We start from the raw sequence: 72,089 nt of genomic DNA on the forward strand, positions 1-72,089 counted from the left end.
GGCGTTGAAAAATAGTTTTCGTGTTGCGAAGGGCTTTGTTGTAGGTGGTCACGAAGTAATGTTTCTGTGTTCCTCGTTAGGTTGGCTGGAAAGAAGTGCCTCTCTGTCCAGCGAGCATGATTTGGTGAAAGCATTTTCAATTAGATTGCTGGGGTAGTCACGCTTCCTGAAATCAACAACAATTGCCCAAAAGGAATATTTCTTTTCTGGACATTGGGGTGATAACTATTAAAATGAAGATACTGACGTCTGTCGGTTGGTTTCTTATACAGGTCGGTGACTAGTTTTCCAGACCGAATGGAGACAGTGACATCAAGAAAATTGATTGAAACATTGGAATGATTGCAGGTGAATTGGATAGTGCTACGCAAGATGTTGAAGTGTTCAAAGAAAGACAACGAGGAAGAGTTGTCACCTGGCCACACAACAAAAATGTCGTCGGTGTATCTTGTGAAAATGAGCGGCTGTACGGGGAAGGATTCAAGGGCCCTCTTTTCAAATTGACCCATGAAGAGGTTTGCATAGTTAGATGACACGCGGGACCCCATCGCTGCGCCATGTACTTGGACAAAATGTCTGCCATTAAACTCACAGTTATTATACTTCAGGACCAATTCAAGTAGTGGGATGACCGCAGAAGTGTGGAGGATGTCGGAGGGAAAAGAAAGGAGAAAGGATTCCACTGCGTTCAGGCCCTCATCGTGGGGGATGTTAGTATGCAATGATTTTACGTCCATGGTTACCAGTGTCATATTGGTCAGATCTGAGAACTGGTTGTTGATAGAATTATTTTTAAGAAGAAAATCATTTGTGTCTTTGACGTACGAAGGAAGTAGCGGGGGTACATGTTTTGTACAATGGTCTATCAGAAGGGAAATCTTTTCAGTTCGTGTGTGGATGCCTGATATTATAGGTCTGCCTACAATATTTTCTACAATACAAAGTTGTGGCATGCAGTAAAGTAAGCAAAAAAGAGTGGCCATGCAGAACATAACAGATGATAAAGGGGATAGAAGGGAAAGATCTGAGCATATTTTATTTGTGAGGTATTTCTAGGGTGCCTTGTGATTTGTTGATACCGAACGGGTGAAGAGCGTTGAACTTTAAGACTCCCTATCACGTCTGTCACGTGTGGATCTGAACCCTGTTTCTAGAATATACAGTTTAATGTTGTCAAAGTTGTGACCAGGAACGTTAAAGCGTTCAGCGACTGCTTTGGCGAGTTTGTTGGACGTGTCGGTTCTGTGTCCGGTAAGGCTGTTGTTCATTTGTTGGCCGGTTTCACCAATATATTGCATAGAGCAGTTGCCGCATTCAATGCAGTATATGGTATTGGAGCTTGTGCATGTGAATGCGTGGTTAACGGGGTGGGTGTAATTGCTCGCAGTGCTTTTGATGGAGTTAGCGTGTTGAACGGGCTTGCATGTTTTGCAGCGCGGGAGGTTACAGGGGCGTGTTCAAGTGTACTGGGTGTTCGTTTTGCTGATTTTGGCATTGACCAAGGAATCTGCTAGGTTTTTTTGCGCGTCAGTATATTACTTGTATTGGATGAGTGAATATATTGCTAAGTAGGTCACTGCTTTGGAGGAGGGGCTCGTGCTTCCGTAGAATGGCTTTGATGTTTGGAAATGCGTTTGAATATCTTGTGATGAAGCTTATTTGGAACGTGTCAGGATCTTTTCGGTGTTCCAGAACCTCGTTTCGATCAAGTGTGAGTGCCTTGAGACGAAATTTGGTTAGGAGGGAGTCTGGATAGTCCCTTTGGGCAAGTGTGCTGCAGAGTTCGTCAAGCTTCTCGGCATAATCTGTGTCGACTGAACAAATACTGCACAGTCTTACACTCCGCCCATTAGGAATCCCAACCTTACAGTGACGCGGGTGGTGACTCTTGAAGTGAAGGTATTGTTGTTTGTCAGTTGGCTTTTTGTACAGGGTTGTGGTGAGGTTGCCGTTGTCTAGTGATATTGTGGTGTCGAGAAAGTTGATTGAGTGAGTTGAGTGTTGTGATATAGTGCTATGCGCGGTATTCAGTGGATCTACAAATTTTTCAAATTTATGTTCCCCGTGTTCCCATATTATAAGTATATCATCGATGTATCGAAGGTACATAGTGGGTCTCAATGCGAGGGCGCTAAGAAGTTTGTTCTCTAGGAACCCCATGAAGATATTTGCGTACGTGGGTGCAACTGGTGTGTCCATACTGGTACCGTGTACTTGTATGTAGTGTTCCCCATTGAACACGAAGTAGTTTAGTTTAAGGACCAAGTCCATTAGAGCGAGGATGGCTTCCGTATATTTTCTGGTGTTTGTTGTAGAAAGGGTATTGGCAGAGGGCTGTGATTCCGTCGTTGTGTAGGATATTAGTATACAGTGATGTCACATCTAGCGTGGCGAGTATTTTGTCCCTACCAAATGTACGCGTGCTGTTTATATCTGATTATTCTGAGGTGGTGTGGTGTGTCTTGAGGTATTTCTACCCGTCTACATTAAAATACTTGAGGTGCTTAAGCAATACTATTTGGGTGCTATCAGACAGACTTCGAATGACATACATGACACTTATGACATACTGACTGAATGGGTGGACAAAAGGATGCGTCAGAACAGGATTGGATTTGTGTCGGCGGTGGAATTGAGAGCCTAGCGTAATTCTTATCAGGCGGAACAGGCTGATGAGATGGTGCTTTGTGCCAGGGATGAGCACAGTGGTTTATCCAGAATCCCAAGCATAAAGGGGTGTTGAAAAAAGTTGGGGGGAAGGGTGTCATTAATCATTACCGACATGTGTCTACAGCTGAAATTACAAGGGCACCCCCTGTAGGGGTACTAACACCTAGTGTCTTCGGTATTTAAAGCATGTAGTAGTTACTATGTGAAAGACTGGGTATCCTGTTCACCGCGCAGACTGGTATAAGGATTCTCTTTTTTTTTCAAGTTTGTGCAACACCCATATCACGAACTGTTGGTATGTAGTGTATCTATTTCCTGTATGAGACACGCGAGCTTTGAACAAAGCTAAAGCTAGTAGGACGCCGAGTATTAATTCAGCTGCACTCTTTCTGAATAAGTGACGAACAATAACGAAAAGTTCAGAATAATTATTCTGTATTGAAACCAACCAGCATGATTGTGCATGAGACACGCTTCTTACTTGTGAATATCAGTGCTAGGTTCGTGCTGCCCTCGAAGTTCTAAATATGCTACTTTAAGAGCAGCTCTTTGCAACATAACCACTCGACTTCTTTCGGCATTATTATGCATGTACCACACTCCGGCCCCTTTGCACGTCGCCGTCAAACACGATATTCACACAAACTGTTCATGTGCTCCATCATGATCGATGCTGATCTAACAGAATGTCGTTGGAACTTGCTCATCATGCTGAAGTCGATTCGCGGCTGAACATTTCAAAAGCAAGGCATCGAAACACTGCTGCACGTAGTAAGTCGTGTGCAGAGCGACCTCATTGGGCTATTCAGGCAACGTGGCACTCGCGCGGCTCAAAAAAAGCTACAGCTCATGTCCTATCCTCACCGTCACTTGCCCCACGCTTCTCTCTTCATTAGAAGACAGAGCCGTTTATGTTTCCAAGAGTTGGGTCACTGGGAGGAGCTTAATATGCATGACGCAAAATGAGTCACCCCGCCCTCGCCCCCTTTTTACACGGTCATCGTCGGCGCCTATGTTTACACACTTGCATGGGGCATCATCGGCATCTGCCGATTTATTACCTATATGCTTTATTTGGATGAAAATGGCAGAGTAGGGCTGTTGGTACATGACTGAATTAAAACCGGAGCACGAAACACGGACAAGAACACACAGACGACACTTGCTCCCTGCAAGTGTCGTCTGTGTGTTCTTTCTCGTTTCGTTTCGTGCTCCGGTTTTAATTCAGTTTATTTGGATGGCTATTTTCATTACACGCATGAGACTGCTTTCTTCGTTTATATTAAAGTTTGTGAGGGAGAACCATAGCCATGCTCATCGCCATCAGCCCTTTAGCGCGAGTTTTTCATATCACCCCCATTCTTTCGTTTGGCTGCCATAAAACCACAGCTAAGCTGTCTCTCCCGTCTTATTCGCCTCTTAACATTTGGTGGAGGTGCGACTTCGTCATCCCCCTTTCGTTACCCGACCGTCACAAACCCCCGCTTTGATCTCTCGACTTCGTACTGGAGTTGCGTTCTGGGCGTTCACTTCGCGCGATGGCTTGCCCCAATGCCTCAACCGGCGACGCTTCGCCAACGCCCGCGGGACAACGCAACGCTCCCGCAGCACAGCAACGTGATCTGCCCGTATTCTCCGGCACGGGCACTGAGGACATTGATGATTGGTTGGCCGCCTACGAACGAGTAAGCAAGTTCAATGCCTGGGACGACTCCTCGAAACTAAATAATGTGGCGTTCTATCTGGTGGACCTCGCAAGAACATGGTTTCTGAACCACGAAAGCGAAATCAGCTCTTGGTTTGTGTTCCGCTCACGCCTCAGTGATCTCTTTGGAGGACCGGCGCTGAGAAAAGCCGACGCAGAGCATAAGCTGTCACAGAGACTTCAACTGGCAAACGAGACGTTTACGTCATACATTGAGGAGATTCTGTCTTTGTGCAATCGCGTCGACTCCACCATGTCCGATCCCGCGAAGGTCAAGCACATTCTAAAGGGGATCGCGCCTGATGCGTTTCACCTTCTCTTTCTGAAGACCCCTTCCACTGTCCAAGATGTCATCGCCCTCTGCAAGGAACTCCAAGAAGCGAAAAATCTTCGGCTATTTTCCTCTATCTCATCAGCCGCACACATGGACTCTACAACCCGAGAGGCTCTTCACGCCTTCATTTGCCAGGTTGTCCTAGAAGAAATCGCTAGGACGTACCCAGGGCCCCATTGCTCTCCGCTGCCTCCGGAACCACCCACGCACAGTGTGCTCGCACTTGTGCGACAGGAAGTATCCGCTGCCTTGGGTGCCAGTGCCCCAGCTAAGACGAATAACGGTATCTACGCAGACGTTGTCCGTTCACCCGCTATGGCCCAACCTCCGCCACCTCTACCCGAGCCGCCGTTCCGCACCTACGCCGATGTCGTTCGCATGCCTGCAACATACGACGCCCCAGGGGCCCGAGCACATACCTACGAGGCTGTTGCCCCTATCGCGCCCCTATATTCTCAAGCAGGCAGATATTTCACTAATCGGCGTCCGACCACATTTTCCCCTTGACGAAAATGCGAACGTGCTTTTACTGTGGTATCCGAGGGCATATTTCGCGCGAATGTCGCCACCGCCGCAGAAACCTCGAGTATGGTCAGACGGGCTCGGACTCTTATGATTCCTACGTGGCCGCGGGACAGAATCGTTCCATTCCCTACGGCATACCTGACGGGCCGTTTCGGTCAGGTCCAAGTGACCGTCGCATGTCACCTGATGCTCGCCGCTCTCGCTCACCGTCCCCACGGTTTCGGGACCCGCTTCCGTCACCTACACGCAATCGCGGCCCGTCAGCTGTTCCAGGGGGAAACCAATAGCCGCAGTCCGAGGAGGGCGGGCTGCGACAAGGATCACTACTCACAAACCTCCCCGTAATCTCATCACCATCGTTGTTGAAGGTCTCAGGATGACTGCTCTCATTGATACAGGTGCGGCCACGTCGGTAATCAGTGCGGACATTTGTAAGAAGCTACGTAAAGTTACGACACCATACGACGGTCCTGTACTCAAAAGTGCAGCAAATGCCACTCTTCTGCCAGCCGCGAGATGTACGGCACGCGTAGGGATTCAAGATTCCTGGTACCCAGTTCAGTTCGTCGTGCTCACTTCCTGCCCACATGACGCCATATTAGGCTGGGACTTTCTGAAGGACCACGGTGCGTTCATCGACTGTTCTGCCGACGAAATCTTTTTCTCTGATATGCCCTCCTATCAGGTTGAGCACGTCACGATCTCCTCCTGCAAATTACATGGCCTCCACGATGTCCTAATCCCATCTCGCTCTACCGTCTTCGCCAGCCTGAAGCCAGTCTTCTGACTGGCTTCAGGCTGCTGGCTGGAAAGACTGCCTTCACCACACCAGACGGCTTATTTGAATTCAACGTAATGCCGTTCGGTCTGTGTAATGCTCCAGCCACTTTCGAACGCATGATGGACTCTGTGCTCCGTGGCCTTCGGTGGAAAACTTGTCTCTGCTATCTAGACGACATCGTCGTGTTTGCATCCACTTTTGACCAACATATCCAACGGCTCGAAACAATATTCAGCTGTCTCTCTCGCGCCGGCCTGCAGCTCAATAGCAAGAAGTGCAAGCTTGGATATGATACAATCAAAGTACTCGGTCACGTGGTTTCTAGGGACGGCGTCGCGCCGGACCCCGACAAAATCAAGGCGGTATCCTCATTTCCCCTTCCTACTAGACTCAAAGATCTGTGCAGCTTCATCGGTCTCTGCTCCTATTTTCGACGGTTTATCAGAGGTTTCGCGGGCACCGCCGCTCCTCTTACGTCTCTCTTCAAGCGAAACGGCAAGTTTGCCTGGGCCGCCGAACAAACCGATGCTTTCATGCGCCTGAACACAGCCTTAACGTCTGCGCCAATTCTTTCGCACTTCGACCCGTCCGCAATAACTGAATTACATACTGACGCAAGTGGAGTGGGCATCGGAGCTGTTCTTGCCCAGCGTTTACCCAATGCGCCGATGGAGTCCGCTGTCGCATTTGCCAGTCGCACCCTTTCGCACCCTGAGCAGAACTATTCGACAACGGAGAAGGAGTGCCTCGCTGTTGTCTGGGCCGTTAAAAAGTTCCGTCCTTACCTCTATGGGCGCCACTTCATCATCATCACCGACCACCATGCTTTATGTTGGCTGACCACTCTGAAAGACCCTTCTGGTCGCTTAGGCCGTTGGGTCCTGAGCCTCCAGCCATTCGACTATGCCATCAAGTACAAGTCCGGCCGGAAACATCGCGATGCCGACGCGCTATCGCGCTGCCCATTGCCCGCTATGCAACCTGCCGAAGGCGAAACAGATGGCACGATAAGCGCCCTGTCCTCACCTCCTATCGATCTGCCCGTCCTCCAAGAACACCAGATTCTCGACTCAGACTTCTCGAAGATTGTCCGCCATGTGAACGGCTCCTCCCCTTCCCCTGACCGCAAATTCCAGCGGCGGTGCAAAAACTTCATACTAATGGACGGAACACTCTACAAGCGCAACTACGATCCGGAAGGTCAGCGTTTGTTGCTCGCCGTACCACGAAACCTCCGTCAGCTAATCCTAAAGAGCCTGCATGACGACCCTACGGCGGGCCACTTGGGGTTGTTCAAAACATACGAACGTATTCGGAAACGGTATTTCTGGCCAAGGATGTGCACAACGGTCCACAAATACGTTTCATCGTGCCTCTCATGTCAACGGCGGAAGGCGTCCCCTACGCCCTCGGCTGGCTTCCTACAGCCATTGCCCCCGCCCCATGCACCATTTGATCGTGTCGGCGTCGACTTACTCGGCCCCTTGCCTGTTTCGCCAGCTGGAAACAAGTAGGTTGTCGTCGCCATCGACCACCTTACACGTTACGTTGAGACCGCCCCGCTCCGTAGTGGTTCTTCAGAAGGACTCGCAAACTTTTTCATCCACAGCCTCCCCCTCCGCCATGGTGCACCTCGTGTGCTGCTCAGCGACGGAGGCCGCCCGTTCCTTGCCCGTCTGCTTCAGGATATTCTGCGTGCGTGCTCCGTTGCGCATCACTTCACTTCTGCATACCATCCGCAAACTAATGGCCTTACAGAGAGGTTCAACCATACTCTTGGTGATATGCTGTCCCTCTACGTGTCTTCTGACCAAACGAACTGGGACACCCTCTTGCCCTATGTCACATATGCCTATAACACCGCCATTCAATCCACGACAAACTTCAGTCCATTCCGGCTCGTATACGGCAGAGAACCAGTCTCTAACGTTGACACCATCTTTCCATATCATCCTTCCACCGACCACAACCTCACATTGGCCGAAGCAACATCACGAAGTGAGGAGTGTCGCCAGCTCGCACGGTGCCGCACATTCGGTCAGCAGGCCGTCGCCAAGCTGCGTTACGACGAGCGTCACAGACATGTATCCTACGACGTCGGCGACCTCGTCTGGCTCTGGGTACCCGTTCGCAAACCAGGCCTCGGCGAAAAGCTCATTTGCCGCTACCTTGGTCCCTACCGTACACTCCAAACACTCTGACGTTAATTACTCCGTGGAACCTGTTGATTTACCTTCCGACCGCTGTTGCCGTTCCCGAGAAAATGCTCACGTATCCCGCCTCAAGCTCTACAAACACCCTTCATCCTCTCAGGACATCCCAGCCAGGATGGCTTCGTCTTCGGCCAGGGGGAAGATGTGAGGGAGAACCATAGCCATGCTCATCGCCATCAGCCCTTTAGCGCGAGTTTTTCATATCACCCGCATTCTTTCGTTTGGCTGCCATAAAACCACACGCTAAGCTTCCTGTCTCTCCCGTCTTATTCGCCTCTTAACAAGTTATTTGGATGCAAAACGTCATTGCAGAGCGAAAATAACCACATTACGCGACGAGAATAATCCAACACATTTCAGTGAGAGCGGTACGGCACATATTGATAGTTTACAATATACCACATACCGTTCATTTCGAAGAATGGCGGAACCAAAAATATTGTATTATTCCTCGGTTGCCCAATTAGCTGCCAAGTATCTAAACGTTTTTTTTATATATATTTATAGTTTCCTTTAATTTTTCTCTCATACTTTGCAACTCTAAAAATCGCAGCATTTTCGAAATTTCATGTGCTGGGCTCTCGGTAAAGCTCACATTAGTACCAATCAAATGAAGAAAACATACAAAATTTAGGTGCGTTGGATTTGTTACCCCAGTCTATTTTTGCCCCTTCTTACCGTCGACACTGGCAATCTTTCATGGCAAGGGCGCTTTATCATTTTTCTGTTGTACTCGGTATTTGGGAGTCACCCATGCGGCTGCGCATCTTCGTGTATGCGCACGTGGCGCGCGAGAGAATGGACCACGCGATTTCTACGCGGACCGACGCTCGGGAGGCCAGCGTCCTCCCGATAGCAACAGGGAGGAAGTAGTCTCCAAGGCTCAAACAGCGAATGAAACCGCTCTCGCCCTGGAACTTCCTACCATTTTGCTCCGCCCTCGTGGCCTCCTTTCCACCTCATCATCGCTCCCAGCAACAACAGATGCCCCAACACTTGGAAACATAAACGACTCTACTCCAACAGCCGTTGGGGCGCCTCCTTTTCTTGTTTCCTCCACAGCGGATTGTGAGATCTCGTTCGTGTCGTCTTTCTGTTGTGTTTGCTGCCCTAGTTCAGGATGTGTTCTTCATGGATCTCACCTACCAGCTTACCCGTGTTTATGCCATCCGTTTTTGTTTTTTTTTTTCGATGAGGCACTATATGGTGTCATCACAAGGATGTCCTGTCGGTTTAGTACACCTGTAATGAGTGAATGGTGACGTAGAAATTAAAAATTTTAACATAGTCTGTTTCTATTGACTATTCTATCTCTGACTCGGGTCTGGGATATTTCGATACAGACGTTCTGGTACAGATATTCTGGTACGGACATCTCAGTAAACGGAGGTTTCGGTGCACGGACGTCTTGCTACACTACGGAGATCTTAGTACACGGGCATTTCGGTACAAGAACCGTCCCATAAGGAAGTTATTCGCACGCCAGTTCGTCGCTATTAGAAGTTTTAGCCTGTGTGATAAATTAACGGACATGCCAAGCTGGCAAAGAGGATGATACGCATTGAAATTTTTTCGACATTGTGAATTCGATACTGAGGCATGAGCGTAAGGAGGTCACAGTTAGACTGTCTTCGGAAAATTTACTTCAAAAAGTAACTGAGTTAGGCTTACAGTTAGCACGGGAATAAAGTACCTAAGTTACAAGCGCAGTTGCTGTCCACAAATAGTATACCTGGTGAAGTTACATGACAAGTAACTCAGTTACCGTACAGAACTATCAAAAGTGGCAAAATTGAGTCCAATAACTTTTATTCAAAATTATTCACTAGTGCAATGTCAACTCCTTGTGTCGGTTATACGACAGCTACTACCCGAAGTTTGCCTCTGTAAGTCTGCCCCGACTTATTCCTAAGCACCCCTACCATAGCCGAACAGCCCCTCAACTGGTGCACTAGACGGAACCAACGCTTCTTCCAATTGAAAGATCACTCTAGCACACCTCTCATCAACAGTGTGCCTCCGTCACATCAGTATCGGTCATCCTGCTATGCCTCACCTTGAAATCCTCAACTCCCCTCTCCCCCCCTTTTTGGCTATAGCCGTGACGATGCCCACTTGCGTGCGGCCAACAACGGCAAGCTACCTCGACCCCCCCCCCCCCCCCCGAATTCAACATGGGAACGCTGACCACGGAACCGTTTTCTTATAATCAGAGTAATAGATCCGCTGCACAATGTACAATACCAAAGTCAAATTTGATTTTAGCCCTTGGGCTACAGTGTAAGCGGTGCACGTACAAGTTTGGAACTTATCCTGGCATAATGAGCTGTCACAATGGGTTCAACAACAACAAGTTGACGGCCACCTCCGAATGCGGTGATAGCTGCACCGAATTTATGTACCTTTTCCATTGAAGCCCGTGGCACCCACGTGGAACCCACAGCGTTTTACTTTGCATTAAACATATCCCTCCCCCCCCCCCCCCGGGCAGTTGCGTGAGTCATGAATAACACGCGGGGAGGGATGCAGAAAGAAAATGCGAAAAGGAATAAAGATTTTGCAGGTAACGAGTTGCCATAGCGAGTTACTGAAAGAAAGGTATCTAGTTACAGATGACAGTTACTTTTAGGAAGAGTAACGAGCTGCAATTACTAGTTACTTTTCTACTAAGTAGTTAGAGTAACTAGTTACCTCTAAGTTACTGCCTGAGGATGCACTTAGAGAATAAAAATCCTGCAGTATCACTATGGTACTCTACTAAAGACACAACAATGAAAAATTATGAACCTGCCAAATCTCCGCCTTAACTGCTTTGAACGTCACGAAACTGAATACAATCCTGAATTATTTCAAATTTCACTTCAGAGCTATAAATCCACAATACATTTCATTCGACAACGCACTTCGCCATTCCCACGTGTGCATTCGCATCGTTATGCAATGCGTTGCAATGGGAGCAGTAAGAGTATATACTGAAAGCCTCAGTGTGTGTGAAAGCCAGTGGTGAGTTAGCGGCAAGTCTTTGCACACCTTGACGGAAGGAATCACGTGCTACATGACCTTCTGACGCCACCCGCTCAAGCGTTGCCTGCCTGCTTACTGCTGACGATGGCCCAATAAGGCCGAAACAGCTGTCCAGTACTGGCATGGCCACGTTTGAGCAGTTACAAACATTATGCGATACGTGCAGTCAAAGAGCTCCGGCTATTTTTCCCCTTAGATACCTCACTGGCTTTGCACTGGCTTTCAGTGATGAGTTAGTACAATCCGACGGGAGGAATCACGTGCTACGTGACCTTCTGACGCTCAAACATTGCCAGCCTGCGTACTGTTCGCGATGGCTCAATAACGCCTAACAGCGAGGCCTAACTCAATAAAGAAATAATGGAACATCTTTCGAAACCCCCTGATCCTGGAGGCACACATGATGGCAGCCCTGCGTCTCTTGCAAAACAAGATACGTCGAACGTTGCTCCTCGGCGTGCTTCGACGCTAATTCTTAGTCTCAGGAAAGGGTGTCTGTGTCCCGCTTTCCTCCCAAGGACCAATGCCTCAGTGTTGGTTTACCACCTGAGGTGTCCTTTGACGATCTCTCCGACGGCGTCTTTGACATCGTTGGCTCTGGAAGGCTCATCGGTATCCAACAACGAGGTTGATATCTGTTACACGTGGGCATCAGTACGCGGGCTGCCGTAGAATGTATCGTTCGTCAGGGCAACATCGGTACACGAAATCATATCATTCCTTTCGAAATGCTTGGACGCAGACTAGTAACCGTCACAGTCTTGATGATGCCTTTGCTCTTATCGGATTATCCTCTCGTTCAAGCACTGAGCAAGCACGGCAAGATCGTCGACATTGAACGTGTGCATTATCAAGACAAAAAAAAAGGTCGCGGTGTTATTCTAACCGGAATACGTCTTGTCAAAATGGAGATATCAGAAAGTTCCCTTCCGCCTAATTATCTTCGTGTGCGTGAGCAAGTGGTATATTGCAACTATCCTCGAGTACGCCGAGTGTGTCGACGTTGCAAGTTGGAGGGCATTATCAGGGTGAATTGTTCCACCCACTCCCATGAACGTTGTTCTACGTTTCGTCATATCTTGACCGAGTGCAGCTCACGGTGCAGGTGCTGCCGTACGGCGCATCCTCCAGGGGAATGTTCGGGCCCTCGACCTTATGCTGTCGTGGCGAATGACTTTCATCCCATAGAAGCTCAGAGCATCCAAACTATGAGGGCGGTTGCTGATCAGCTGCAGAACATTCAACAGGACGACGCAGCACAAGAACTCGAAAATGTCACGTCCACATACGAACCCCATAGGTATAACGAGCTTCCCACACTGATGCTGGCGTTGATGTGAAGGAAGCTCAAACAGCATCTAAAGAGTCCCCGCATCCACCTAAAGTTATCATTCCACCGATAGGTGTAACGTCTGCACCTCCAGAGTCTAAAAGCGATGACGAGACTCCCGCTGACTCAGGGTAAGCCCGTATCAGATGCGCAAAATTCAGTCTAGCAGACAACGATGACGATGTTGACCTAGGTATGGATAGAAATAACCATAGCGAAGCATTTCGAGGAGTTTGCATCGACTGCTTCAGGCGTACGTACAGCTCGAAGCAGAGTTAACTGGAACGCCGTGTCGACCAGCGGAGCACGGTGGGAGCCACCCTGGCGGCGTCTAGTAGAAATATATGGCGAGGGGGTTTTGACATTTCCATTCTAGTCGGAGGGGTGCCCGCTGTGGCGTGCCGAAGAGTGCGCAATCGGACGGGCTTATCAAACGCTGCGCTCGTTTGTTTTGGGCGACCCTGTCTGAGGGATTGCGAAGAATCAATGATATCCCGATGGCGCGCGGCAGGTTAGCACGTGCGAACCTGTCGTCTCTCACCTCTCCTGAACTTCCAAAATTAAAACTAAGGTGAAGTGATCCAGATGAAGAAAATTTTCAGAAAAATAATTGATGTGCGATTTACGAAAGGTGGGAGAGGCAAATTTGGGGAACGTGCAGTCGAGGTAGGGGCGAACCTCTGCTGACGAAAATTGAAGTGAGGACAAAGGTCATGGTGAATTTGTCTAGCTCTGATCATCATTCACTACACAAATAATAGAAAACCTTCACGGTGACTCCCTGCACTCTGTGCCAGGATGCAAAAAAAAAAAAAAATTGTGTGTACATATTGGTTGTTCTTCCGAGAAACTCCCGAGAAACGCGATATGCTACACCATAGCATTGATTTGTTGTTATTTAAAAACCCATTACGATGGTTTCGCGATTACCACCGTTAATTATTTCAAGCCTCTTCGCATCCTCCATTCTGAGCACAGTAATTTTCCGAAAGAGAGAAGTTGTTATTCATTTCATTCTATCACGCAATGAGCGTTTCGGATGACGCTTGCCCATGCGCCATCCTGTTTCCAGGCGCGTGCCATGACATCGATTCTCCGCACTATCTCAGACACAATCGCCCAAAACAAAACACAAACAGTCGCAGCGTTGATAACGCCAGCTTGATTGGGCAGTGTTCGGAACACCACAGCGAACACCCCTCCGACTGGAATGGAAATGTCGAAACGCCCTCTCCCGTTTTTTTCTGCTAAAGGCCGCCAGGGTGGCTCCCCTCTTGCTTCGCCGGTCGAAGCGGCGTTCCAGTTAACTCTGCTTCGCGCTGTACGAGGAACAGTTGTGCGCATACCCCCATCACCAGCTCAAACAGTGACGACCTACCGACGGTGCGGAAACAGTCGAAGTTTGTGCTGTGTGAGGTACTCTTTGGTACGGAGAGTGACGAGTCGCTCGATAGTCTTCTATATGTAGATGCAAGCATTTACGTGACATTTTCAGTTCCTTTCGCTTTTGCGTTTCATTGTCATGATACATCTGAACATGTTAACGTCGAATATTAGGGGATTTCATGATCTCTCAAAGAAGTTGACTGTTATCGACCTCGCGTCAGAAATGCGACATTCTATTGTTACAAGAAACTTCATTTTATTCTGGTGTTGAAGTTAACCGATTCAAGCGCGCATTTGGACTACTCTTGGAGAACCCCGCTCTAAAAGAGGCGGTATAGTTGTGTTTAACCGAGATGTTTTAAATATATTTTGCACTTCCATGATGTACGCGGGTGTGTAATGTATATAGATTTTTCCGAATATAGTCCAATTGCCGGGAGTAGACATCTTTACTAGTTTGAACAGCACCGGCTTTCAACAAACATAACAAAATACAGTTAACGTTTCGGTAACAGTTCGCTATCAATCGACAACCAGGCCCCCCTCCCAGAATGCTACGCTCCTCTTCTACGTAAATACCCGGTGACGACCAGGACAGCGTCATTCTGATGATGGGACTCGAATGGGACCCGAAACGTTAACTGTATTTTGTTATGTTTGTTGAAAGCCGGTGCGGTTCAAACAAGTAAAGATAAATTTTTCCATAGGTTCACTTGGATTTTGTGTGACGAATGTTTACGCACCTGTGTTATCAGCCGAACGTACGGAATTCTTCCGTTCGCTGGACGCTTTTCTGTACACATCTCGACATCTAATTCTAGTCGGTGACTTCTATTGCGCGGAGTCACCGATATAGGACACAGCGAGGCCTGAGCGCCGCGCGAACTCGTCTCGTGTCGTGACAAGTGTGTCCAACCTAGTTTGGCAGAATGATTTGATAGATGCATGGCCTACCCTACATCCTTGTAGGTACCGCATGATATGGCATACGTCTACATCGGCATCACGACTATACCGTTTTTACCTCAGTTCAGTGCTTACGCCTCAGCTTTTACAGAGTGAAGTGTTTAACTTGCATCTTCCTCATCTTTCTCATCATTCCCCCGTGCTTCTGACAATTGAAGTTCCGGGTAACCACACAACTCTAAGCCACGCTGACGACTCTACACTACATTGCCGACCTCACCAGATGTGAGACAGGTGATAGCTGATTTCGTCAACGTCCATCTTGACTGAGGTAACACGTTACTATCGCATTGGCTGGGCTGAAAACTTGAGCTACTGCGACTCTTCGTTCATTGGGGAAAGGTACATGCTCGGGAACGTACTTCACAACTTAACTGTGTCGCCGAGAAAGCCCAGGTGGTAAGACGCTGTGCTCATTTGGCTCCCTTTATGACAGAATATTTTCGTTCGCTAGAGACCAGACATCTTGAAATTATGCGTCGTTCGTCGTTGGCCTCTCAAATGCATTTTTGCATTCAAATACAGTAGCTGGGCCAGAAACACAGAAGTTGGACAAAATCAGCAGGTTATGTCTCACGGTTTTTTACCCGATGGGACTTTAACGTCAGAACCGTCGTGAATTCGCCAGATAATGCAGCAACACGTTTTCCCCCAGGAGGATGCGCGTTTTCAACCACTGCCCAATGCTCAGTTTTCCACCCAACCACTGTTTTCAACCACTGCCCAATGCTCAGTACACCTGAGATTTCGGCCCTTCAAAGCGATCTTACACCCGAAGAACTTGTTTCGTGCGTTAAGAAGCTCAAGCGGGGAAAATGCAGGACGGTCTCCCAACCGAATTTTATGCGGCGTTTTGGCCACAGTTAAGTACGTACTTTGCGAGCCTTCACAATCTGCTTTTCGGTGGTGCAGTTGAGCCAGAATTTACAATGGGGCATAGTACTGATACCCAAACCGCGGTCAGATCCACAACGTCCTGATTAATGGCGCCCCATTACCTTGTTTAATCACGACTATAAGCCTTTGGCCTCTGTCACTGCAGTGAGCGTAAAGGGACTATCGCATCCGGAGACATGGGTAGGGAATGGTTACGAGAATGCTTGACATCATTCGACAATTCATTTCAGCAATTATCTCGGCTAGAAAATGTTCCGGTAATAAATAAACGAGTTTTTTTTCGATCAGCGAAACATCGGATGACGTCATTGTGACGAAGGCTTCAACAGGACCAATGCCGGCGCCGCTCGCCCATTTTCTCTCGGAGATATAGTGTGCTTTGTACATATGGCGTCGTGCATGTCCCTGTGTATGAAACAACCAATTTCCTCGAAAATGCTGTGAGTTTCGCTCAGTGGTGAAATTGCAACATGTCTTCGAGTTCGGGAACGCGTTGTAATGTTCCTGGCTGTAAAAAATCGTCTGGTGCGAACCCAGAATTGACATTTCACGGGGCCAAGGACAGGGACACTAAACGAAAGTGGGAAGCAGCAATCGCCGGCGGTCTTCCTGTCGTGGCAGAGGAACTGCACGTTCGGCACGTTTGTTCATCGCATTTTGCCGACGAGGCGTACGTGGAGTCGGACTTATTACAATTCCGTATGGGACTGTCAGCCAAACGAAAGAGACTAAAGCCCGATGCTGTGCCCACATTGTTCGATGAGCAAATGGAAACCACCGACGTGCCGGATGAGCAGGTAAGCATTTGTTTTCAATTCATTTCGAATGAAGCCATACAAAAGTGTGGTGTACTGATATAATAGGTCACGAAGTGGCTCCAGGTAGGCGATCGAGATCTAGGTGACTCAATGTAGACACACTACACTCGGAGTGCAATCACGTACAATAAAGGGGAGAGTATATCCTACCAGATGTCGGTTGTGCTGTGCGGCGTATATAACAAAAAATACGTACGGAAGTACCTTTTTTCACGCTCTAGCCGCCGATTTCAGCCATTTGTTTCTGCAAATGCGCGCCAGAAAAAGTACACATGAAATACCGCGACCGGCAGTGATGTACCAGACACTCCTAGCCCCCACCAGCACCATACGTATTTTTTTGGCGACATCCCTCTATAACTTGCATTATTCAAATTCACTAGTTTCTCCTGTGTCTTTCTTTGCTCATGTAACCCAGCATTCTTGTGAACTAGCAACGTCATTTTTGTGAGCTGGTGAGAGCAAAGGAGGCAGCTTTCCAACAGAAAAACAATTAGGCATTACAGTTTTATGCATCATGTCTCACATCAGGTGCTCAATTGCTGTCACAGGTGGAGAGAAGCAGCTTGATGGAATCTGCTTCAAGTGGTGATTACAAGAAACTTTCATTAGGAAAGCCCGTGTTGTACGGTTAACGAAATGTGAATTCTGATTTACACTGAATGTTCACGTTGTGAAACCGGCAGCTTACGCAGGAGTATCAGCCTCTACAAGTGGGAGTTCAGTTCTGCAGGACATGACAGCCACATCATCAGAGGATGGTATGCTTTCCAGTTCACCTATCACAGCTCAAACAATAAGACTGTAAATTATGTACCAAAAAAGAACTGTAAAAGCAGACATGGTGGTGGCAGAGTTTTGCCTGAGGGTGACACTCTAGCATCTTACAATATAGGGTACACATATTTTGAAAGGTGGATGCAAATAGTCCACCACCCATCTAGAATGTGCCGCACCTGTGTTCTATAAACTTTTGTCCAGCACTAAAGTGCTGCTGAGCCTACAGCTATGCAGCTTGTCTCATGAAAATACAGTAATCAATAATGACGACAATATTCATACTATACAATACATATACGGACAATATATATATATATATATACTGTGTGTTTGCTTATTTTTTCAAGTTGTCGTCCTGGATGATCTGCCCCTTCAGCCTTTGGTTCCATACCAGACTGTCAGCCAATATGGCTTTTTGTACACTTTGGTGTCACAGAAACAACACTTGAAGGGCGGAAAGACGGCAAATAAGAAAACACAGACAGCTGTTCCCACTTCAACACTTGGTAATTATGCTTCAAAACGTATTGTGCTTCACAAATATGTTGGTGTTTGTTATGCAGTGCAACTATACGCAATGATTACTTTGGTTGCTTGCGTCATATTGCCTAACTGGTCAAGTGGAGAATTCCGTCATTAGGATAGGAAGTTATAAGCCAAAACACTGTTGCACTTATTATAAAGAAGCAGTAGTGACATTGCACCAAATTCACTGCTGTGTAAGCTTTCAAATAACTTTGTGAGAAACATGAGCTCAACATGCATTCGTTTCATCCTTTTTTAACCATGTATGTTTTTCACTTGTGTGTATGCAGCCACTCAAACAGGCATCCTCATGCCAAGCAGGGGAACTCGGACAGCTATAACCTTCCCACCCACTGGAGCACTCTCCTTTACATCTTCAGAAGTTGCAGCAGACTGCCCAGAAAGCAGTGGAGACAAAAGCGCAGCTGTTTCTCTAGCAGAGGCTTTGCTGCCACATGATGACGCAGCACAGCTTTGTGTTGTCCCACTGAAACATGCTAGCCTTTCGACGTCACTGCCTGGTGGCCGTACCCCTACTACAGTGCCTGTGGACTTAGACACGACGGATGTGTCCACATGGTATAGGCAGTATTTTCTTTTTCAACATGTATTCAGCTTTGTTGTTATTTCTGGGAATTTTGTGTGGATTGGTAAACAATAAAATGACACTGTGGCATTGTTTCAGCAGAGATGAAAAGCACTTGTGATGAAGGCAAATTAATCTGTTTCTCTTGTGCGTACAGCCCACCCGACCCAAAGGATGTGACATTCCAGTTGTCTGAAACCGCAGAAAGCTCAGACACTGAAGAGTAAGCTTGTGATCATGAGGTAAATAGAAACCTTGTTTAAATAGAAATAGAGAATTTGTTTTCTTTTCTTGCAGTCATGGAGACAAGATGTTGCAACGACAAGGGCTTTCAAAATCTCGTAGGCATCAAACGTAAGTGAAATATTTTGAAATATTTCTCAAAGCTTGTTCAAGACGCTGGTTGCATAATGATGTAAGAATTAAAAATCTGGGTTGGCCTTCCAGACCAAATCCAGATGAGCGATTTTTCCTGGTGGCACAATCCAGTTTGCAAGAGCTGCTATCCCAGTGCCCCTACTGTGGGAACGATGGTGTTGACATCAACATCACAACAAGGGGGGCATGCTTGAAAGCTGTCATGCGTTGCAAGTGTGGGAGGGAACGGTCTTGGCACAGCCAACCTTGGCTGAGGGGCCGACCACTAAGGAACGTCCTCGTCTGCTCTGCAATCCTCTTCTCAGCTGTGAACATGTCAAAAGCTTTTAGGATGTTTGAGCCTATGAAGATGGCAACACTTACAATGTCTCAGTACTTTCGAACGCAGAAGGAGCACCTCTTTCCTGCTGTGAATGATGTGAGTCCTGTGACGTGACGTATGACTTTGCTGTGACATGCCCCACAGAGTGGGATAAAAGGGGCACGTGATATGTTTGCGCTGAGTGTATGGCCCTGATTTTTCCTGCTGCTTAGATTATTGGCTGTGCCTTGAGTTCCCTCAGCAAATAGCCAAAGTAAAAGGTAGAAAGAACAACTATTTTTCTGTGATTGTGCTATGATCGTATAGTAAGAACCTCCTTTGGAGGTGCTTCAATCAATTGCAAATGCAATGCTGTAGGGCAGGCAGTCTAGTACCGTGTTGGCTTTACCACTAGTTCTCTGACATGTGTACCCAGGGTTCCTCAATTTACACTTATCCGAAAATGATTTTAGGTCTACCTCATGAGACAAGCAGAGATCCTTGACCAGCTTCGGCCACTGCCCCTGACGCTTGCCGGGGATGGCAGGTGCGACTCACCCGGCCACACTGCATTGTATGGCACCTACACGCTTCTGGAGACTGCAGCCAACCGTATCGTGCACTGCGAGTTGGTTAAGGTACCTCAAGTTCGTTTGTGGACACCACAATAGTTTTGTGAAAAAAGTTATCATGGATAAAAAAGCACCTACAATAGAAGAGCTTGGTCATGTTACATTCTAATTTGGGAATTGAATTCAAAAGTGACTCGCTTTTGCCTACTTGACTGTCTAATGTGAAGTGTGGATACATCAGGCTGTAGTAGGACGAGACTAAAGTGCCCCCAGGCAAAACTTAGAATGCACATATGAAATGCTACATTCAGTGACCATCACTTATTGTAGTGCAATAGCATGGACGACAGGAAAGACTGTCTATAAATCAAGCTTAGTCAAAACGATTAATTACTATCCATTACAGAGTATTCACTCGTAATGAAATTACTCACAAATTGCTTGGAAAAATTAATAAATTACTTACCACATTACTCACAAAAGTATTTGATTAATAGTATGGCAATTCGTTGTAGTGCCTTGCATACAATGTCTGACCCTGACCTTTCCTCTTATGCAGTCTACTGAGGTCAGCAGTAGCAAAGCAATGGAAGCCTATGGTCTACAGAAATGCCTCGCCTTTCTCGGGGTACATGACATGACTGTGGACACCCTGGTCAGTGACCGCCTTTCTGGCATGAAAGCCATGCTAAGGCGACTGTGCCCACACATAATGCACATATTTGATGTGTGGCATGTTGTCAAAGGTGAGTGGTGATTTTCTGGAGGGAGTTTTATATGTCACACGTGATAACATCCAACAGGAGCCAAGAAAAAGCTCTTGGCTCTCAGTCGCTCAACGAAACACCAAGTTGTGCAGCTCTGGATTGAGAGCTTGACGAGACATGCGTATTGGTGTCCGCGTACAAGAGGGGATGATGGGGACCTATGTCTTGCAAAGTGGGTGTCAGCAGTTAACAACATCGTTGACATCCATGAGCACGACAACCCGTTGTACCCGATTTGCTACCACGGCGCACTTTCTGAACCACGACAATGGCTCAGAGAAGGTAAACACTGACATTTTGCAGTTTGTAAAATATTATATACAGAGTAGCGAAGTAAGTAAAAGTTTTCCTTACTGTCACTTATGGGTGAAATACACAACACAAATTCCAAAATCTTAAAACAAATTAACACAATTGAAAACAGAAAAAAAAGCATGTTGCACACCTTATACTGCAGCCTCATTCCCATTCTCTGATCCACGATCTGGGTGGTGGTAAGATCTTGAGTATTATTTATCTATTTTATTCTTTATGCAGTAAATTCTTTCTTTTGCCTTCAGCAAGGGGTCGAGAGAGACCACTTGGTTTACAATTTACTAAAATGAAATGTGAACATAGGCAGACACAATGATCCTTCCTTGCATCAAGTAATTATTGTGAGTACTGCGTGCCAACAAGGATAAACTTTTATATGTGGCTCTCCTGTATTCATATTAATGTATCGGTGGTTGTTATTGAAAGCACTTAACTTTACACGATTCACAGAAATCTCGCAGAAGTGATGATTTTTTGCAGACCACAGGCGAATTTCCCCATTCATTATCATTAACTTATTTGTTGTTGTTGCCGACCACATGTTTTGTTGTGGTATTGCAAATAATTTTACTTTTTTTTAAATTATGTAACCTAGAATTATTTGCTGTGCCCTATGGAATGTGTTCTTCTCACCAAACAATTAAAGAGAAAGCAGTTGCAACAGAGCAAGTAGAGATGATCTACAACCCCTGCCCATGCCTGCAAGAGCACCTCATATGCATGGCACTATGCCTGGTACTATGCCTCAGATGCATGGCACTATGCCTGGAGAATAGGGCCAAGGACTTTTAGTATCTGAGAGATAACTAGATTCTTTTCTGTTAAGAAAAACAAACTGTTTGTCTATCAGTTGTGAACTTTTATACACACTAAGAAATCCAGCACATGCCCCTTTTTTTTCATTTCTTTTTTGCAGATTATCAGTCTGTCGTTAGCAGTATATTTGAAATTATCACTGCAGAAACGTAGGGGCTGTAACCTTTCAGTGTGTATGGTGAACATTTCAAGCACCTGACAACACACAATTGTAGACACAGAGACGTACAGGCGAGTCCAGGACATCCTGTTGTCACCTGCACTCCTGAAGGATATCCCATTCCTGTCCTCACAAGAACAGACATATGGATTGGAGGCCTTTCACAGTGTCCTCATCCACTTCCTGCCGAAGTCCTACGCATTTTCTGACGAGGGGATGGTGGCTAGGTATGAAGCGTATGGACCCACGAGCTAGGAGCCAAGTCCAGCACGGTGACAAAGGGTATCATAAGAATGTAATGTACTCCACTTGTAGGACACAGTTGGCGATCATCCACTTCAACGAGAATGCAGACCGTGTCTAGTTGGAGAGGGAAGGCACGAAGAAGTACCGTCTCAAGGCATTGAAGGTGAAGTAGACGTGGGTGGCTGTACTTCTGAAGGAGAGTGCTAGCTATGGTATGTGCTTGTTGCATGCAGCATGAATTAATCTATGTTACAGACGTTGAGTTTTAGTTTTATTTATTTGCCAAAAAATTACCACACTGCCCAGTTGCACCAACGCTGGGTAACTTTGAACCGAGACCAAGGGTTGCTAAAACGTAAAGTTAACACACAATTCTTTCTTTACAAATGCTAGATGGTCATGTGATGAACGTTTCAGTGACAATGACTCTTTTTAGTGAAGAACAGTTATGTGTTAAATTCAAGTTAAGGGACCAGAGATCTCGGTTAAAATGTAAATTGACGTTGGTGAAACTGGGCCTTCGCAACTTTCAGACAAGTGAGATATGAGTAATATGGGAAAGGAACCTTGCTGAAATCCACTGCACATGTTACAAATATTGAGTCCCACAGTGAGATCAAATATTCTAATCTAGTATTAATGTCAGATCATTGGGCAAGGAATATCCCTCTGTCCATAAACACTTTGCTTCCATTACCTATTTTTGAATTATTCAGCTGTGAGTGTCTCATCAAACATCCTGTTCAATGGGGAGCAGGGCAATTTTGAGTGCATTGATCAGATAGTTTCCGTGCCAACTCCAATCTTCTTATTGGATAGATTATGCATCAGCCTTGATTGCTGAGGTGCTGACACGCATTCAGGAGCGCAGAAGGGAGTCTGGAGCTGTGGCAACTCTGCCAACGCTGTCATCAACATATGGTGAGAGGCCAAGCCTTACAGAAGCAGTCCTGAAGCATCAGACAAGGTTTGTGCACACTTTTCCTACCATATATTGCTCACATACTGTCATGGCTTGATATTGTTATATATTGTGAATTTTTATTTTTAGGTTCCAGAAATGAGGCTCCCACGTGCATCACACACTGAACGTTGCACTGAAACTAAGCTAAAAAAAGGCCCTTTTCGGGGCCACCACAAGGTTTAAGCACTGCTCGTATGGAAGAAAAGAACATGTTACCACCCTGTCAACATGAACCATAACGCCAGCTCCCTACATAGCAACTGAAAATATAGCAAGAATGAGGAAATAAAATGTACTAAATATAATCAGTTCTTGTTTGAAATGTTTAATATATGTATCAGGTTCAGAAAGCTTCCATATACACACCTGTGGCAATACACACACCGGCAATAACTCTACCCTCCATTTAGAAATAAAGCATATATCCAGGCTAAAGGGAAAAAAAGCATGTTTTCTTTCTTTGTAAACATAGGTGAAAAACATCGTACAAAAGAAACCTCGCTATGGTGAAGCTGGATAGACTATTCAAAATGTGTATTGTACCAGTACTTGTCCTCATTGTGATTTGTACTTCCAAATGATTCTCAATGAAAATTGTTTACACATTCCAGTATGCCACCTAAGTCTGTACACTGCTCTCGAAGTGAAACAAAGGGTCCAAACTTTCGGAACTGTGCATGCACATATATGACGTATAGTATGACCTGCTCAATAATTTGTGACTTCGCTCTGCAACATTTCTTCACCATATGTGGTTATGGGAAGCAAACATCATGGAGGTGAAAGATGGAAGTCACTGAAAAGGTTAGCCAGCTGTAGGACCCAAACCCACATCTTCTGGATTACTGTGACTGGTTTGTCCCTTCAGATGACGCACCCAGGAAGTCGCTGAGAAGGCGTGTTAGCTTAGCTCAATTGGTAGGGCCCTGGACCGGTAATCCAGAAGATGTGGGTTCGAATCCTACAGCTGGCTAACCTTTTCAGTGACTTCCATGTTTCATCGTTAATTTCTTAGGCAACTTGAGGCCTTGTATGTGATAGTCCCTTCTATATTGTTCCAGCCTCAGAACATCAGTTCTCTCTTGATAAACGAGGTTTTGATTGTGTACACAGTTACATCTTCTAATAGCAAAGCACCTTTCATGAACATGCGCAAACAACAATGACATTGATGAGTCCTAAAATGCAAGCGTATATAATTAAAGCTCTTAAGTGTCCAGAAATTATATTTAAAGCGAGCGATAAAAGAGAAACAAGCGCTACTTTTAAGCTACTTCACTAAGAAACAGGTGCTGTTAGTGAAGCAGTACCTGTTTCTTCAGTAAGAAACAGCTAATGCTTCACTAGTACCACTAGCAGCTCCAGTTGCTTAGTGAGGTAGCTGAAAAGTAGCACTCGTTTTAGATAAAACCTCTGGACACGTTGGAGCAAGCACCCTGCCGCACGAGTTGAATTTGAAAGGTGTTATGAAAAGTGAAGTATGTTACAATATATGCCACATGGGAGATATGCATGGTGTTACTCGTAGTATCCTGTATATGAAGTTGACGGGAACAACGTCCTGATTCTTCGAACAGCACATCCTGGAATCTGCCTTCGGTTTCTTATCCCAAGGTATCCATGAATCCAAGTTGTGAACGAGCAATACGCGGTGTATCGGAGACGTCTGTGTGAAACAATAATAAACCCAGGGAATACATGGTGGGCTAGTAGACGTCTAAATGATGCCTAAAAAAAGAGATAAGAAATGTCTATAGAATGTCTAGGCACTAGACCAAATGTCAAGTATCCGTCCACGAGACGTCAAATAACACGTTACGCCACCTAGCCATCTATCCCTAGACATCCAATGTCTATGTACCTAGCCGAGATTTAGACATTCTTTTGACCTGGATGTCTGGAACAGGGTCAGACACTTAACCATGTATTAGACGTGAAGTCTACAGCTAGACCAGTTTTATCCCTCCATTCAGGCAACAGGTCTAGGGTTGTACATTTCCTGTACCTTACTTTAGCCACCCTTAGACGTACTTTAGACCATGACTAGTCCTGCTACCGTCCTGGCATGCATTCATAGAGAAATGTAATATAACTGATAGCAACATGGATCTCAGCATGAACATTTATTCACAGTAAACCACACACGAAGTCTATGGTACAAAACTCAGTCTAAAACTGGATGACTTTGCCGCCAAGCAGGCGTCTTGTGTTTTGACTGACGAGTGTTGAACTGGCAGCAGGGTGTTGAAGGCCACCTCCTTCCTTTCTTCCAATGAGTGATTGTTGGTGCTGCAGCACTGCCTCCAATGATTCAATGTGGCTAGGAAATAGAACAAAACATGTGAGAAAGCATTATGTAGCCTGCTAGTTCTATCTAGTTCGTTTAGTGGCTGTGCACACTCTTTCACGGGATGCTTGTCTGGCCACATAAGAGCAAAAACTGTATCAGCACTGATCTGAGAGACACATAAAGAAAATAAGCTGCACGTACAAAAATCACAGGACTGTTACAGCTACACAACACGAATTCCAGCAACAGCTTAAAATCTGTTTGTGCGTGACTACCTGATGTGGACGCTGCCAGAATCTCAGGGAAACGAGGATGTAACAGCTGTCGCTGTGAAAGACACCTGGTGAAAGTACATCAATGTGACAAGCGTTTTCTCATGATGCACGACCTTACCTGGTCGAGCAGGCGACTGCTAAGCACTCCATGATTGGCGCAGCACTTCCATCACTGCATTACGCTAAGACAACTACTGTGCTGCTCTCATAACTTTGGTGCAAAAATTCTGCACAGGATAAAAATAAAGACTGTGTATATTATAGTAGCCTGTATCACCACGTCAAATATTATAAGGTTTATTCACATGACGTCATCTGCAGGAGACCGCCACTGTCGCTAGCAGGCAGATGTGCTGATCATCGGCCCCCTTATTGTAGCTTCCATCCAAGCCGGTGCCCATATTGTGCTCACCGAACATCAGTTGTGTGAAACTTGTTGCTCTGTGATTTGTAGAATATCTAAGCAATTTCCATGTTTTCGGTGTTAATAGTGACCTAAAAAGCATAATGCAGCGAACAAATGCAAGGACGTAACATTGGGGGACCTACAGTATGGTGCTGAGGTGACTTCAGTGAATAAACCCTTTAGGAACTCAAATCTTGCACTACTGCCAGATAGCTGTTTGGGTGAAGTAAGATGGAATGACATTGTCACGCTGTTCTCCATACAATACCAAGGATGTTTCGAAACGATTAAGCACAGAAATGCTAGTTTTGTACCGTTTGATAAATATTTTGTCTGCTGCCCGTACATGCTGTGCGGTTCTTTAGCAAGCTTCTAGCAGTCCTTTCTTCTACATCGCACTTCCCTACTGACTTTCACAGCATCTGAAAAAAAGTTCGATTTTGTTAACCACACAACAACCATGTAAATGGAAAGCTGTTAGAGCCTTCCACCAACTGTATTTGCACTACTTTGTTTACAAAAATTTAAAGAGGCTCCCTCTAGTGTAAGATTGGGGGCACATCGAGCATCAGGAACATTGGAGGCCAACGCAGTCACACGTCCGAGACAACTGCTTCCCCTTACCTCACAGGGAATTGTTAAGCTTATGTGCAAATAGATGTTTTGTAGGGTAGGTTACCACTATTTTCATACCTACCGATGCAAGGTAGTACAAGCACCTATAAAAATATGCAGTTGCTATGAAACCATGATATGCAAACAAAGGTACTTGCGCAAAATTTTCAGAGTGTGGTTTCACTACCAGGGAAAAATGCAACAATCGAACTCGGGCTGACATGACAATGAACTAACCAGCATTTATGTTCCAGCGTGTCCGCCCTGCAAACCGTAACTGTCGACTTTCGTTTACTCAAGACTTCAACAGTCATGAATCTGGAAGGTTAATTAGTGATACCGTATTTGTTTTAGCACCAAGACGAACCAATGCACTTACTGAAACATTGTGCTGCCGAACATACAACGTTAATCACTACTCTGAATGCAAGTGCAGTCAGGTCAACCCACACTTCCAGTGTGCTTCAATCGGTGATACGAAGCCGAAATAGATAAAGGAAACGATATTCCGATATTATGCCACGCATCTCTACTACATGCGATTTGGTACACAGAAACAGGCACATACTTTTAAGTGAACTCACCACTAAACTTGAAAGCCAGAGAACAAGGAAACGCTGTCCACCACAGTGTAGGGGAGCTCTGCTGCGCTCAACAGTTTTTATCACTGGACAGCACGGCGTACGTTCTCGCTATGCTCAAAAATTGCAAGACAAAACGTGCGGGAGATTGGAACTTAGAAAGATTTTCGTATAACAACCAGTGGAGTGCTGCCGTCAAGACCCAACTTCTACCCGTTGCGCGTCCGGAAAGTTTGAAGTTTCAACGGTTGAAACGGAACAGGTTCGGACTGGTTGGATGGATGGATGATGGGTGGTGATTGGGTAGAAGGGGCAGACGATATTGACATTGCTTTTGGTCGTGCTTATTGAGTACTTATTTTTTGTAATGTTCTTTAATGTCCGTGGCCGTTCATTATAATTGGGTCGCGGAGGTTAAATGTTAAATAACACATATGCCAATCCAGCGGAAGTGACACCGACATCATCATCATTATGCTATCGCCATCGTCGTTGCAGCGACGAGTGTCGTATTTTGGTGCTGTGTGTGTTGAAAATCGCTGTTCCTTTTGCAAACAATTTATCAGTGCCTTTCTACTGGGCTGCAGGTGTGCCTAATATGTACCGTACTGCCTGTTCAGCGGTTTCAAAGAGGTACCATGGGCAGTTTCAAGATTTTTTGAAGGGTCCTGAAATCCCTGAGTCACGTCAGATTCCATTTTACTGCTGCAGCTGTGTAGCTTGTGGGAAAATGTTATGTGCAGTAAACAAACATCTGCCATCTGCTTCCCACATTACGTGCAAAGTGCTTCTGTGTTTATGGAGCAATGTTTTATAGTGCTGCGCTGAATGATCCGTCGGAGTCGTCGACTTTTTTATTGACATTTAAGTGATTCCATAATTTAGTTGCTGAAATTGATGTAGCGTAGTATTCTGCAGGGGAGTTACTGACGCACAACATTTACATTTACCAGCAACAGTAACGCCATCAGGAATGCTAGTTCAAGAAATATTGCCCCGAACAAATGCGCGCTTTCGTTAAGAAAAAAGATATGTATTCAGTAAAATAAAATATTACTTCACAGCACTTAGATTCTGGTAATGTCTTCTAGTTGTGGACGATATATATGTATATGTCAGTGAGCCAAAAAAACTCGGATCATCTATGTATGGACATTATTTAAATTATCTATGTACCTCAGTCACACTGCCTTCATCTGACTGATCTTTTGTTACAATATATGGGCATACAACTCACACAGCATGAAAGGCTACATAGTATCCATCTGGTCATAATATAATTGGACAAAGTTAATGTGGTCCATTCGTGCATAGTTTCTGAAAGTTGTTGCAGAGTCCAGTTTTATTACCTCAGTATGATCATTTGCAAACAGATTGTACTTGCTGCTTCACACATGTGTGATGGAAAGTAACAGAATAAGGAATTTCCTTCACAAAAGTTCGTCTGCTGTGAACAAAATAATAAATCTATAGCATAACATTGAAAAAAAATATGTACAGATTAGAGCTCAACATTACTGCCTAATATAGTCACTTTATTTAACTGAACATTTGATATCAATTATTCAATACGGTATTCTCTGTGCCATGCTATGTCCTGTGTACAAAGTGATGCATTTCACCTGATCAATTTGTTTCATGATCACTTGCGAATTGCTGACTGCCGAAGGGCGCTTTGAGAGGAAGATGAAACAGCAAATTGGGCAAATTTTCGTTGTAGTAGGAATCATCACCTTGAGCATGAGGAGAACTAAGTATACAGGAAGCTCACGAAAAGGAAACTCACGTTTGTGTGTCTCCCGTATACTTCATTCTCCTCATGCTCAAGGTGATGCTTCCTACTTCAATGTTGTACCAGCTCGCTTGTGTACTTTTTCTCTCTCTGGCAAATCTCCAGATGAATTTCTGGAACAAATCCCGAGTTTTTCAAGACGAGTGCAGACAGCGTTGACGTGGTTGTACTACACCCTTGCAAGTCCTGTGCGTTTTTGTTTCATTGTAGTTTGAAGCTTTCCCAGGATCTCGCAGTACATCTGCATTTACTGTGATTGTGCGTATGAGATAATCTAGAAGTTGCACACAACGATAGTCTTAAAACATTCTCGGCATAGCCTTTCAAGACGAAAACGCGAGTTTGACCTCCTTCAGAATGCTTTCACCGGGCACCCACCATGACTTCCTATGGTATTTTGTCTCAGCACTTGCATAATGCACCCACGTTTCATTAATAATAATTGTTCCAAGAAATTCATCTTGACCGTCTTGATACCATTGAAGGAAAATGCAAGCTGCATTCATTTGTTGCTCTTTGCGAAAGTTACCGAGCAAATGTGGCTCCCATCTCGCATAACTTTCGTTGGTCAAGCTGAAGGAAATTTGTTCCCATTAATATCAGAGTGTAGTACCAGTGACCTGCCAGTCTCCGTTAACAATTATCTGAATTTCAGAAAAGAAACGTTGTTTCGTGGTGTTATAGCTGATCTCCCGCTGTACTGTTCATAGTGCAGATTTTCACGATCCTGTATAGAGGACACACCATTTCAATGCATGTAAAGTGATTTGTATAAACAGGTGTTAACTGTCAGTGGATATTCTCTAAAGCACTCTTCTTTCCTTAACGAAAGGTAGGATAACTCTTAGTTACTAGGATAATCAGACGTACTCAGAAATATGACATCCATGCTTGAATGTCTGACACATAGGTGAACGGCAATCCATTAACCAACATCTGCAGTGCCGGGATGTTACACCCAACTACTACACCATTCAGTTTGTCCTAGTGGTGTTTCCTTTGAATAACAAATATCGGGCAACTTATTTTTGGATGACCCTCCTAATTCCAGTTCTCTTTCTGCATTTGGCTACGTTTTTTAGATTTCTTGTGACGACTCTTGTGGACAGGTACCAGCATGGAAGACTTAATAATAATAGAGGTTTACATAGCGAGACAACTGAGATCATGAGCGACACCACAGCAGTCGGTCTGTGGATTGCCCACCTGAATGTCCTTAAATGTGCAATGAAAGCTCACCACACAACACACCGTATTTAATGTCCCTTGTGGAAGATGGCATGTCTAAGCAACTTGTATCCTGGCACTAATTTGCTGGTGTTTTTGGCCAGGTTCGAACCAGCGATCTCGGGATCAAAAGGCGAACACACTACAGACTCAGCCGCCAAGGCCGGTTCACGGACAACTTGAACAACACAATTATGTTAACTCTGCCATCAAGTAATTCAGTTTCCTGCATATGTTTTGTAACAATTGAGCTGCAGTTTTGTAAGCCTGAAAGCTAAGCTTAGAACCACCTCTTATAATTTAGTGACTCTACTTGTGAGAGGTACTCTGTGCAATAGGTGTGAATGTGTTCACACCTCTTAAAAACCTAATAAGACAAAATCTTGATGATTTCTAATATGTGGTATATACAAGGTCAGCTACAAGACGTCTACAATTAGAAGTCAATTACTAAATGTCTACCAGATGTCTAGTAGATCACTAATTTTAGACGTCTAAATAATGGTAAGACTTTTACACGTCTAGTCAACGTCTAGTTTGGGCACTATCCCTAAAGTCTAGGGTTAGAACAGGTCTGGACGTCTAGTAGACTACCATGTGTTCCCTGGGAAGGAGACAAAATATATTGATTTGCTTGACTAAGAGCAGCAAACTTTTAGTAACACGCACCCATGTGCTCGAAACGAAAGTGGCACGAAATCACGACATTTACGACGTATGAGAAGTTTTAGACACAGTACCTATTGTCAGATGGCTCGAGAACACGCATGCGACGGTCATCACGGCAAAACACTGGTGCATAAACAACCAGGAGCTCCCCACACAACCATTAACGTCCCCAGGACATCCCAGTTTGGTCATAACGTCCAGGTCCATGATGGATGTCCACTGGATATCCCCTGGATGTCCCAAAATGTCCATAAATATCCTGGATTTATCCAGTGCTGACGTTGCGAGCTGGACGTCCCTTGGACGTCCTGTGGGTGTATAATATAGGACGTGTTGTGATACAGCCAATTAGGCTAACAGCTTTCATAGCAACGAAGGTGTGGTGCACTCTGGTCGCAACCAATAACTACATGCGTAAAATAACATAGCGCAATATTTTGATGCGGGATCTTAGCAGCTATATTTTGATTGGCATCCTGCGAGTAATATTACACCAGTTTCATTTACTCAATAGCTCCATAAAATAACGTGCATAGAACTACGACAGTACCAACCGTATGCGAGCTAGATTCCCTGGGATCAAAATCAAAGAAACATTCCCCGCCGTTCACTGCTGAGCGTCGTCTGCTGCATTAACTTGCACCGCCGCGCAAAAGCAGAAAGCGCCATGAGCATCGACAATAACGCACGTCATCATCATAATCATCCGCTCGCCAAACGTTCACATTCCGTTGTGCAGTTTTAAGTTTCAATGTGAGCCTATGATATGTGCAGTGACGCCGAAAGTTAAGGGTAAAAATATGTGTGCATGAAGGACCGTCGGGCTCCAGAAAAAACTCTACGACTCTGGGTACGCAACGTGATCAACACGAGTGTCGTGCGTCTTGATCCCGGAATCAAGATGAGGTCCTTATAGTAAACATGCTGAGTGGAAGTGATGATAATTGTGAGTCCTCAGTAGTTCTCCAATCATCCGTCGCAGGGGAGGTTGTGGAAACTTATTGTTCAACGTCAGAGAGTGCTGAACAGTTTGAAACAAAAAGTACTCAACGTGATTTCCAACACAGAAGAGAACCGAGCACGGTTTTACATGGTTCGTTCACGAGCCATGTAATGAAGTAAGTAATGATGTAAGTGATGTAAAGCATACTCCTACCAATGCCGTCATCTCGAATGACATCGTTCACGCCCGTGCGATGTTGAACAAGGGAGGCGTACGCCTTTTTTGTACCACTTATGAATTTCATAATGGGTACAAAAAAGGCAGCGCCTCCGGTTTTCAACAAATCAGGGGCGAGAACTTTGTCATTCGGGATTGTGGTTGTCTAGGAGCGGGCTATCAGGTAAAGACCGTTTTTAAGAAAAAAAAAACATTGTCAAAAGCTGCACAAGTGTGCCTAGGAGGAAACAAGACTACCAAGAGGTACCAAACAGAAAATGAATAAGAGTGTCAGCCCTGTGCTCCTTTCTACTGTGTTTTTTGTGAAATTTTTGATTTGGTGTATTGTTACGTATGCGACATCTTCTGAACTTGCGAACTTCTGTCACGTTTACAGGGTGTAGCTCTTTTAGCTTAACTTATGCCTACTGTTTGCTGTGTTCTACAGTTCACGACAAAAGTTAACGGAACACGTGAGCTGCATACTTTTTCTCGCGCGGCACGGTCTTCGGGAGCGGTAGAGTTCTTTGCTGAGAGAGGCCTGGATGAGTGTGCTGCGAGGAACTCGCTACAGTAATTTCGGTATTGCTTCTCTTGAACGTGCCCACGACGCCCGTTGGATTTCACTGCAGTGCTCTCCCTCAACATGTGACTGAAATACTGTGTATGTAAGCTATCATCTGGTCACGTCAGATATTTAATATGATCACAGCTATGTTCCCTAACGATTAATGTGTTTAGAACATATGTAATGCTTCTTCGCTTTTTAATTTGGGAAACACACTATCGTGTTTTCACAATGACTTATTTTTATGTCCCCAGTAATACCTGGGAGCTCCCAGTCTTCACAAACTTTCAGTGACGTGGTGTTGCAGAACACTACAGTGGTTTCGAACTCACTTCGCAGGCACTATAGTGAGAAGCAATACCGAAACTACCGCAATATGTAGCTTGCAGCCCGCTCATCTACGCCTCTCAAACAATGACCGCGCTCAAACTCACCTGCTTCCGTCTGCCTCTTGGGTGTCTTGGCGGAGAAAAAAATGCGCAGCTCGCTTATTTCGTACACTTCTGTCAGGACCTGTACCATTTTTGGAAAAATTTAATGCTGTTGGTTAGCACGTACATACTTTGTTTCTAGCATTCGATATGCAACGGCCAAGACAGCTATGCAAGGTGTGCCGGGGATATTCTTTCACATGAAGTGTTGGCAGTGTGTAACTGTGATATACCTGTACCCTATTTCTTTGAGTCTAGGCATTCAACTCCCTCCTCAGTCATAAGAAAGTAGCTGCAATTATTGTTTTGCTAAAAGCACCAAGAGTGGCTGTGATAAATTATGTGTCGATATGAATAGTTCAAGTACGGTATGTGTACAGAGGATGTTGCACGAGAGAGTGACCATCAATTGTTGCAAGAAAACAACGAGAGATAAAAATTGAAAACATTCTACATTACACTTGTGAAGGTTTTTGCTCCCAAACAGTGGTTTTCTATGGGTGTCCCTCGTTAATTAATGTGATTAGCGCAATGGAACTAAAAAATTTGCCAAGAAAAGGTAACCTTTTTGCATTAGTTAGAAGACCCATAGCCACAACACACCATTTCAGTCACAAATACAGGATGTTTTGCAAACATTTCTACAAAAATTTGGCACCCAAAAACACCCAACAACCGCCTGAAAAACCTTTCCGTGACAAAATATTGAGTTCAAGATAATTACTCTAATTATTGAGGTACACTGATGCAAACCTCCTGTTTGGGTGGCAAAAAGCTTCATAAGTGTTGTGCAATAGGTTTCCAATTTTTATCTCACGTAAATTTTTTAAAAATAATGAAGGGTGACTCTCTCGTGCAACACCCTATATATATGACGACAAACGTTTCATAAATGTTGCTCCACTGTGATTTGCTGCGTACCTTGCAAACTCCTCAATAAATTGTTTTTCAATATATATTTAAACTCTCTTTCCATTTGTATTGTTACACATGCAAGCACCAGAAACTGTCAGGGAACAGATTAACGCGTGCCATTATTTCTCTGTACGTTGCAGTAGATTATAGCAGTTTGGGATGCTGCCTCTGCACGCATAGGTGCAGGAGCATTAATGAAATACACGAAATATAGGTCCCATATAGCGTAGGTAGCAACATCCTGGTTCAGTCCTACAAATGTCATATATGACGTCTTGTGGACAAACAGGGGACATCCATGGATGCACCTTTGACCGTCCAGCAGACGTCCACAGGACGTCCTGAGGAGTTTTGTGGATGTCCTCAGGACATCCATATGTCCAGAGATGGATGTCCAGAGGATGTCCTAAAGACATATATGGTTGTCTGGATCCCTCCGCAGACAAATGTCATTGAAGAGTGGGTGATCGGTGATACAATTGACCCCGACATCCTCACAGACAGCCGACACCCGATCAACAGAACTGCAGCACCGGCGTTCATCGGGTTCCACTGGACTGCAGCGAGTGCAGAGGCATCTGTCATTTCCAAGTGGATAAACGTCAAAATGCTTAACAGTGCACAATCATCATAAGATATATATGAACGGGATATGGCGTACCTGAAAGTGTCGTCGCTATCGGACGGCTCGTTTTCACTGGCTGCACCTTCACCTGCAGCACGACCTGCAGCAGGGTCAAGTGGTAGAGGGTCTGTGGAATAAGGGTCGTCATCGAGCACAATTTCTTCGGAGCTGTAGTCCTCAGAATCGCTTGGAAGCGACGCGACGTCACTTTCGTATTCCGACGATTCCGACATTACGCTTGGTGTCTGCTGGCCGCCTCGCATCCAGATGCCCCGCGGCCCCACTGATCAGCTGTGCGGGGTGAAGCGCTCTCATTGGCGATGTTGAGCGTGACGTTATCAAGGCGTTGTGGAGAGACGGTGGAGAGGGACCTCATTATGCGTCGTCTGCTCTCTCGATGTATTTCATTAGATTGCTCAGCATATACGCGACCTATTCACTTGGGGTTTTCGCTGCCCTTGTATGCCCTAGCCCTCGCTGCCCTAGCACTTCTGGGCATCACTCAGCATATTGCCTACACAACCAAACGGTGCCTAAGGTTATGTCGTATCTCTTGACCAGAAGGCGGTTGATCCTGTGCGTCACGATTTTCTGTTCTCCCTACTTCGACATTATTGTGTACCTGATAATGTCATTGCTTTGTTGAGCAACATATACAAAGTCCAATCAAGTTGTCCCTTCTTAATGGAGAAGTTGGGTCAGCACTCCCCATTCTAAAGGGTGTGAGGCAAGGCTGCGCGCTCTCACTGATGCTTTTCACGCAGGCCACAGATTCCTTTCTTCGTGTGGTGGAGAATGACCGTTTAATTGGGTGCCTACTTGTGCCGGGCACAAGTCGATGCAGGATCTCTGCGTATGCGGACGATCTTACGTTGTTCCTTGAGCCACCTGAGGAGCTTAACGCTGTCTTAGAAGACGTTGCCGCTGTAGCAGCCGACAGGCTCTCTGTATTATTTCCCGAAAACCGACTTCCTTCGCAGCCCCGACATCTTCACAGACACACGCCACCTCTTCAACAGGTTGTGCCAGTGTCCGATTCCATCGCAGCACTTACGACCCACGTTGAGCAACTACAGAGCACTGTGGCATACTTGACAAATAAAATCGCCAATATGCAAGGATTCAGCCGTACGACACGCCAACGCGGTCGAACACCATCGCGGTCCCGTCGCACTCGCTCAGCTTCACCGATCGCCAACAGTACCATGTGCTGGTACCACCGCACGTTTGGTGACGCTGCCGCCCACCCTGTGGAAGATCGGGAAATGCCACTCCCATGGGAGTGGCATTTCCCGTTTCCCATGGGAGTGGCATTTCTGTTTTATGCTTCATAGTTTCCTCCTTTCCCGGTCGTTTCCCCCTCCCCGCGTGCTACTGCTTCCCCTCTCCCCCGGCGAAGGCTTCCAGGCAGGCTTGCAGTCAAAAGAATTTGTTTCAAGGGGATTGAAGACTTTGTTTCGGCAAAGTTGTGAAATTGTGGCAGTGATACAGTGAATATTGACTAGACTTGCAAGCTATGCAAAATACCCTGTTCACAAAGAAATGACTCAGAGAAAATAAAAATGAATAAGAACCACACATAGTCAAAATATCACAGATTGCACAAAACAGCGCGGCTCGCCGCAGCTGCTGCGAAACTATTTGCAAGCTTGAAACTCGCTACGAAACAAGTTTCGCTGGGATGCAGACCTGTTTGTTGCTCAGGGCATATGATCACCATATTTCAGCGGCTCTACATCTCTTTGTGGGGGCTATTGATATGGCAGTTGTCACCCGTTGTGCAGCGTTTCCTCCATGCTTCCCATCCTGGACTCGAATCGGAATTCTGCTTCAAGGCGTAACTGTGACAAAGTAAACGACGACAAGAACGCATTACAAAGTGGATAGGAATAACATTAAGTGTAATAAAAGTCACTATCGACAACAGTGAAAGGGTACGAACTATAGCTTATACTAAAACGATGATAGGTAAGTCAGCGAGGAGAGAAAAATGGTACATTGGTACCACATCAGTACCAAGTATGTAGGAGGAGAGATCAAAGAGATATCTTGCTGAATGCGGTCATGGTCGACAGGTGAGTGTTAGCATTGGACGCATGTTCCGGGTAACACTTGTGCAGTGTACCGGCTAATATCTGTCAGTTTCGGTATGAATCGCACGCACATTTCCTCCAGGCGGCACGTTGAACACCAGTGAAGTCTCGTTGGTGGCGTCCATACCCACTGCGGCTAGCTGAGACAGAGAATGGTTACTCAAACCACGGTCGGAACGAGCCCCCGAACGACAAAAACATCCTGCGCCATACACAAACGTTAGCGCTCGTGAAGTCAACGTTTAGAGGCAGTTCTAACAGAGCTACAAACCGGATGCAGCCGGAATACGTTCACTACTCAACTCCTCAAGCATCACTACATAACTTTCGTTGACGTTCTGTCACGACCGCCATGACACTTCCATTCGCACCTGCACCTTCCAAATGCTCGTTAGAAGCGTGGGGAAGTAACAGGTTGCCACTACAATAGTAGTGCTGCTAGCATAGTTATCCCAATCAAATTTGTTAAACGGAGGTGTCTTACTCGTACCTGTAAAAGAATCCCAGAATCAGCAAAGCGAAGAAACGCTGGCGGCAAGGCATCGAAGAAGAGGTGTGACCAGTGCCGCGCCACCAGCATGTCTGCCCCGTCGCATAGTTCACGTGACTCCGGTCCTCGACGCCGGTCTGGTGATCACCCCGAGCGCATAGAAACCACGGCAGAAATTTAGACAACACGACGTCCGATTCCTGGTCACGTGATAAACGTGTCTTCTACACGGCGTACGCGCCAAAAAAAGCAAGACCATTTTTTATGGTATTTTCTTTTATCCCGGGTCACGTGGGCATCTGTCATCTAAAACTTCGGCCTTGAGCGCGAATCTAGAAGACACGGCAGCTCTTGACAGCACGATAGAATACCTATTTCTAAGAGTGCAGCCACTAACGACGGCTCGTGCTGCCGGGGAATGTGGAAGCCGTCTTTTCTTCGTTGCTGGTAAGTGCTACGGTACTTGGTTCCTTGTGGACACTTGTGCTGACGTAAGCATCATCCCACCGACCCCACAAGACCGTCGTTTGCGCTCTCCAGAGTACAAGTTGCGCGCAGTCAACCACTCTGCCATCGCCACTTATGGAGAACGTTCACTGACTCTGAACCTATGGCTTCGCAGAACATTTCAGTGGATATTCATCTTTGCTTATCTTCCCCACGCCATTCACGGAGCAAACTTTCTGAAGTTCTTCGATCTCCTCGTTGACGTACGCCGGAAGAGGCTCGTGGACAATTCCACTACCTTGAGCATCCGCGGCGTGCCATCTTCCTACTCCTCCATCGGAGGTACGTTTCTCCTCCCTTCGACATCTACTCTATTCTCACCTCATCTGCGAAACTTTCCTGATATTGTGCGTGCTACACCATCTCCTACGCCAGCGCGTCACAACTTCACTCACCACATCGTGACGAGCGGTCCGCCTGTACACGCTCGCCCAAGACGCCTCCCTTCTGAACCCCGCGTCGGGAACTTGGCGCCCCCATCGCCCGGCAGCAGCCGCAGTAGCCCCCCCCCCCCCCCCACTACACTCACTGTTGGGTCGCCGCATGAGCGAGACGCCCACGTATAGCTGTGCGTGGCTGTCCCGTGTCTGGGGAATGGGGGATCCTGGTGGTTGAGTGGACCCAGAGGTTGTTTTAGACCCTTCCGGGCCCCTCTGGGAAAGCAATACACCACTTTGGCCCCTGCTTCCCATAGACGGGTGGTCCTGGAAGGCCCGGCCAGGACTGTTCAGCAAGTCGCCATCTCCCACGCTCATTGCTTTCTCCTTTGTCTTCTTCTCTTGCTTCTTATCCTTCCTTTTGACCTTCTTTGGCGGCGAGGGTCAAGCGTGTGCAGTCTTTTCTCTCTTCTGAAACCTGCACTAAGGTATAGTGGAGAGGTACGTGTTAGCGTGCAGGACACGTTCCCATGGTTGGGATCGGTGGTGGGCGACACCCCTACTGCACTGAACCTTGACACTTGAATGGAAACGTCACAATCAAATAAATCTGATCGGCGCCTGAAAAGGAGCCGCACCGAGCGACAAACACTGAATATCACTGACTTATCGCCAGAACCCTGGTTCCTCAAGTTTTTGATTGTTCAGCCAAATGATGAAAACACGTCCTTGGCAAAAGTGTCACCATTTCTTGTAGCAAAAGCTCTTGAACAGATTTTAAACAAATCACTCATTACATAATCCATGAATTTTTTCATCAGTGACTTGGCTCTCTTTTTGGTGACTTGGCACTTGGCCTAAGTAGCCCTTGCGCCAAAAATCACCTAGTTGTCTCGCGACGTAAACTCCCAAATGTAAATTATATAAAAAAACTCTAACTACATACATGCATACATCCCTCCTGAACGTTACGTAGAAACAACGCAGAGACGGGACACGAAGAAGAAACAATTGCACACAGTCTTCTTGCACACACTTCTTCGTGTCCCGTCTGTGCGCTGTTTCTACGTAGTTATGTACCAACTTGCCCAAATCGACGCCTAAACTCCTGAACGTCTTGCGGATGCTAAGCGTAAATTCAACCATATGTTAGAGATGGGTATCGTTCGCCCGTCTTCCAGCCCATGGGCATTCCCCTTGCATATGGTCCCCAAAAAGCACTCTTGCGACTGCAGACCGTGTGAAGACTATCGTGCGTTGAACAACATCACTGTTCCGGACAGATATCCAGTCCCACATATCCAAGACTTCACGGCTCATCTACATGGCGCCACAGTCTTTTCCAACATTGACTTCATAATCCCGGTAGAGCCTGCGGATATTCCCACAACGGTCATCATAACACCTTTCGGTCTCTTGGAGTATGCCCGTATGCCATTCAGCCTCCGTAACGCTGTTCAGACCTTCCAGAGATTCATCGACGATGTGTTACGCGGACTCGATGTTACGATGACATCCTAGTCGCCAGCGCGTCAGAGGAAGAGCATGAACATCACCTTCGCTTGCTTTTCCAACGACTGCAGGACAACGGCGTGCTGATCAACGCCGCTAAATGCATCTTCGGCGTACATGCATAGGAACTCCTTGATCATCGCATTGATCGACACGGCATAACACCGCCGCCAGAGAAAGTCGACGTTATCATAGACTTCCCCCACCACCGACCCGTCGAAAGCTGAGAGAATTCTTGGGACTTCTGAACTTCTCTCGACGGTTCATTCCTCATTGGGCCCAAATTATCGAGCCTCTTCACAACCTCTTGAGGGGCTCTCGCAATGCAACCAGTGCCGTGGAATGGAACCTTCAAGCGAAAAATGGGTTCGACCAAGCAAAACAAGCCCCTTCTGACGCCGCACGCTTGGCACACCGTTGTCATGGTGCTCCAACCTGTCTCATGGTTGACGCTTCGGACAAAGCTGTCGTAGCCGCACTTCACCAACGAGATGACTATCGACTATGGATGACTATGATTTGCAACCACTCGGACTCTTCTCCAGGAAGATTATACCTGCTGAAACCAGATAGAGAACATTTGACCGCGAATTGCTCGCAGCGTATCTGGCTGTCAAGCACTAACGTCATTTCTTGGAGGGACGTCAGTAGTGGTATATATAAGATCTTATAACAATGGGCCGCTCAGGTTACATGCGACACGCACACGCACGATAAGATATATCAGAAAACAATGGAAATCATGTATCGATAGTGTGAACAATGGGTTCCCAGGTTTCAATAACATGCGCCGCCAGGATAAGGTAACGGTTAACTCGGGTAAACAATGGGAACTCACGTGTCGATAGTGTTTGATGGGCACCTGGATGCACGTTTAATGACATTTAATAACACGCAATGACATGTAATAACACGCACATGACATGTAATAACACGCAAATTACATGTAATAACACACAAATGACATTTAATAACAGGCAATAACATCTGATGACATTTAATAGTATTTTTCCGATCGGGTTGACGTCAGTCCGTCACCTAGTTTGGTTGCCGCGTCAGAGCGCCAGTTAGTTTCGGTTCCCACCAAGCGCCCTCTAGTTTTCAAGCTTTGGCCGTCTGTAGTTTCGGTTTCGGTTGTAAATGAATGGACGCCAAGCTTGGTTGCTCCACGTGTAGTTCTGGTTTCAGTTTCGAATTCCTAGGTGTTGCCAGATGCCCTCTGGTTTCAAGCTATTGACCGACTGTAATTTCGGTTTCAAACCGCAGCACGCTAGTTTCGCTGTGACAACGTCAACGCAGGTTTTTGAATGGTTACCAGATGTCCCTCTAGTTTCAAGCTTTTGACCGTCTGTACTTACGGTTTCATTTGACAAAAAAATAAATGCCGCGTCACAGCATGATTTTTTCCTCCCATTTGATAAGTACACTCAAATAATGATGTATATCAGAGACCAGACAACACTGTATATATTCCTTTTTTATTTCAGCACATTATTTTACTACTCTTTTATTCAACTAACGAAAGATATGTTACAAATTACCAGAGTCTTGCTTGACTTCATCCTTGTACAGAAGCAATCTGCAAAAACAAAGGGAAAACGAAACATCCTGTGAATGATCTTCTCAATCAGGACAAAGTCTAGGATGACTCAAATCTCGATCAGGTGTCACGCAACAACAACAGGCAGCATTATCAAAGAATCGGTTAACGTTTTCCACTTTCCGATATGTCTCTGTTACTGTGTCATGCATTTGCATAGGAGTACGACGTTTGGAAGTAAATAACCCAGTGACAACAATCACAATAAAATAGAGGTGTTCTATACACACACATTTCCAAACTTGTGTTGCGCATTGCGACAACAGCATACAACGAATCGAGAAGCATTTCATGACTACGTATTGCGGTTACCAGCTGTGATGGTTTCGAAATAAAAATAACAAAAAAAAAGGCATAAAGACAAGAGGTATACTCACATCCTTTCAAAGTTGCGTCGTCGATGAAGGTCTGATCGGTCTCAGTCGTCGACAGCTAGCTTATAAGACCCTTCATTTTTGTTTTATTTCAAGGGAAGGAAGGATCACGTGAATGCATCGTGGACAGCTTCTCCTTTCGCAGGAGCAGCATGTGAAATGCGATACCTCTTGCCGACGCGCTCTTTTTTCTTCTTCTTTTGGTATGATAACACAACCGCGAAACACCCGTCTGGCTTTTTCCACACGCTCTTTGGGAACACCAACCACACACACACAAAAAAGAAACCGTTATCGCCCTCGCAAGATGAATTTTCGACTGGTGGTATACGCTGTCTGCCACGTACGAGCTTCCAGCAGTGAGTGTGCCACGTAAGAGCCAAGTGATGTGAGTATTTCAAACCATTTCTTGTGTTACAGTGTATCTTATAGCTAAATGAAATGCGGGCATGTATTTGTTTTAAATTCTTTTTATTGTTTCGCTCAGATGAGACAGCAGAGACATGGTAGCCGATTTCGAAAGAGTGATACCGTAACCGCTGTGCTTTCCATTCCCAATGAGTCTTGCAATATTGTACACATTGCCGGGACATCGTTCTATTACTTGCCTGGGTTCTAAGCTTATTTCACATAGCTTCGAGCACTCGAAGTTATAATAATTGTGCGCGACATTTGCTTCTTTCAAGCAATGCCATAGTTGACGTGTATCATTTTGCGACAGATTTACTCCGTATCTCGTCGGATGACCATTGCTGAGCCAAAGGCGTACGGCAGTTACTGCAGCTGGACATCGGTGGACGTAGATGTTATGGTCAATCTGAGTCACGGTAGTGCATTTTCCCTGTTTCAGTGTTGGTTTTGTAAATTCTGTTGTAGCTACGAAAACGAACAGGGAAACAGCACTCAGAAAGGACAAGGTGTAGCAGAACATCTCCGGACATCTATTTACCATGACGACCTACAGTAAAATGAGACAACTCGTCATGGATTTCAATATTTATTGGTAAGCGTCTTTGGGTGACAACCTATTTTGCAACAGGTCAATTGTCATGTCGTTTATGTACACAGCCAGGTAATGGTAGCCAGTCTTCATTGCGTAGTACATGATACATAGACTTTCGGCCACCAGTTGCATTACGTCGACGTCACGATCACCGTAATAGCTGAATATTGAGCTCATCTGTTTTCCCCATTCGGAGACCAGGTCGAACGGGTGGTCGGATAGGTGCTCACACTTCCTGTGCACCCGGGCATACATTGTTTTTGAAGACTCCCACACAGTCTTTTTCGCGGGAAGGTTCAGAGGCAGGGACTGGAACAGGAAAATGTCTCTGGTTATCTTAAATGCTGCGACGAGCACTGTGTCGTCCGTTGACTTCGATGAACCGCATTCTAACACGTCATTCCAACAGGTATGAGGACGGCGACATTTTCCTTGGAGTTGATGATCCTGGGTAACGTCCCGCATGCCGCACACATCATCACCCGATTGGGACCAGGAATCGCCAGCGTTGGCTGGCTGTTCGACATCGGACCAGTGATCGCCAGTCATTTCGTCGTCGGTGGTGGCAGGTAGTTCTCCGGAACCCAAGTCCTTCTACGACTTCCAGAAGGTTGCAACAGGTACTGCACCTTTCCATTCCGAACTCGTCTTTTTATAATGCGGTGGCCCTTTCCAGGCTGCACACGTGTTAATTCGCTTGCATAAAATTGACCTTCAATAGGTTCTTCCTGCTGGTCACGTAAGAGATAGGTATTCGGGTAACCAATCTTGACTGCTCTCACCACAAAAATTTCACGCGTAAACGAACCAAGATAACTTTTGACTAACTGGTGTCTAGACTTTGCTATTCTGACAAGCTGGCCAACGCGAAAACGTGGCTTCTCTGGGGGTTTGCTCGGAGTAGGATAGAGCTTTTGTCTAAATAAATGTTCATTTTCTTTGTTGACATCCACAGGTCGTGCCGACAGAGTTCTATGAACACGATGATTATATGCTTTGACCAGAGGCTGTAAAATTTTCAAGTACGATTTATGTCCCTGATATTCAAAAGCACGATAAAGTGGCGTCATAAGACTTCGAATAGATCGTTCTGCAATACTTGCTTTCGTATATGAATTAGAGTGGTAGAGAGATATCCCTTTTGATTTTAAAAATGCTCCGACTGACTTATTGGTGAACTCTGTACCTCTGTCTGAATGAATCAGTCTCGGAGTCCCAATACGTCTAAAAGCGAGTCTCAGTCCACGTATAATTTCCGCTGCTCGTTTATTCTGCACAGGCACTACAGCAAGCATACGAGAAAATGCGTCGATACAAAACAAAAGATAGCGAAAACCCTTGTTGTATCTCGACAGTTTATGAAGGTCTTTCAAATCTATTTGGAATATATCCTTCACACCCAAAACGATGGTCTTCCGGAACTGACGTGGTCGCTTAAGTTCTCTGAAGAGAGAGTACACATCACTGGTTTCCAGGAACTTGGCAACCTTCGCCGGCTTTTCACCGATCGCTCGTGCGAGTCGTTGAACACCACCTAGAGCACCGGGATGGTATACGTCCACGTAAGCAGCCATTAGCACAATTTTCTTCCACGAACACGAAGTCCGTCGAATGACAAGTAGGCATTTATAACGGCTGCCACGTCACCTTTGTACCAAGAGGGCGATCGATTGTGCAGTTCGTATTTTATAAGCTCGATGACGGAACTACTTGGAACAACGCGAGAATGACAGATAATCCTTCCCTCTTCATCTATCGCAAATACGGTCTTTAGCATCTGCAGAATGGCGAGGGCCTTCTTCCTGTGTCGTGCGGGAAAATGCGCCAGAATGTTTTCGTCCCGAAGGTAACCACAGTGTTCCTGTTGCGTTTCCAACGTGCTCAATACCGGTTCCATTCTCGAAGTCTCTTAGCCGCTCTTGTGATAACCGGAGAAATGCGTCGACGAGGTGTCTCAGGTGTGAACGTAGGACTACCGGCTGATGGCTCTGCAGTCTCCTTTTCAAGTCGAGATGGATGTACGATAAGTGTCGGTATATTTAGCTTGACCAATAGTGGTAGGATCCTCTCGAGATACGCGGGTCGCCACACATTTCGCGCTCTTGTGACCAAATAATAAACAAGGTCTACAACGTTGGTATTTGGTATTTGTTCACCATTGACAATGAGCTCAAACGTTTTACTATTCCAGCCGAGCACGGGTTTTAGTAAACGCAGTAATTGGCTTGCTCTCATCTTGTAGCCGCTGCTCATAAAATTAACGATGGCATCTTCCTCCTCGTCCGCTTGAATCTGTGTCTGCTCTCTTGTCGATGCCACATGATTTGTCTCCTCACCTGCTGCACTAGGCTGTCTTAATGTGTTCGCGGGAGGATGCAATAGCTTGTACAAGTACTGGATGATCTCCTTGGCTTTGATATCATCAGGCTCCTGTTTATTCAGTATCGACGGAATAGTGCTTTCCCGATAGGGAACAAGCTCGTATTTCTGTATTATTCAAATGCCGATTGCTTTTGCGATGCTTTTGCCCGCTAAACTTGAAACGAGACCTAACAAGGGGGGCAACAAAAATTGCAAAAACCCGCCGGACTGATGAAGAATCCGTTTAATTTTCTTCACATCTGCACGGTCTTGCCTGGAAGCCAGTGTCCTAATGGGTGTTGCAAAAGGCTGCAATTGCTTTTTAACTTTCGCCGGTACGTCGATGTTTCCTTTGCAGAGGTTCATACAAATCTCCCTGATTGTTCGTAGCTGTTCCCTGCTGGCATGTTGAATCAGGTTGTAACGATCTTCCCCTGTCTTTGCTTCAGCGATCATACGAAGGAAACGAATGTGTTTGTTAAGCCTTTTCATGACCTGTATACGATCTGTCTGTGATCATCCGGGAAAATGTTGGTCCACACCTTATAGTGATCGTTGCTCTGTTGAGACAAATCGATAACTAAGTATGAGTATGGTTTCTGACAGGCATCTTTATATATCGTGGGCAACAAATCATTTCGCCCGAAAATCTGCCTGGACAGCATACGCAGCTGGTCTGTAGTGCGTGGTGAACGAAATAAAACGAGAGCCGTGCTATTGAATTGTATTGTGCGATACAAAGGGTCGTTGACGAACAGGTATTGCGAGATGAACACAGCCGTGATTGACAGGTGGTGACACCCAGCGATATAAAATTTGCAGATTTCTTTGAGTCTTTGCCGGTCGGCTAAACAGTCGTCAAATATAAATAACGAGTGGCTATAATTCTCCGGATCTGCAGGGATGTCTTGACTGAAATTTACTTCAGGAAGAGTATCGAATACCGGCTGCTTATAAAGATAGATATACCATATTTGCTTGAACGGTTTGTCAAAGAGGACAGCTCTGTGTTTAATTAATCGTGCCACGAAGGTGGATTTCCCACTTTGACTAGCCCCTGAAATTGACACCGAGGCAGGCGTCACGAACCTAAAAGGTGCTATCACTGTCATTTCGTGCAAGGGAATGAAGTCTGGTCAAGATACGTTTCGTTAGATAAACAAGTCCGTGCTTGCAAACTGCAGGGAAAAAAAGCAAACTGCAAAGGTAGGTTCGACTGCAGAGTTGACGATGTAAAAAAAAAAGAAGACTCCTCAAGGTTGCCATGCTGGCAACTTCTTATATAAGAACTGTCTGACGCTCAGCTCCTTCACTCTCGAACCTCCTTCTGAGGAGGTATGGTGTTCAGAATGATGAAATATTTTGCAGTGTTCTAACATGTGCTCCTTTTGTTTTCAGTCGGTCCAACGTGTCCGAAGTATCATCGTCGTCATCATTGCATCAGTGTACAAGTAAGCATCATGTCTTCGTCGATCTTGCATAAACTTGACAAGTTAAAGAAATGTGGAGAGTTTCAAAAAATGGCGACAATTCCTAAAAACATCAAGTATGATGTGGTTGATGTTAACAAAATTGAAACGAGGTATGGCGAGGCGGTCTACGTAGAAATTATGAAGGATCACGAGCACGTAAAGGTGTTCCTTCCAGCTCGGTTTCATAAACTAAGCACTCAAGACATCGAAGACATGAGGAACACGAGCGGACTCTGGATGGAGAAGAAAGAGCGAGTTGGAAAAGAGGGGAAACGTCTTCTTTCGCCAGACATCGTGTTCGGTCAATCCGAGTAAAAAAATAAATAAAAAGAAATGGTGACATGCCACCTTTGTCCTCCGGCCGATCGGCAGCACTACACAACAGCGCTGGGACTTCAAGTTCATCTGGCTAACGTTCATAACCTTGCAACACCCTGTATCCCATTTTGTGAGACACTCTGTACGCTCCGCAACTATACCAACCGCTATGAGCTTCATCTACATGACAGAGACGACGACGGGCAGGATGTCAGCACATTCTTTCATGAAAACGGACGCTACCTTGCCGGTGTACTTCGACATTTCGGATTTCCGTTACGCTTTTATGTTTTGCTGAAGGCGGAACTCGGTCGACATACGCCTGAGGATGAGATCATATTTGTCACTCAATTTATTCCTTCGAGTGTGCATACGCTGTGGTCGGAACGAGACGTAGAACGTGCTGTCATTGAAGTAGGCACTGAAGTCACCAACAATTTAGAAAAGCTTGAAATGCAAGGGTCGGGATTTTTCTTATTTCGAATTCACGCCTGCATTCTTCATGTCGGTCGTCTCGCGCCACAGCTCATTGGTTGTACCGACTTTGAATTGCCAAACGAATTGAAAAAAAAGTGTCGGTGTCTTCTGAGTGTCGACCTTCACGAGGATAGTGAACAGAACATGTGTTTCGCATTTTGCGTACTTGCCGGTCTACATCCTGCAAAGGGTTCTTACAGACGCAGAGCTTCATCCTACAGGTCATACCTGTCTCAATATGTATTTCCAGAGACGTTTCCTGTAGTGTTCCCGAAAGATGTAGAAATGTTTGAGAAGCAGAACGATGTGAGCATTAACGTGTACGGTTATGACAAAGATGAAAAATATGTTTACCCGATTAAGGTTGTTGACGACCAGTGCAAGAAGCATGTCGATCTACTGCTGATTGACTTCCATTTTGTACTCATTACTAATTTCAATGCTTTGTTCACACCACCTGGTTATTTTCACTGCAAACGGTGTACGATGGGTTTCACCACCCCGGGTGTACTCGCCGATCATCTACTAATGTGTAAACAACAAAAAGTGTCCAAGACTATTTTTCCAAAGAAGGGTGAGACACTGTCGTTTGCCGGAGAGCATTTGATGTCGGAAGTTCCCTTCTACTGTGTATACGACTTTGAGAGTGTACTATCACCGTGTTCGGGAGGCGGGAATGTCTACGAGGAACACATCCCTTCATCCTTCTGTCTCCTCGTCATACGCTCGTGCGATTCGTATGTCTTGAAGAAACATATTTACCGTGGTGCAGACTGCGTTTCCGTTTTCATGGAACTATTGCGTAATTTGCATGATGAGCTGTATGCGATGTTGCACGAGACTGTGCCCTTGCAAATGACCCCAGGAGACGAACTCGAACATTCTGAAGCCACTCACTGTAACATCTGTAAAGAACCATTCACTAAGAAGCAGAAAGTGCGAGACCATGATCACGTAAGTGGAGAATTTCGCCAATCATTGTGTCAGGGATGTAATCTGAAACTGCGGATACCACGGAAAGTGCCCATCATTGCACATAATGCCAATTATGACCTCGGATTCATAGTAGCTCATCTGCACCTGCTTCGGAAGACAGATATCAGAGTGATAGCCTCCAGTTGTCAAAAGTTTAAGGCTATAGACATTGGTGTGTTCCGCTTCATAGACTCGTTAAGCTTCCTCAATGCTAGTCTCGACACATTGACGAAAAATCTATGTGACAAAGGTGAATCTAACTTCAGGTGTCTGCGTCAGTTTTTCGTAGAGGAGGACTACTTCAGGTTGGTTGTACGTAAAGGGGTTTTCTGTTATAACTACGTTACCTCTTTTGAACGTTACGACGAGCCCTGTTTGCCATCACGTGACCAGTTCTTTAACCAACTGAACGGATCAGAAGTGAGCGAGGAAGATTACCGCCATGCGCAAAATGTGTTTGAAAAATTTCAACTGAAGAGCCTGGGCGAGTACTCGGATTTGTACCTTCTGACGGACGCATTGCTTCTGGCAGACGTGTTTCAAAACTTCCGAATATGGGCGTTGGAGACGCACAAAATTGAACCACTTCATTTCGTGTCACTCCCGGGACTAAGCATGTCTTGCGCACTAAAAATGAGCCGGATTAATCTGGATTTAATCCACGATCCCGATGCCTACCTGTTAATTGAACGGGGCCTGCGTGGTGGTATGACCCAGTGTTCAACGCGAATGGCCACTGCAAATGTCCCAGGGACAGATCAGTACGATCCCGAAAAACCAAAGACCATAATTCATTACATGGACATAAATGGACTCTATGGCACAGTGATGCGTGAACCACTCCCATTCGGAGACTTTGAATGGCTGTCACCCGAAGAGGTTGCAGGTTTAGATGTAACCCTTGTTGCAGATTATGCAGACGTTGGTTATTTTTTAGAGGTAGACCTGGCCTACGTACAAGAGCTCCACGAACGACATAAAGATTTACCGCTCGCGCCCGAAAAAATGAGCGTCCCGTATGAGTTGCTTTCGGATTATCAGAAAGACCTGATGAAAAAATTTAACCTCCCACAGCATGATATAGAACCGAAATTACTCCTTACACTGCTTGACAAGAAGAAGTATTTTCTTCATTATCGCAGTCTAAAGTTGTACCTACAGTTGGGTCTTCGGCTCGAGAAAATTCACCGGGTGCTCAGGTTCAAACAAAAACCATTCCTGCGATCCTATGTTGACTTCCATCATGAACTACGCAAGCAGGCAACCAATACCTTCGAACGTAACCTGTACAAGTGTTTAATTAACTCCGTATATGGGAAAACATGTATGAATGTACGAAAGTTCGTCGACTGTCGCTTAGCAACTTCCGAGGAGCAAGTGTTGAGGTTCTTGCGTAAACCGAACCTCAAACAATTCAGGGCTCTAAGCTCTAACGTAGTCTTGTTTCAGTTCGCTCAATCGATAGTCCGTATGCGACAGCCTCTGTACCTGGGGTTCACTATTCTCGAGCTGTCTAAAGTCATGATGTATGACTTTTATTATAACAACTTGCTTCGGGTAGCCCCGGACACAAGGCTCTTGTATATGGACACAGATTCTTATATCGTGATGCTGAGCGATGAGAAGGCCCTTGCGGAGCTCGCCGATACCCACCTTGATACATCTGGTCATTCTTGTGATGACTCGATGTATTCTACGAAAAACAAGATGGTGCTAGCAAAATTTAAGAACGAAATGCCCCACGACCACATCCTAGGGTTCTGTTGCCTGAAACCAAAGCTCTATGCACTAGACCTCCATAGTAAAAGACGATACAATCGTGCTAAGGGGGTAAAACAATGTGAAGCCCAGAAGTTGCATTATTCAATGTACATAGACTCTCTTAAGCTTGGTGAAGTGTACAAAGTTTGTCAGAACCTCATTGTGCGCAAGGAAAATATAAATAAAAGTGTATGTGTTACGAAAGTAGCTTTAAATCCCCTAGACACAAAGCGTTTCATTTGTGAGGATGGTATCCACACGTTACCCTTTGGGTACGCATCCAATGGAAAGATGTAGACAGTTTTTATGCATATGTTGCCCTACCTGGCTGTTGTTGTTGTAATGCTGTTTTTTATATATATATATAAGATTGTGCCTGTAACGACATGGAAATAAATACAATTTTATTGTGTCAAAGTACACTGCAACATGACATGTTGTCTGTCTTTCTTGGGAATTGCTTCCGTACAAGGACGGGTACCAGCTTGTCGTTCAGTGTGAAGTTCGTTGACGAAAATCTCTGAGTGCACTCTCGGAGCGAGAATCCACAAGCGAGCATGCTGCCTACATACAGGCAGTAGAGGCCACATGTAGCTGATCCATAGCCCTGAAGTCTTTTCTTGTTATAGTAAAATGACCTGGTAGGATGAATGAATTGGTAGAATTCTTTGTAGACGGGCTGAATGCCGTAACTATCAAAATACGTAACCACATTGTCACCGGAAACATAAGTCATGGTCCAGTGTTCACCGTTACTGCTCCTTGGAGCTGTGTTAATCACATAAATCCCGGGTATGGCTTCCTGTCTTGCGATTTCATTGCATGCAAAGGTTCCCCGAAACAGTTCTCTGGTGCAGTAGTGTCTACTGAATGCTGCATAGAACTGCCACTCCTCCATGTTTATTTTTCAGACAAATTTCACTCGTCTGTCTTTGTTGATTTCTAGCACACGTGGTGTTTCGGATACAAACAACACCGTAACTGCTTCTGTTAGATTGGCAGCAAACGTTAGGGTCAGACGAACGTTGGCTTGAACAACAGGACAAAGAGCATTCACTTCTGCATCTGGAGTCAGATGGTAATAAAGCATAAAGGTCTCTTTTGCATACGCAGCTGGAGCTATTGGTATATCCTTGCGTTTTAGTTTGTGAAGCAGGTGTATATAGGCTTTGGAATAGATGTCTCGTTGGAAGTCGAACTCATCCGTGTACTGTTGTCCACCAACGTCCAGTAGTGCTCGTTTTAGTTTGAAGTTCTCAAGCTTGAATGGGTTTCGTGGTCTGCTACCTTGGTAGGCATCGCTCCTGACCATCAATACTGTTAACTTGGAGGGAACTCGCTCGCTGTACAAGTCGTCAAATATCACCTGAGATTGGTTAGGGGCGATGGTTCTGTACTTAATTTCCAGTCCTCGGAGAAGGTATACTGCAGGTGTTGTTTGAAGTCTTCGTTCTATACCAACAAGTATACTCGGCGATAACTGAACACGTCGGAGATAGAGCACGATACGTGAAAATTCCACAGTGTGCTTTTCTGTTGCACCATCAGCTTGTAAGAGACGAAAATCATCCGACGCTTGACGTAGCACAACTCGAATGTCGGTTCCGTTAAGAATGAGCTTCTGTTGTTGACATATGTCGCTGAAGATTGGGCTGTACATGTCACACAGTGCCGATCCTTTGGTTCGCTTGTAACGAGCGAAAACTCCTTTTGAATCAGATGTGGGAGCATATACCTCACTCGTGCCTAAAGGGTCTGGCTCGTATAACATTGCTGAAAGGGTGTGTGTCTGAGTTACATTGTTGGCATTCGTAATGATGTCCAAGTAGGAACGGTAGCCATAATGTTCGAAACTCGAAACCAAGGTTGAATTCAGGTAGATATGTACGTGTTGAAACAATGATGAACCAAACGCTTGGACAGGTATGACTGCATCAGGTGTTGTTGAAGTGCTTGTTGTAGTTACCGCTGGATCTCCATTCTTTCGAATGATCTTGCACACTTTTTTTTTTTCTGTCAAGTAAAGAAGTCAGATTTCCTCCGCTTCTCCGCAGGTCGAGCTTTTTTAACGGCCTTGCGTTTTCTTCCTTTCCCTGTGAGTCTCTGAAGTAACTCGTCACGAGTTTTATGCACTGTGCGGTCTACTCCTTTCTTGACGGCTTCTCGAAATGATGCTCCTTGCTGGACTTCCTCGGCTATATGTCTTCCAGTATCAAGGAGCTTTCTCCCAACGTATGGCGCTACCTTCTTGGTCAGTATGGGCAAGAAACCCCTCAATACGTCACCAAATATGCCTCCTCCAATCTGATAAAGCTCGGGAGCAGTATAGTGTGGTAGATGCTCTCGCTTTCCTGCACCAAAATGTGCTATGCAACATGGTGGGTTTGTTATATATACATTTACGTAGGTGGATCGTCAACCCGACACGTCCAGAGCCAGAAATGAATGGAATGAAATCACCTATCTCGTTTGCCAACTCGATTTGAATGGTTGTCAATTCCTTCGCAGATACATATTTATAGTACAGGTTTGTGAATAAATAAGACATCACATCATTCCTACCCTGGACCCTGAATGGTATCGATCGAAGAAGTGGTGCTGTCACGTCACCCACAAATTCGTTCTCGATGACATCGCAGTATATGAAAATATAGTTTTGAGCAGGGAATAGACAAACGTCTCGTTCGGCGACTGCATAACTTGAGAAAGTTGTCCTCTTTCCGAAGCCCAACATCAAAGCCAAATAAGGATGAAAGGTCACATAGCCATCGTTCATGCGTTCCAGGTGACAAATTCCGTGGTATGGGTTACATACGAGGAGACGAGCATCTTGCGACAAATGAAGTTTTGTTCGATAGGCATGGTTAATGGAATTAACGAGGTCCTTCCCCGATTCGTAGTAGCCTTCTGGAACTTCATACTTTACTGTTCGTGAACGATAGGTAACTATGTTAATCGTTTCTTCCGTATCCACCTGGCATTTGAGTAGCTTCACGGGTGACCCTCTGTCCAACTCTCCACAGCCGATTATCTTTTCAGCCATGCCAAGCTTAGCGGCAAGAGTTGCGCTAATTTCCAAACCATAGTTCAGAGGAAGTTGTATCTCATAATGACCGCTACCACGTATAATTCTTGTCTTATGCTGCAAATGTTTTGCTAAAAATTGTCTCAAAGACAAGAGAATGTTTTCATTAGCGTTGAACTTGACCTTTTCTGTTGCTTCAATCGTAGAACCAAGGAATGTCGTTTCCAATATACTATTGACTGTGTCAGTTACATTTTTAATCGCAAAAGGGATGTTGATTTCTGTTAAAGCGGCCTCCCACCTACCCTCCAACGTCTGTGGATGGGCTAGCTTTACTCGGAACTTGCTCATTGTGTTGTCGGGAAACACATCCAAAGATGCATTTGAGAGCAGGTTCACATAGAACTGGTCAACCATGTTTTTTTTCTCTTTTTCTGATGAAATTTCTACGCGTACGCTTAATTTATATCGCCAGAAAATGCGTTGACGTTGTCACAGCGAAACTAGCGTGCTGCGGTTTGAAACCGAAATTACAGTCGGTCAATAGCTTGAAACCAGAGGGCATCTGGCAACACCTAGGAATTCGAAACTGAAACCAGAACTACACGTGGAGCAACCAAGCTTGGCGTCCATTCATTTAAAACCGAAACCGAAACTACAGACGGCCAAAGCTTGAAAACTAGAGGGCGCTTGGTGGGAACCGAAACTACCTGGCGCTCTGACGCGGCAACCAAACTAGGTGACGGACTGACGTCAACCCGATCGGAAAAATACTATTAAATGTCATCAGATGTTATTGCCTGTTATTAAATGTCATTTGTGTGTTATTACATGTCATTTGCGTGTTATTACATGTCATTTGCGTGTTATTACATGTCATTGCGTGTTATTAAATGTCATTAAACGTGCATCCAGGTGCCCATCAAACACTATTGACACGTGAGTACCCATTGTTTACCCGAGTTAACCGTTACCTTATCCTGGCGGCGCATGTTATTGAAACCTGGGAACCCATTGTTCACACTATCGATACATGATTTCCATTGTTTTCTGATATATCTTATCGTGCGTGTGCGTGTCGCATGTAACCTGAGCGGCCCATTGTTATAAGATCTTATATATACCACTACTGACGTCAGTTTAGCGTCTTTACTGACCACAAGCCCCTCACATTTGCCATCAAGTCCAGCAGTTCGAATCATTCACCACGAGTACTTCGTCACATGTCCTTCGTGGGTGAATTCCGCACAGACATCCAGCATATCGACGGAAGTAGCAACGTCATTGCCGACGCGTTATCACGCCTCGACGTCAACGCCATCGCTGCTTCCCCGTCTCCCGCTGTCGATTTCACTGCTATGGCTACAGCGCAACGTGAGGACGCCGAGTTGGAAGCCTTTCGAAATTCGCTTTCCACCAACTACCAGGAAGTCGCCCTACCTGTGTCCGCACAAACCCTCATTTGTGACATGTCGACAGGAACACCACGTCCATTCGTACCTGCTGCATTCCGACAGCAAGTGCTCGACTCGCTGCATTCTCTTTCACATCCCGGGATTCGTGCAACGCAGCGTTTAGTCACAACACGCTACAGCTGGCCGGGTATCAACACCGATGTTCGCAGCTGGACACGTGCGTGTATTTCTTGTCAGAAGTCCAAAGTGCAAAGACACACCTTCACACCCTTGTCACGCTTTCTGCCACCAGACAAACGATTTGACCAAGTCCATATCAATATCGTTGGACATCTACCGTCATCTGGCGGACGCAGTTACCTGCTCACGATGGTCGATCGTTTCACCCGCTAGTTGGAAGCTGTGCCCATATGTGACGTCAGTGCCGACACTGTAGCACAAGCCTTCGTCTCGGGGTGTATATCGCGCTTTGGCGTGTCCTCCACACCATAGATTGAGAAGTTACCCGTCAAAAAGAACTAGTTACAAGTTAAGTTACCGTGTGCAAAATGTAACTAAGTTAATAACGAAGTTCTTCACCTGAAATGTAACTTGCAGTTACTGAGTTACTTAAAAAAAAGAACGTGTTACTTCCAAGTTACTTTGGACATCAAATAGCATTACGCAAGTGCAGCGAGCGTGAGCAATTGAGCAACGGCAGCGTTTCTTACTTCCTGAATAAAATACTGTCATTGATTGAATATCTCGTTTTATGGCAAAAAATGTCACGAAGGAACCGGAGAGAAAGCAAGAAAATATGTGGACGTGAGTGAAAAGGGAGATAAAAGTAACTCGGAACTTCACTCATGTTACTTTGGCAAAGTTACCTGAAAAAGAAACGAGTTCCTCTGAGAGTTACAGCGGCGCAAAAGTACTGAGTTAAGTTAAAAGTTACAAAAAAAAGGAACTTAGTTACAGTAACGAGTTACTTGTAACGAGTTACCTCGAACTCTGCTCCACAGTTACGACGGACCGTGGACGCCAATTTGAATCCTGTCTGTTCCAAGTACTTTGCAGGACGCTAGGAACGAAGCATAATCACACGACAGCCTACCACCCTTCTGCCAATGGGATGGTGGAAGGATTTCACCGGCAACTCAAGGCGTCCCTTCGATCTACTGAGGATCAATCCCACTGGCTGGAACGATTGTCGCTCGTGCTGCTCGGTCTCCGTTCGGCTCTGAAGCAAGATCTTGGCTGCAGCGTGCCGAACTCGTCTATGGAACGCCACTTCGCTTACCTGGCGAATTTTTCGTTCCCGTATCATCAGAAGCCGTTCCCACCCCACCTCCTACGTCGCACGATTGCAGTCCGCTCTACAAAATCTTCGACCGAAACCCCCACGACAACCAGACGGTCGCACCGTGTTCGTCGATGAAAACTTGAACACGTGTATACACGGCAGGAGCAACCCGCAAACCATTGCAACAACCGTACGACGGACCATATCACGTCATACACCGACGATACAATCATTTTGTCATTTTCATCAAGGGTCACAAAGATGCAGTCTCCGTCGATGGGCTAAAACCAGCGCACATAGTGATAGTGGCACCTAATCCCTTTTGATGCAGGGCAGACTTCCAGGATGGAGTCACAGGTGTAAAAATAAAAATAAAAGAAAATAGTTCTCGATTAGTTCAATTCGTTTCTGTTTGTCACTTAGGTCACTTCTGTGGTTGTCTCGTGAGTCTGTGTTTGATTTTCTCCCAGTGCACTAGGCGGCTCTGTGTCTGCTTGAAAGGCTCGTTTGATGGTGGGTCTTCCACTTCGCTTTTAGTTTCTGTTTCAGCTTCTTTGAACAAGCACTGCATGCTCTCATCCATTTTTTGGATCTTGGGAGCATACTCTTGGATTTTCTCGCACTCGGTTAAAATGTATCGTATGGTTTCCTCCGCTTTTCCGCATAGCTGGCACGTAGGACCAACGTTCTCAAATAATTCACTCCTTCTCTGGTTCGTTAAAAGGCATCCGGTGCGTGCTTGAAAGAGAAGTGAGAAGTGCCCTGTCTCCTTTGTATTCCTTGCAGGTCTCTGGCTTCTGCTTGTGTTTGCTGTACTACTTGAGGCTCTGTTTTTTAGTTACTTTCTTCCGCCAGTCGTCCATTTCGATCGCATTTATCTCTTCAGTGGTGATTCTTGTCTACTGTGCCTCGTTGCGTGCTGTCTGTCGCCTCGTATTTCTACTAAATTTTCTGTCATATTGGTTGATCTTATTTATCCATCCAGATTTCAGTCCGCAGTACCTCATATGGTGGAATACTCTCTTTGCTATTGATGTTTCTGGAAGGTGAATCAATCGGCCCAGGTAGTGAGTCTTGGATTTTGCATCTCCTGCCGCGAAAGTAGACCATGCCATTTCCCCTTGTATTGCTGCGTTTGCCGTGGCAAAGTTTCCTCCAAGAATCCATCTTCCGAGCTCCCGTTGGTTTTGATCTATGCATTTAATTGTAGGTGCCGAGAATAATATGGCGTCATTTGCGAAAGTGAGGGCTGGGACTGCAGTTGACTTCCAGAGTAACCTCCCCACGGTGTATTCATTATATGAGCGTCTTGCTAGGTTCCAGATATGACCTTTGAGGCGATTTGATTTTTTTATGACATTTAGTTCGTGTTTCTTAAGATAATTTTCTTCGCACGTGATGGTTATTCCTAGGTACCTGTATTCTTTTGTGCGTGCTATTTGATGGTCTTGAAGTTTGAATGTTTGTTCACGCTGTTCCTCTTTTCCGAGAGACATCCATAGTGCTTTTGAGTAATTGAATTTAAATCCATCTTTGTCGGCCTCTTCAGAGCAGATGTTTAGCATGTGTTGTAGGGCTTCTTTTGTTGGCGCTAAAATCACATTACGCCATGGACATTACGCCGCATGGGAGTCCTCCGCCCGCGACAATTATGACACGCTCAGCTGCCTGTTGATCATATTTTATTGCAATGTGTCGTTGCCAGGGGACAGCACTTGCCGTTTTAGTTTTTGTGCTCGCGGATCTCGAGACATGCCATCTCGTTTTTCTATTCTCGGCTCACTTTCGTTCGTGGCCTGTCTCATTAAACGAGCCTGATCCCCTCGACTCCGAGTCTGCGTCCCTGTTTGCTTCTACCGTCTTACGGCTCCTGCACAACACTGCCCGCCGTCAGACTCTTCGTCGTGTGCACTAGTCACCACAACTGACAACTTCATGCTGACACCTTCGCATCATGACTCTCAGCTATTCGTAATGAAGTGCAATTATCAAATTATTTCAAATTGTATGTCAAATTATTTTGCCTGTCATATTTGATCCTGTTATTTCTCGAACATTCGTAAGAATTTACGATATAGTGTATTTATTCGTAACGCACCATGTTCTCTCCGCAGTTAAGGAGGCGCACACTATAAGGGACCGAAAGTCTTCCCCTTCTAGTTTGAACAAGGACCCTTTTGTTTATCGTTCACTTGTTCACTAGGAGGGGGACCCTTGCATCATTCGACAGGCTCTATGTATTATTTCCCGAAAACCGACTTCCTCCGCAGCCCCCACATCTTCACAGACACAAGCCGTGCCAGACCGCTCACGTGAACCCGCGACACTGTCAATTTCTTCGAACTCGCGGGGTCGCCTAGCATGTGTGGTCTGGCTCTCGGACGCGGTGTAACCTGACACCCGGTTTGCGCGTCCCGTGGGGGCAGTCTGGACTGGCTTTCTCAATGAAGCGGACGCTTCAATAAACCCGGCTCATAATGTAAAGAAGTTGTCTTTCTTCTGTGACTCCAAATTCTGTATCTTACAAGTGGTGACCCTCTACACTTCGCAACAGCGCGTATGGCGCTAGCTGAGGTGCGTCCCTTAATTTGACGGAAAGCGCGTCTATGAACCTGGGTTTTTCGGCCAAGGCCTCCGTGTCTCAAATACCCCTAAAGTCCTCTACCACTATCTTCGGAATTTCTTTCAGAGAGCAAGGAGCTCTTCGTTCAGCGTGGAGGACACGTTAAGGTAATATACCAGACGCTCAACCTCCTCAAAAACTTCCTTCGTATCTTGGACGACACCTCGGGCCCTTTTTTCCTCTTTGTTGTTTACTGGTTTAGCGTCATCTTACATGAGATTTGCATAGCATGAGCGATGCACAGCACAGGCTACGTCGTAGCAGAGAATCCTCATCACATTTGTGTGACAGCAGTATACGGCTGTTCCGAAGACTCGCTGAGCTGTAAGGTGTGGTGGAGATCCCCCAGGTGTCTCCAATTCGTGTTAGCGAAGCCTTTGCTTGACGCGAAGACGTTCAGAACATGTGGGTTTCCGATTTACTCGTTAGACCCATGGATGGCTCCCAGAGGGACCACGAGACCTCGGCTGGAAAATCGCAAGGGGGTGATTTGCCTTCACGCGATCGACGTGTTTGGGGTATACAAGGACCTACCGTGTACAACATGTGTGACTATCCTGATATAACTCGGCATATTTTTGGAACGTGCCGTGTGGCACGATTGTTCTAACTGCACATCAGTCGTAGTCTAGGCGTTCTTGTGGCATCCCTTCTTGATGGTGACTACAATAGAATTAACATACCGCGTGACCGTATTCACTGACTAGCGGCTACTGTGGGCAACATCATTTATGGCGGGCTAGATGTCATGCGATATTTTGCGGCCGAACCTTTGCGCCGTTGCATGCTCTCGTTTTTAGAACTCGTGAAGATATTGTTGCCAACCTTACTATGTTATATTGTGGCCTACGTGAACGGGAGTTTAGCTCTGATTGGCTTGATTGTGGCATCATTCATGTAAGTAATGGCACAGTCACACTTGTAAAGTAAGCTATGTGAATCATCACATTCTGCATTAACAGCCAGATGGTGTCACTCTGTTGTGTTTAATGTAAACTTGCTGCATGTGCAATAAGCTTTCTTTAAACGGCTGTCCAGTACTGGCATTGCGGCGTATGTTGGGTCCCTCAGGGATCCAACCTAGGTCCCCTGCTTTTCAATATCTTTGTGAATGACATGTCATCCTGCCTCAAACATTCTACTCTACTTCAGTATGCGGATGATTTCAAATTAATGAAAGTCATCTCTTAGGTTTCCGACTGCTTACAGCTACAGGCAGATGTATCCAATATACTGTCATGGTGCAGTGCTAACGGTCTCCAAATTAACAGCGCAAAGACGAAGGTTGTCTCGTTCACACGCAAGACAAATATCTCTGTGTTTCGATACTTCTACGATATTGAAATATGTCGTGTTGACAGTATCCGAGATTTAGGAGTTATTTTTGATGCCAAGCTGCTATTCCATGAACATGTCACAGCGGTTCATTCTTCCGCTCTTCGCACGCTGGGCCTCCTGTCATATACATGTGTAGAGGACGATGGTCTTTCTCTACATGAGCCCCGACCGGCGATGATGGTATGCCACGGAGAGGCGATGACGGTGGCCTATCTCCATGGCCGCGCCGGTGGAACTGAGGACGGTGCTCCAGGCGCGTGGCCATCTTCGTCGTTGTCCACGGCCCGCTACACATGCGAGGAGTTTCAGACTCCTGCTCTCTTCGTTAAACTTTACAAGTCCTATGTTCTTCCCAGGCTTGAATATGCCTCTGTTGCTTGGAACGCACTTTCAGGTACTGATACAAAGCGTCTCGAAGCTGTACAAAAACGAGCACTCCATATCATACACATTTGCTTTTTACGAAAAAAGTTATTGTATGACTATGACACACTATTGCAATATTTTCACCTTCACCCACTGGCCACACGTCGCTCTATCGCCGACGCCCTATTTCTGTACAAATGTGTCCATGCTCGTGTTGATTCCACACTCCTGCTGAGCCGCCTAAACTTTTGTATTCCTCGTGCGGCTTTTCGTAATCCACCAGTCTTCTACGCTAAACGCTTCTGCCCCAGCGATCCAATTACCCGATGCCAAATTCTTCTGAACTCGCTTCCTCCCACATGTGATATTTTCCACACCTCCAGCGCATCCCTTAAACGCGACGTTATTTATTTCCTTCATCAGTGAATTTTCAATCGTGATATTCTTTCCTTTGTTTTGTACAGTATATCGTCTCATTCCATCTTATAACTTATGTGCTGCGCGTAATCTATGTATTGTAGTTTTGTTGCTGATATTTCATTGCGTGTACTGCGGGTACTGCGTGGTATACTTGTCTGTAAATATGTAAGTACGTATGCGTGTTATGTAGTTTTGTTGCTGATGTATTATCGCAAAACGCCGTGGTACATTTGTTTGTAATATTTAAGTACGTATGCCTGTTATGTTTGTAATGTACCTCTGGTAGTATCCCACTGTATATGCATTATATATATGTCTGTACATAATTATTTGTGCGTTTATGTCTGTATTGAATCCACTGTGAGTTATGTGTATTGTGTGCGCAAACACCATGGCCTTAGCGGCCGTTCTTGGCCACTAATAAAAATTATTATTATTATTATTATTATTATTATTATTATTATTATTATTACATTGCTGTGCTGGCAAAAGAAAGTTGGACTGTTGAACCGCTACCTCTCTCCACGTCAAGCATGGAATGTCTCGCGTACACTTTTTCAGATGACCTTCTAACCTACACCCTGCTGGCAATCTATCGCCCTCCCAACCTTAGTATTAATAGCTTCTTGTGTGAACTGAAAACAATTTGTAGATCTTTCGACCATGTGAATGACGTATACATGCTGGGAGACATGAATATCGACCTGTTAAGACCTGAGAGAGTGATTGTAATGGACTACTTAAACACGCTGGCGGAATTTGGATTAAATGCCGTCGTACAGTCTCCCACACGAGAAGATTACGTCTTCCTGTTTAGACCATATCAATATTCGAACTTCTCACGAGATTGCTTTGGCTGGCGTGATTCAGCACAAAATAGCGGACCACTATATCTCGTTCTTGTTTTTAGAGCATAAATCAACGCCCCGAACTTATGCTGTAGATAAGTACATAGAGTGCATTAACATAAAAGTATTAGATGATCATCTCGCACGGTGCGACTGGGCCGCCGTTGAAAACTGTGTGGACCACCTTGAGGCATACGCCAAGTTTACTAGTTACGTCTGTGACAGTTACCGCGCTGCTACATCAGTAAAGAAAATTCGAAAGCGGCGTGCAGAGCCCTGGTTAAATACCGACGTGTTAACCATGATAAGGCAAAAGGAGGTCCTGTGGAGGAGATGTCGCTGGTACCCAGGTGACGACTATCTGAAAATGCAGTATAAAGCTATGAGGAACAAGGTTACTGCTATGATACGACTGGCAAAGAAATCTTATTACGTTAACGCATTTAATGTTAACAGGCAGAACCCTAAGGCCACCTGGCACCTAATAGATGAGCTCAGAGGACACCCGCATGGAGGCAACCTAGATGACTCTATACGCCGGAACTTCTCCTCCACCCGAGGGTTGGCCGAACATTTCAGCTCTTATTTCGCAACTGTCTATCGTAATAATAATGACTCGTTGCCATATGTTTGCGCGTCCGGTTCTGTGCCCGATACATGTGCATTACCAGACATGATCGAACCAGAGCTTCGGACTATCGTTAAGGGTTTGCCTTGCCGATCAGCTGGTTGTGACCAGATCCGAATAGCTGATATAAAACGGAATTACGATTTGATTGGTAATAGCCTTCTTTATATCTTAAACGGGACCTTTACTACGGGCGTTATCCCCGACGCATTAAAACGGGCCATTATCAGACCCATTTATAAAAAGGGTAACAGGAGTTCCGTGGAAAATTACCGCCCGATTTCCTTACTCCCAACCTTAGCTGCAATCATGGAAAAATACGTTTCAATAATTATGTCCGATTTTCTGCAGATAAACGGTACAATTGCTCCCCCTCAATACGGATTCATAGCAGGGCGAGGCACGAACCTCTTACTCGATGACTTTGCTGATTTAATTTACTCTTCCTTCGAAAAGAATATGTTTGTCACATGTTTATTACTTGACCTCGCTAAAGCTTTTGATACGGTATCCCACTCTATCCTCCTACAAAAAGTCGAAGCTTACGGTTTCCGTGGTCGAATATTTCAGTGGCTTGAAAATTTTTTAAAAGACAGAACGCAGTACGTGTTGGTCTGTGGAGAACATAGTACAACCTTACCGGTCAATAGTGGTGTCCCTCAAGGGTCTGTGCTTGCTCCCTTATTATTCAACCTCTATATTAATGATCTCGCGACCGTAATCACAGGTTGCCGACTCTATCAATACGCAGACGACACCGTACTGGCATCAGTACATGTGGACTACGCTACCGGCGTTAGCCTACTGCAAAAAGACACCTGCGCTGTTTGGGACTGGTTCTCGAAAAGCCAAATCGGCATTAACCGGGAAAAGACTCAACTGATCGTCTTCCATAACCCTTTGAAACGATTGCCAGCTCTGATCCCTCTAACTTTACATAGCTCACATTGTATCAGATGCGAATGCGATCGATTAGCTTACAGTGACGCCGTGAAATACTTAGGCATCACCTTTAACTCGGACATGTCGTGGAACCAACATTTGGCCTACGTATGTGCAAGGTTAAGACAGGTGTCCTGCGTTCTATACCGTTTACGCTATATCACTCCGCAGAAGATCAGAAGAACGGTCTTGGACAGCCTGGGCTATAGTGTTCTGCGCTACGGCATCACTCTTTTCAGCCATTGTAGCGAGACGTGGAAATCTAAAATTAACTCTATTCTTCGTAACTGCTTAAAAAATATTGTGCGGGCTTCGGATTCCGTAGCCTCTTCCGACATCTTTGCAACGGCTAGACTTCCCTGTCTCAATAATCTTTTTGTCTATTCGGTAGCTTTGAAGTATTTCTGGATGGATCAATTTAAGATACCTGTAGTTCGAACCAGGCAACTCAGGATCGAACCGGTCCGTTTCTTCACACCGACCACTGTCACACGATATGGAACTTATTGTAGAAACTACTATGTGCCAGCAGTCTTTAACCGCCTCCCAAGTGAAATACTGCATATAAATTCGAAACGTCAGCTAAAGCAATCATTGAGGGATTTATTCTATAAACATCACCTTGACACCATATCACTCAGTGCACCCCGTTAAGTGTCCCCTACGGAATGCTCTCTAAAAAACAAGAATTGAACTGTTCGTAAACTGAACTGTCTACCTACTTGGAATGTAACCACCAGTCAGTTCCCATTACGTGCCATGCTCTTGTCAAGCTAATCTTACTAGGCATTACGTATTATATATCAACCATGCTTCCAATGCATGTTTAACCTTATAAACACGAGTAGTGTTTGTCGCTGCTGCCGGGCCCCGCGTAACAAGCCTTCGGGCTTAGGCGGACCCGTCTGATTTGTATTGTCCACTCTCGGTTCGGTTCGGTTCGGTTCGGTTCGGTTCGGTTCGGTTCGGTTCGGTTCGGTTCGGTTCGGTTCGGTTCGGTTCGGTTCGGTTCGGTTCGGTTCGGTTCGGTTCGGTTCGGTTCGGTTCGGTTCGGTTCGGTTCGGTTCGGTTCGGTTCGGTTCGGTTCGGTTCGGTTCGGTTCGGTTCGGCTCGGTTCGGCTCGGCTCGGCTCGGCTCGGCTCGGTTTGGTTTGGTTATTATTATTATTATTATTATTATTATTATTATTATTATTATCAAATCCATTGAAATGGATCTCAAGAGTAATCCTAAACAATTTTGGAAACAAGTGCTTTCTAAGTCTTTCTAAAAACGAAAACAGTCTATGCGCTTTGAACAGTAACGGTGGGGTATCTTCTAACCCAACCCTGATGTCTCAGCTCTTCGCTACACATTTTTGTTCAATATATAAACGCGGTAACGCACAGCCAATTGCGAATTCGAGCTCCGTGTCGAACGCATCTTATCACCTTCCTTGTATAGCAGTGTCCTACGAGGAGGTCATCGCAGCTATTCGGAAGCTAAAACCTACTTTGACCCCAGGGGCCGACAAAATTCCTGCAGTATTCGTTAAAGCCTACGGTGACCTCCTTGCACCCGTCCTCCTTCATGTACTCAACCTGTCTCTACGAGACTCTGTGTTCCCCACCTGCTGGAAAACTTCGGTTGTCGTACCAGTCCACAAGTCTGGCGATCCTTTAAATGTGTCAAACTATCGTCCTGTCAGTCTACTGTGCGCGTTTTCAAAGGTGTTTGAGCAGGTAATCTATGATCGCGCGTTTTCTTTTCTCAAGTCGCAGATATGTGAACAACAACATGGTTTTATGCCAGGCAGATCCACTGTCACCAATCTTGTATCGTTTATGTCCGTTGTGGCTCCTTGCGTCTCAGCACGAGGACAAGTAGATTCAATTTATTTCGACATTTCAAAAGCATTTGACATGATGGACCATAGTATTTTCCCAGAGAGAACACTATCTCCCACGGAAGTCCAAAAAATGTCCGAACGTCCATGTCCAGACAAAGACATTCCGACGGACGTCCTCACACATGATGTCCACGGGATCTTCGCGCACGGAACTTTCTGGGACATACGCGATGTTTCCAGAAAAAACAGTGCTGTGGCGCTGCGACCGCAGTAACTACGAAACTTCCAATCGTCGTGATGGTTGATCGAAAATGCCTTCTGTATCTGTGCGAAGTATTAATATTGGCAGTGTACATAATATTGTCTATCAAACTAAGCTGTTGCAATGTTTTATTAAAAATGCTTAGAGATTGCGCTTCGGTTCGCATCGGCGGTTGAGCTCCAGCGGCCGAATCCTCCGCCATTCCTCTTTGTTTGTGAGCGGCTGTGTTTGGCGTGTGCGTCGGCGTGGCTCCGTCGCCACTACAGTTTTTTGAAATGGGAGACGTAAATGTCGGTGAGTTTTAATTTGAGAACTATAACGATGCCGAAGATATCTCACAGAAGCTTTCGACGACACGTGAGGCAACGTATGTTAGCTAGCTGGGAGCAAATTCAAGGAGTATCGCAGCACGTTGTGATCCAAAGTGGAAGTCAGAACAATGAGCTTGTGGGATGTAGTGATGACCCGGGGGATAGAAATTCACATGATGTAGTGAGCGAGGACAGTAGTACCAGTTTTGTACCGTCGGCCACGGAGGGCACGGGGACAGGCAATAACAGTTTGTGCTGGAGTGACAGGGTGAGCGCGGGAGAAGTCTGTGAGAGTTCGTGTTGTAGTGACACGGCGAACGCGGGAGAAGACAATGACAGTTCGTGCTGGAGTGACACAGATAACTCTTTTGAAGGCGAGGAAACGGTCGCTGTTTGTCCTGGTACATCGAGTGTTGGTGACAGTGGTATACCGGAACAGTACTCTTCTCTTGAACAACAAAGTGCGCACGATGGCGAACAAAACTTAACAAGTGACCTCGCTGAGTGGGCTCAGGAATTCTTTGTTACCCATAAATGCTTGACTGGCCTGCTACATAAACTGCGTAACCAACCTAGCTTGTCGTATCTCCCACGCTGTGCAAAAACAATTCTCAAGACCCCACGACGCTGCACTGTTATTGCAGAAATCGGCGGCGGGAAATACTGCCATTTTGGGGTTGCTTCTGGGCTTCAGCATGTGTTGAAGAACAGTGAAACACCTGACATCATCAGTGTAGCCATTAATATCGATAATAATAATAATAATTGGGTGTTTACGTCGCGAGACAACTGAGATCATGAGCGACGCCACAGCGGTCGGTCTGTGGATTGCTTTTGCCCACCTGAGGGTTCTTTAACGTGCGATGAAAGCTCATCACACGGCGCCCCGTATTTAACGTCCCTCGCGGAAGACGGCGTGTCTAAGCAACTTGTACCCTGCCACCAAGTTGCTGGCGTCCTCGGCCGGGTTCGAACCCGCGATCTCGGGATCAGAAGGCGAACACGCTACCGACTGAGCCACCGAGGCTGGTCATTAATATCGATGGGTTACCTTTAACAAAAAGTACGAAAGCACAGCTGTGGCCAATTTTGTGTCACATAATCAACTGCAAAAGTGCACCATTTCCTGTTGGTTAGTTCTTTGGACACTCGAAGCCGCACGATTCAAATGAATACTTAAGACCCTTCGTTGACGACATGAACTCTGTGCTCGCTTCAGGAGTTCAAATTCACGGTGTGCAAGTCCCTGTTAAGTTAGCTGCATTTATATGTGATGCTCCAGCTCGAGCCTACATACTTCACATTAAAGGTCATAATGCCAGGGCAGGTTGCAGTAAGTGTTGCACGGAAGGGGAGTACAAGGAGGGAAGGATGTGTTACCCAAGCATGAATGCAGCACCAAGAACCGATGAGAGTTTCCGCAGCTACTCCGACGACGAGCACCATACTGGTACTACCATCCTGACTGAACTTCCCATAGATATGGTCAAAGATGTTCCACTGGAATATATGCATCTCGTGTGCATTGGTGTTGTCCATAAAGTAATCAAGTTATGGTTTCAGGGACCCAAAAAATGTCGAATGTCCTCACGTGTCAAGAACAACTTATCAGCCCAAAACGAAGCACTGGCCCCCTTCGTTCCTTCGGATTTTAATCGTCGACCACGGAGTTTCTGGGAGATGGAACGCTGGAAGGCCACCGAATTTCGCTTCCTACTGCTGTACTCCGGCCCAGTCATATTTCAATCAGAGGTCCGTCCTGAGTTATACGCCAACTTTGTCACCCTTCATTGTGCCATAACAATCTTGGACTCCCCAACACAGTCAGTCCAGTCTGTTGACTACGCGGGCTCGCTATTACGGCACTTTGTAAGCGTATTCAAGTCGCTGTTCGGAGAACATTTGGTGTCCCACAACGTTCATGGTATTTTGCACTTAGCAGATGATGTTCGACGTCATGGTCATGTTCAGAAGTGGAGTGCGTTCCCTTTTGAGGGCTACATGCAGTACTTTAAAAAACTCCAGCGAAAACCTGAAAGGATCCTTGAACAAATGTGTAAAAGGTTTGGAGAGAATCGTTCTGTGCTTTGGAAGGCCGCTGCTTCATCTTCGGAAGACTCAGTGAAATTCGTCATGAGCCATCATAATGGTCCACTTCCGAATGACTGTGTAGGGCCGCAGTACAGGAAAGTGATTATACCATACATATGTTCTCTTGTGGCTGACTACAGGGATGGAACCTGCACTTTGAAAGATGGAAGCATAGTCATGGTGGAGAACATTGCATACTCGAGGAGCTCTCGGACACCAGTCCTCATCGGACGCAAGTTTCTGGAACTAGAGGACTTGTACAAGTATCCATGCTGTTCTTCACTTCTAAAAATCTATGTTGCTTCGCAGCCGTCTGCACTTATGGCATGGCCACTCGATACGCTTGCACACAAATGTGTAAGATTCCCACTGCAGGAGAAATTTGCAGTTTTTCCGCTTGTCCATACGCGTTAACGAAGGGCTCATATGGTCAACATCCACATTGTAAATATCCCCATTGGACATTTTTCCTGCAGCACAGGACCGCTACCTCATTGTGAAGTTTCCCGAAGAAAATGATGCTGTTGCTGTAGTTCCTGCCGCCTGGGTCGTAAACGGACTTTGTGCGTGGCCGCCTGAGAAAGATAGTGTGAAGATACAGCACATGGTCAATACATGTCAGACGCCAGTGAACGGTTGGAAACTCTGCCAGTGCAAGAGACTCAGGGGATATTGTAAGTTCAGAGCTTTGTCACTTCTGTGAGCTTGTTCAACACTACGACACACAGGTGCTGTTTAATAGTTCATACTTCGATAGACGAAACAAAGTCAAAGCTGAAGTTCTAACAGTTCTTTTGCATAAATATCAAATACAGTTACTGCCTTTCAGTGGTGGGCAATACTTTAACTATGTGTTGTTCAACTACTAATACTAATAAATACTAATAACATTATTTAATCCATAATTGTGCAGTAATTACATCTACTAAACAAAAAGTAATTGGAACGGGATAGTAAAATTACTGTTTTCAGTAGTTAACTACAGTAGTTCAGCTACGTGCCAAGTTGCGGTTTATTTGTCACGGTGTCAGCAAAGGTTGTGCATTTCACAGGTGAAAATAAAAAGGTGACATTTTCTGGCACTGTTAAGTAAAATGCTTGCTCGTCATGTTTATCCTGCAACACATCTAGACAGTGTGCAGACATTCAGCAACACAGTTGGTGAAATATAAGTGCTTTGTATCTGCATTGTGTTTCACATTGCATGAAAATGTAATTGCAGGTGTCGCTGAAACTACTGGCAGTAGTAGCAGATGTAGTTTAATTCCGTTATGGAAAATGTAGTTGCTTTGTGGCTATAACAGTAATCTGCACAAGTAACTAGTAGTTGTAGTTAAGCTACTTTCAGAGTAGTAGAATGCTTTGCATATGCCTGCATTCGTCTGTGCTTTTAAAATTATCTGTGTGCTGCTGCAGGCACCTACGAAGAGGCCAGGACAAGGCTAGCTCAAGCGGAAGAAACATCAGATCTTCAAAGTGAAGTGGAGGGTCCACGAAAAAGAAAGAAGAAGGCACCACGTGACTCTGACGTCAGTGACTATGAGGAATGGGACGAGACTGTACAGTTACCAGCTCCACCCACACCACCTGCATTTGCAGACATACAGGATGACGTCAGCGATACACAAGGTGAGATTATGTTCTTGAGGTATATAATGGGCCCAACTGCTGCTAGTAACTAGAATGCTGCTAGCTCATGGTTATCTAGGTTAACTGTAGATAGTGTGTTCCTGTATTAGTGTCCTATGCGCGGAGGAATAGAATGCTTCATGCCAAAGTCTACCGCAGAAAGTGCCTGCGAGGTTCAAGGGCTACATACGGTATACAACTACGCATCTGCTATTTACAGAAGTCTGGACACAGCACGTAGCTGATGCGAGCAAAGAGCAGACGGCGTCCAAAGTAACAAAGAACAGGATGGGGAGAAGCTACGGTGTGAGCATAGCTCACCAAAGAAAGCAAAACAAAAAATCGCATGCCAGCGAGAAAAAGCAACACAAGAGTCACATGGCGGATCGACCTCAAGTCCCTGGCACTCCTCTTTTTTTTGCTGTTAGTACTGTCGACTTAATTTCATAGTCATTGGTGCATCTCTGATGCTATGGCTACCATGCCCTTTTGTGGCCTCACACCTTAGCAACTTTATCCCTTATATCCCACAGGAACGAAGACCTCATGAGCCGACAGCTAGAAGAAGCCCTTCTATCAACACGTCTCTCGGTACGTAACAGCATTAAGGGTGGAACTCTCAGTATGTCTCTGCTTTGTGAAGTGACATTATTAAACCTCGTATTTCAGCCAGTACATCCTGGAGTGATGAAGTCGAGGACATCTCCAGATCAACAGTTTGCTCAGTTGTAAATGACAGTGAGTACAGTTTGTCTTTAACTCCCTTGTGATAGATTGTCACATATACATGCTTTAAGTAGGAGAGCAGTGGGAGGTATTGGACATGTTCTGTATTTCATTATTTTATCCCTCTTACTATATATGTGCAGAAAAATGTTATAATTGTAGTGCGATCATGAACAGCATGTCAGTAGCACAGTATGCCAACTCTTGTAGGAAGCAAAGGAAAAATATTTTACAAGGCGCTACATTTGAGCGACAGCACCCCACAAGTATGGACGAGCAAGACAAGTGATCAGTGGGATATCACGTACTGAAGGCATGCTGGTGTGCATGCCCACACGAAAGCATGAAACATGACCACATTCGCTTCTGATTCATGAAATGTTTGTAGTTTCAGCAAATTTGGTATAATATCAACTTGCAGTAATTCTGTAGTAATTCTTTCCTGTACCAGTTGTCCATATACAACATCATGCTTGCCTGTGTGTTAAATGCATGGAAGAGACTCTCTTCCTTTTTTTGGCAGTGAAGAGGGGCAATTTCCCTCCTGCATACACTACTTTGTATTTAGCATGTACGTGTTCTTAACGCGATACGTATGCTTCTATCGTGCCTTGTGACCTTATATCATCATTCACCTGATTCCATTAACAATTTTGTGGGTGAATGTCTCTGGCTTTCTTTGTCTTTTTGTCTAGAGTTTCATCTAGAGATACTGAGGCTTCTGCATGCCATCAAGATGAAACAAGAACAACATACGACCCAACTTGACACTCTGGTGTCATTAGCTACAAACTAGGGAGTGGCCGTGCCCGAGACAGATGATGTGACTGAAGGCCCCTACAGCAGTTTGGATGACTTCCTGAAGTTCGATTCATCCCTGACCTCCAGCACAACAAGAGGAAAAATAGTACGTACTTGTCACATTAAGATATGTCTTATAAGAAAAGTCCAGTTGTGTGATAATTTTTACTTCTCTGCTTGTACTTCAGAAGCGTTTCTGGTCAAGTTTTGGAGGAGCAACAGTCCACGACACAGCCACAAGGATCCTGAGGCTGCTCTGCACAGATAATGTGGCCGCTAACTTTAGCTGGCAGGGTGCGAAAGGGAAGCTCAAGTTCTGCGAACTAGAGTCTTGGGCAGTGCTGCGAGGTATGCATCAGGTTTCATGTTGTGAAGTATTTCGAAAATGCTTTATACGTGGCATTTCCCTTGATAGGCACCTGCTGTTGCCTGCTTTTCAATTTCATTGCTCTGAGTAGATAGACCTATAGATAGGCAATGTATAGGTCTCTATCTGTGTTGTGCCATTAATACGTGGTGCCTCCTATTTCAACACCAAGTACAGGGTACTGCTTGAACAGCCATCCCTAGCTTATAAACCCACCGGCAGAGGAGCATGATACCACACTTGGTGTGTACGCGTGACTATTTCAGGAGAGGAACACCTTCGTTTATGCATATCACAGTATTATTATCGGAAAGAAAAATGTAGTAAATTAATATGTTCAGTCACATGGCAAGAAATATATAAGGTGATCATGTCAACTGGTGCAAGAATGTTGGATGATGTCCAGTACTGCTTCCTCTAACACTGTTGTGAACTGAACTTCGAGTGCAGCCCGCAGTAGAACACAGCAAATGGTACACTGCGTGAAGTGCAAAGAACAAGGCGTTATAATTGTCTCCAAACATTTTCCATACTAGACCATGTGCAATTCACTCATTTTCTTTTCACAGATGCTGTCAGGTCTAACAAGCGGCTGAAGGAAACAACAGACTTTGACATCGAAAAGGTTGTCAAGTCTTGGCTTCGTCATGCTAAAGAACGGGACCACAAGAGAACAAGGGAGGAGCCTTCATAGTCTTGTCAACAAAACAACTAACAAGTAACCTTTCCACCCATTAAGCTAAGACAAGTCTTGCAAGATGAATAGAAGGCTCAGCAGACATCTACTACATTGGCTTACAAGCTAGCTTTTTATGTACCGCCTTTTGCGAACAAATGTGTATGGATAGCATTGATAGGAGAACTGCAAATATGGTCGTCAAGCCCTATCAGGAAAGCAAGCGCACAGTATCAAATTTGTAAAAGCGATAAAAATACACACGACGTACACAACGAATTAAAATTTTAACAACAGTCATTGACGTTTCGGAGCCTATGCAGACCCCCCCCCCCTCGGAATGAAGCAGGAGGCGGTTACCCGGTACTATTTATGTAGCAAGGGGGCGTAGCAGTCGGGTAGTGGTCCTGGGTGCTTGTTCAAAGCATTATTTGTTCTTTTGATGAACCAGGATTCAAGTTGTTTGCGCACTCCCCAACGACTTTCACATGCCAAAATAACAGGGTTATCTAAATGCACGTGGTGGCCTGTCTTGTGGGCATGTTCACACAGTTCTGTGTGCTTATCTGTGCTCTTGTA

At 45.6% G+C, this 72,089-nt stretch overlaps 2 protein-coding genes and 3 long non-coding RNA genes across 6 annotated transcripts; all 5 read left to right on the forward strand.

Moving 5' to 3' along the window:
- Window positions 1-19,207: 19,207 nt before the first annotated feature.
- LOC135373228 (uncharacterized) lies at window positions 19,208-20,548 on the forward strand. Its single transcript, XM_064606462.1, has 3 exons — window positions 19,208-19,336; window positions 19,693-19,857; window positions 20,351-20,548. The coding sequence occupies exons 1-3, from the start codon at window positions 19,232-19,234 to the stop codon at window positions 20,546-20,548; spliced, it is 468 nt and encodes a 155-aa protein (XP_064462532.1). The 5' UTR covers window positions 19,208-19,231.
- A 50-nt stretch (window positions 20,549-20,598) lies between these two features.
- LOC135373178 (uncharacterized) lies at window positions 20,599-22,267 on the forward strand. Its single transcript, XR_010416317.1, has 3 exons — window positions 20,599-20,840; window positions 21,905-22,076; window positions 22,165-22,267. It is a non-coding gene; the product is annotated as an uncharacterized LOC135373178 (long non-coding RNA).
- On the forward strand, window positions 22,266-23,293 carry LOC135373179 (uncharacterized). Its single transcript, XR_010416318.1, has 3 exons — window positions 22,266-22,307; window positions 22,915-23,062; window positions 23,147-23,293. It is a non-coding gene; the product is annotated as an uncharacterized LOC135373179 (long non-coding RNA).
- Window positions 23,294-41,505: 18,212 nt separating this feature from the next.
- LOC135373192 (uncharacterized) lies at window positions 41,506-50,365 on the forward strand. Of its 2 annotated transcripts, XM_064606433.1 has the most exons (5): window positions 41,506-41,953; window positions 42,287-42,568; window positions 42,978-43,188; window positions 46,328-46,380; window positions 46,577-50,365. In XM_064606433.1, the coding sequence occupies exon 5, from the start codon at window positions 46,735-46,737 to the stop codon at window positions 50,227-50,229; it is 3,495 nt and encodes a 1,164-aa protein (XP_064462503.1). In that variant the 5' UTR covers window positions 41,506-41,953; window positions 42,287-42,568; window positions 42,978-43,188; window positions 46,328-46,380; window positions 46,577-46,734; the 3' UTR covers window positions 50,230-50,365. The 2 variants fall into 2 exon arrangements, with proteins under 2 accessions (XP_064462503.1, XP_064462504.1); XM_064606434.1 differs by having other exon boundaries at window positions 41,506-42,568.
- A 19,243-nt stretch (window positions 50,366-69,608) lies between these two features.
- LOC135373203 (uncharacterized) lies at window positions 69,609-72,070 on the forward strand. Its single transcript, XR_010416345.1, has 4 exons — window positions 69,609-69,678; window positions 70,362-70,573; window positions 70,656-70,815; window positions 71,404-72,070. It is a non-coding gene; the product is annotated as an uncharacterized LOC135373203 (long non-coding RNA).
- The last annotated feature ends 19 nt before the right edge of the window (window positions 72,071-72,089 follow it).

This window comes from Ornithodoros turicata, unplaced genomic scaffold (genome assembly GCF_037126465.1).
Source record: "Ornithodoros turicata isolate Travis unplaced genomic scaffold, ASM3712646v1 Chromosome22, whole genome shotgun sequence".
Classification (NCBI taxonomy): domain Eukaryota; kingdom Metazoa; phylum Arthropoda; class Arachnida; order Ixodida; family Argasidae; genus Ornithodoros; species Ornithodoros turicata.

Coding starts and splice junctions, on each gene's coding strand:
- LOC135373192 (XM_064606434.1), top strand. CDS start 46,735: ATGGTGACATGCCACCTTTGTCCTCCGGCCGATCGGCAGCACTACACA.
- LOC135373228 (XM_064606462.1), top strand. CDS start 19,232: ATGTCAAAAGCTTTTAGGATGTTTGAGCCTATGAAGATGGCAACACTT. Junction 19,337..19,692: donor TCTTTCCTGCTGTGAATGAT/GTGAGTCCTGTG, acceptor AAATGATTTTAG/GTCTACCTCATGAGACAAGC. Junction 19,858..20,350: donor TGCACTGCGAGTTGGTTAAG/GTACCTCAAGTT, acceptor CCTCTTATGCAG/TCTACTGAGGTCAGCAGTAG.